The sequence below is a fragment of the Lepidochelys kempii genome, chromosome 2 (genome assembly GCF_965140285.1).
Source record: "Lepidochelys kempii isolate rLepKem1 chromosome 2, rLepKem1.hap1, whole genome shotgun sequence".
In the NCBI taxonomy this organism is placed as follows: domain Eukaryota; kingdom Metazoa; phylum Chordata; order Testudines; family Cheloniidae; genus Lepidochelys; species Lepidochelys kempii.
This window is the reverse complement of record NC_136381.1, coordinates 46874249-46946337: the sequence shown is the minus strand read 5'-3', so window position 1 is coordinate 46946337 and position 72089 is coordinate 46874249. Positions and strand designations below refer to the sequence as shown.

The 72089-nt window shown below is 42.2% G+C and overlaps 1 protein-coding gene across 2 annotated transcripts; it reads left to right on the top strand.

The window, feature by feature from the left end:
• Positions 1–30983: 30983 nt before the first annotated feature.
• Positions 30984–71768, top strand: RIPK2 (receptor interacting serine/threonine kinase 2). Of its 2 annotated transcripts, none has more exons than XM_073330636.2 (11): positions 30984–31299; positions 36665–36818; positions 46449–46604; positions 51113–51270; positions 58807–58856; positions 59060–59221; positions 64105–64190; positions 64349–64444; positions 65168–65273; positions 67505–67684; positions 68778–71768. In XM_073330636.2, exons 1-11 carry the CDS (start codon positions 31121–31123, stop codon positions 69128–69130), a joined length of 1680 nt encoding a protein of 559 aa, XP_073186737.1. In that variant the 5' UTR covers positions 30984–31120; the 3' UTR covers positions 69131–71768. The 2 variants fall into 2 exon arrangements, with proteins under 2 accessions (XP_073186737.1, XP_073186738.1); XM_073330637.2 differs by lacking the exon at positions 30984–31299 and adding an exon at positions 31613–31931.
• The last annotated feature ends 321 nt before the right edge of the window (positions 71769–72089 follow it).

Below are 72089 nucleotides of genomic sequence, written 5' to 3'. Positions count from 1 at the left end.
TCCTCTCACTTCATCACTACTGGATAGGAGCCTGGCAACTTTGGCCTGTTTATTCAGTGCTTTCTGTGGTGCCGTTGTGTTGCAATAGTTGAATACATATATATTCATTCATGTCTGCTAACAATGTTTCAAATGTAAAAGAACACTCACCAAAACATTATGAAGACTTCAGGTAATTCCTAAAAGATCTTAGGTCTTTAAAAACCATGTAGTGATTTGGGACAAGTATAGTCTTGCTCCTATGTACCTCATGCTAATTAAAAAAGAAGCTGTACCAAGGAGTACTTTAGGCACACAGGTTAATGAGGCAGCCTCTTAGGGTTCCAATTTTCACCAAATTCCACTGTTGTAGCTGCCATTGTCCAAACAAACCAGATTTGTGTGTGTGTTTCCTCACGATACAACTGCTGAAGTTTAAGCCAGAGTTTAAGCCAGGGGATGAATGCGGCAAACATGGAGAGGTTACTCACCTTGTATAGTAACTTGAGATCTTCAAGATGTGTCCCTCTATAGGTGCTCTACCTGAGCAGGATATGCACTCACCTGAGCAATCTTAATCAAAATTTTTTTGTCAGCAGTGTACGTGGGTCCGCACCTGCACCCTAGACACCCTCGTAACCTTCATATCAGGTATATAGACAGGGGACGGACCCACCAGCACTCCAGTTCCTTCTCAACCTCAAAGTCCCATGAAAGAGACTCTGAGGCAGAGGGGAGGAAGGTGAGTAATGGAGGACCCATAGGGATACACACCTTGAAGAACTCCAGTTACTGTCCTTCTTTGAGTAGCGTCCCTATGGGCACTCCAGGTCAGGAGATGCCCAAGCAGTACCTCTACCATGGAGGAGGGTGCCAAGGAGGCGGATTCTGTACAGATTGTAGGATAGTATCTCCGAAGGCCACATCAGTCCTGGAAGTGGGCATGCCGGTAAAACATGTGCAGCAAAACCAGGTGCCTACCCTGCAGATGTTTGAGATGGGTACATTTTTGAGAAGTGTTACTGAGATAGATTGAGCCCTGGTGGAATAAGCAATAACTCTTGAAGGGGAATGAACCCCTGCCCTGAGGCTTCAAAGCATGGCAGGACACAACCTGCAATCCATTTGGACAGTCTGTGGGTGGAGATTGGATGTCCCTTCATTTGTTCTGCAATAAAGATGAAGAGTCTAAGGGAAACCCAAAAGGGCCTACACTCCTGTTGAGGTAAAAATCAAGAGCTCTTTTAATATCCAGTGCATGGAGGCTTGCTGTCAGGCTCTGTGTTCTAGATGGTCAGGCCTGGTGGTTGGATCAGTGGTCAAAGCCTGAGGTAGGGTTGGAGCGGGCCGAGGTGGGGGACAATGCTGAAACCAGGCTACATTTCATAACCAGGGTTAGACTCCATGGACAAGCCAAATCAGGATTGAATTCAGAATCAGGTAGAAGACAGGTTGGCATAAGTCCAAGAGTGCGGGGGTCAAGAGTTGGGTGCAAAGTTGGAGAGGGTCAGGAACAGGGCTGGGGCAGGAGCAGGATAGGGCAAAGACAAGGCAGAAGTGGGCTGGAACCAATCTTGGCCAAGGCTGGGGCAGGCACAGGAAATGGATCAAGGGCAGGCTGGAACCCTAGGAAGTCTGACACTGTGAGGCAGAAGGAGTATTTCTGGCCAAGCAGTGCTGTTGCTCAGACTAACTTGCAACTCTTGAAGGGTCAGTGAAATACCTGTACCTCAGGGTAATCTGATGCAGGCCCTGCTCAGGGATAGGCTGCTGCAGCATGACTGAGGACTGAGTCACTCAGACTCTGCTGGAGAGATGAGTCATGGCAGCTGAGTGAGCAGCCCTGGTCTAGCTGTGGTCCAACCTCACACTTCTTCTCTAGAAAAGGGAGGTGTGGGGTAAAATACTGGCAGGCGACTCTCCTGATTAATGTGGAATTCAGAAGATACTTTAGGAAGGAGGAAAGGATGTGGATGTAGAGTCTCAGAATCTCAGACTTTAAGGCCAGAAGGAAACATCGTGATCATCTAGTCTGACTTCCTGCACATCACAGACCACAGAACCTTACCCATGCTCTCCTGTAATAGACCCATAACCTCTGGCTGAGTAACTGAAGACCTCAAATCATGATTTAAAGACTTCAGGTTACAGAGACTCCACCATTTACACTAGTTTAAACCTGCAAGTGACCCAGGGTGCACATTATAGAGGAAGGTGAAAAATCCCCCAAAACAGGTTATCTGCCAATCTGACCTGGAGGAAAACTCCTTTCTGAACCCAAATATGGTAGCCAGCTGAACCTTGAGTATGTTAGCAAGAACCACCAGCCACACACCTGGGAAATAATTCTCTGTGGTAACTCTCAGCCCTCCCTATCTAGTTCCCCATCTACAGCCGTTGGGGATTTTTGCTACTAGCAGTCACAGATGGGCCACATGCCATGGTAGGCAGTCTCCTCATACCATCCTCTCCATAAACTTATCAAGCTCAGTCTTGAAACAAGTAAGGTTTTTTGCCCCCACTGCACCTCTTGGAAGGTTGTTCCAGAACTTCACTCTTCTGATGATTAGAAATCTTCATCTAATTTCATGCCTAAACTTGTTGATGGCTAGTTTATATCCATTTGTTCCCATGTCAACATTGGTACTTAACTTAAATAACTCTCCCTCCCTGGTATTTATCCCTCTTATGTATTTACAGAGAGCAATCATATCTCCCCTGAGCCTTCTTTTGGTTAAGTTAAACAAGCCAAACTCTCTTAGTCTCCTCTCAAAAGGTACGTTTTCTATTCCTCAGATCATCCTAGTAGCCCTTCTCTGCACATGTTTCAGTTTGAATTCGTCTTTCTTAAACATGGGAGACCAGAACTGCATACAGTATTCCAGACGAGGTCTCACCAGTGCCTTGTATAATGGCAATAACAATTCCCTATTTTTACTGGAAATACCTCGCCTGATTCATCCGAGGATTGCATTAGCCTTTTTCATAGCCACATCACAGTGGCGGCTCATAGTCATCCTGAGATCAGTCGATACACCAATTCTTTCTCCTCCTCTGTTGCTTCCAACTGATACATCCCCAGCTTATATCAAATATTCTTTTTGATAATCCCTAAGTGAATGACCTTGCACTGTGCACTTGTCAGGGTTCCTTCCCCACTCTGAACTCTAGGGTACAGATGTGGGGACCCGCATGAAAGACCCCCTAAGCTTACTCTTACCAGCTTAGGTTAAAAACTTCTCCAAGGCACAAACTTTGCCCTGGCCTTGAACAGTATGCTGCCACCACCAACTGTTTTAAACGAAGAACAGGGAAAGAGACCACTTGGAGATGTCTTTCCCCAAAATATCCCCCCCCAAGCCCTACACACCCCCTTTCCTGGGGAGGCTTGAGAATAATCCTCACTACTTTGTACAGGTGAACACAGACCCAAACCCTTGGATCTTAAGAACAATGAAAAATCAATCAGGTTCTTAAAAGAAGAATTTTAATTACAGAAAAGGTAAAAGAATCGCCTTTGTAAAATCAGGATGAAAAATACTACAAGGTATTCAGATTCAAAACACAGAGAGTCCCCCTCTGGGCAAAACCTTAAAGTTACAAAAAAACAGGAATAAACCTCCCTCTTAACACAGGGAAAATTCACATAAAACAAAAGATAAACTAATCTGCCTGGCCTGGCTTACCTATACTGGTTGCAATATTGGAGACTTGGATTAGGATGGGTGGAAAAAGATGGATTTCAGTCTGGCCTCTCTCAGTCCCAAGAGAGAACAAAAATGTAAACAAAGAGCACAAACAAAAGCCTTTACCCCCCAAGATTTGAAAGTATCTTGTTCCCTTATTGGTCCTTTGGGTCAGGTGCCAGCCAGGTTAGCGGAGCTTCTTAACCTTTTACAGGTAACAGGATGTTGCCTCTGGCCAGGAGGGATTTTATAGCACTGTATACAGAAAGGTGGTTACCCTTCTCTTTATATTTATGATAGCACTATTAAATTTCATCCCATTTCTATTACTTCAGTTTTCAAGGTCTACCAGATCTTTTTCTATGATATTCCGGTCCTCCTCTGCATTGGTAATATATCCCAACTTTGTCGCATCTGCAGATTTTATAAACACACTCCCACTTTTTGTGCCAAGGTCACCTTATCTTGGTAGAACACAGTGTATGGTGGGTCCGCCCTCAATGGTGCAAGCTCCCTTACTCTTCTGACTGAAGTAATGGCTACAAGGAATGATGTTTTAAGTGACAAATGAAGGAGGGAACAACACCCTATAAGTTTAAATGGGGGATTCCTCAGAGCACTGTGAACTAATGTGAGGTCCCATGGTGGAGTTCATTCCTTGATAAGAGGGAAGAGCTTGAATAAGCCTTTGGTAAATCTTGCAATAGTGTGGTGGGAAATGACTGAACCCCTCTGTGGAAGGGTAAAAATCTGTGAGGCAGCTAGTTGAACTTTGATGGAGCTCAGCAATAAGCCGGTGGTCTTTGAATTCAGCAGATAATTGAGGATGTGACCCAAAGAGGATTTGAGAGGAAACATAGCTTGATGGTTGCCCCAAGCCGGGAAGCATTTCCGCTTCTGCAGGTAAGTTTTCCTACTTGTTGTCTTTCTGCTATTGAGTAGCCCCCTTTGAACTTCTGGAGAACAGACTTGTTCTATACCACAGAGCCTTTGAGTAGCCATGCCTTGAAATGAAATACAGCAAGAGTTGGGTGGATGACTAATCCTGATACCTGGGTAAGCAGAGTCAGGGATCAGAGGAAGGTGGAGAGGAGGCTGCAGGGACATGCAAATCAGCTCTGGGAATCACGCCTATTTTAGCCGCAATGGTGCTATGAGAATAGCTATTAGCTCATCTTGTCTCAAGTTGATTAGAAACTTGAGCAGTAGAAGCACTGGGGGATAAGCATATACCAGGACTTAAGGCCATGCAATGATTAGGGCATCTCCCAAGGAGCTGAGGCCATGTCAAGGTTCCTCCCCCACTCTGAACTCTAGGGTACAGATGTGGGGACCTGCATGAAAAACCTCCTAAGCTTATCTTTACCAGCTTCGGTCAAAACTTCCCCAAGGTACAAAATATTACACCCGTTATCCTTGGACTGGCCGCTACCACCACCAAACTAATACTGGTTACTGGGGAAGAGCTGTTTGGACGCGTCCTTCCCCCCAAAATACTTCCCAAAACCTTGCACCCCACTTCCTGGACAAGGTTTGGTAAAAAGCCTCACCAATTTGCCTAGGTGACTACAGACCCAGACCCTTGGATCTTAAGAACAATGAACAATCCTCCCAACACTTGCACCCCCCCTTTCCTGGGAAATGTTGGATAAAAAGCCTCACCAATTTGCATAGGTGACCACAGACCCAAACCCTTGGATCTGAGAACAATGAAAAAGCATTCAGTGTTTTACAAGAAGACTTTTAATAAAAAATAGAAGTAAATAGAAATAAAGAAATCCCCCCTGTAAAATCAGGATGGTAGATATCTTACAGGGTAATTAGATTCAAAAACATAGAGAACCCCTCTAGGCAAAACCTTAAGTTAAAAAAAAGATACACAGACAGAAATAGTTATTCTATTCAGCACAATTCTTTTCTCAGCCATTTAAAGAAATCATAATCTAACACATACCTAGCTAGATTACTTACTAAAAGTTCTAAGACTCCATTCCTGGTCTATCCCCAACAAAAGCAGCATATGGACAGCCACATAGACCCTTTGTTTCTCTCCCTCCTCCCAGCTTTTGAAAGTATCTTGTCTCCTCATTGGTCATTTTGGTCAGGTGCCAGCGAGGTTACCTTTAGCTTCTTAACCCTTTACAAGTGAGAGGAGCTTTCCCCTGGCCAGGAGGGATTTCAAAGGGGTTTACCCTTCCCTTTATATTTATGACACGCCCCCCAAATCTCAGCTAGGGTGAAACACTGGCTGGGATTTCTTCCTGGAGCTCTAGGAAAACAGAGTTAATAAGACACATGCATCTCCAAATATACTACCAAGTACATAAAGACTAACAATATTTTCCACATCTCAAGGACGATTTTAACCAGTTGATTCTGGGAAACTTTCACGGGAGAGTGCATCAGCCACTTTGTTAGAAGCTCCTGAGATGTGTTGGATGTCGAAATCAAAATCTTGGAGAGCTAAACTCCACCGAAGAAGTTTTTTGTTAGTTTCTTTGACGGTGTGAAGCCACTTTAGTGCAGCATGGTCGGTTTGCAGGTGGAAACGCCGTCCCCAAACATATGGGCGTAGCTTTTCCAGAGCGTAGACAATGGCATAACATTCTTTTTCAGTGACTGACCAGTTGCTTTCCCTCTCAGACAGTTTTTTGCTGAGAAACACTACAGGGTGGAATTCTTGATCAGGTCCTTTCTGCATTAAAACTGCTCCTCGGATGCATCTGTGGTTACTAGGAACGGTTTGTCAAAGTCTGGGGCCCTTAGTACAGGGTCAGACATGAGTGTCGCTTTAAGCTTGTTAAAGGCCTTCTGACACTTTCCGGTCCACTGAACAGCATTTGGCTGTTTCTTTTTGGTTAGGTCTGTCAGTGGGGCAGCGATTTGGCTGTAGTGCGGTACAAATCGTCTGTAATAACCAGCCAAGCCTAAGAAGGATTGAACCTGTTTCTTTGACTTTGGGACAGGCCACTTTTGGATAGCATCCACTTTGGCCTGTAGGGGGCTGATAGTTCCTTGACCCACCTGGTGTCCAAGGTAAGTCACTCTGTTTAGGCCTATTTGACACTTCTTAGCCTTAACAGTTAGTCCTGCCTCCCTTATGCGCTCAAGGACTTTTTGTAGATGTTCCAGGTGGTCTGCCCAGGAATCCGAAAATATGGCCACATCGTCAAGGTAGGCGACTGCATATTCTCCTAATCCCGCTAGGAGACCATCTACAAGTCTTTGGAAAGTGGCGGGTGCATTTCACAGCCCGAAAGGGAGTACATTAAATTCATACAGCCCGAGATGTGTGATGAAGGCTGACCTTTCCTTGGCAGATTCATCTAGCGGTACCTGCCAGTACCCCTTGGTTAAGTCCAAGGTAGAGATGAACTGGGCCCGTCCCAGTTTCTCTAATAGTTCATCTGTGCGTGGCATGGGATAGTTGTCTGGGCGAGTTACAGCATTTAGCTTACGGTAGTCCACGCAAAAACGTATTTCCCCATCTGGTTTGGGAACTAGAACCACTGGAGATGCCCATGCACTTTCAGAGGGGCGGATTACACCCATCTGTAACATATCCTGGATCTCCCGTTCTATAGCAGTTTTAGCTTGAGGAGACACCCGGTAAGGTTGGACCCTAATTGGGTGAGCATTACCTGTGTCAATGGAGTGGTATGCCCGTTCAGTCAGTCCTGGGGTGGCTGAGAACGTTGGCGCGTAGCTAGTGCACAGCTCCTGGATCTGCTGTCGCTGCATACGCCCAAGGGTCATGGAGAGGTTCACCTCTTCCACACCACCAGCACATTTCCCTTCGTAGTAAACACCTTCAGGCCACTCAGCGTCGTCTCCTCCCTGGGCTGTAAACTGACAAACCTTTAATTCTCTGGAATAAAAGGGCTTTAGAGAATTAATATGGTACACCTTAGGCTTTCGGTTGGAGGTGGGGAATGCTACGAGATAATTAACAGCTCCCAGGCGCTCCTGGACCGTGAATGGCCCTTCCCACGATGCTTCCATTTTATGGACCTGGAGCGCCTTTAAGACCATGACCTGGTCCCCTACTTTGAAGGAACGCTCTCTGGCATGTTTATCATACCAGGCTTTTTGCTCTTTTTGAGCATCCTGTAAGTTTTCTTTAGCAAGGGCTAAAGAGGTTCGGAGGGTGTTTTGTAGGTTGGTTACAAAGTCCAGAATATTAGTTCCTGGAGAAGGTGTAAATCCCTCCCATTGCTGCTTTACCAACTGCAATGGCCCCTTAACCTCACGGCCATATACAAGTTCAAATGGGGAAAACCCTAAACTGGGATGTGGTACAGCTCTGTAGGCAAAGAGCAACTGCTGCAACACTAGGTCCCAATCATTGGAGTGCTCATTTACGAATTTACGTATCATGGCCCCCAAAGTTCCATTAAACTTCTCCACCATGCCATTTGTTTGATGGTGGTAAGGAGTGGCAACCAAGTGATTTACCCCATGAGCTTCCCAAAGGTTTTTCATAGTTCCTGCCAGGAAATTAGTCCCTGCATCTGTGAGGATGTCAGAGGGCCAACCTACCCTGGCAAAAATGTCTGCTAGTGCCTGGCACACACTTTTAGCCCTGGTGTTGCTTAGAGCTACTGCTTCCGGCCATCGGGTGGCAAAATCCATGAAAGTCAGTATGTACTGCTTTCCTCTGGGTGTCTTTTTCGGAAAAGGACCCAGAATATCCACAGCTACTCGCTGAAATGGAACTTCAATGATGGGGAGTGGCTGGAGAGGGGTTTTGACCTGGTCTTGGGGTTTTCCCACTCTTTGGCACACCTCACAAGACTGGACATAGGTAGAAACATCCTTTCCCATTCCCTCCCAGTGGAATGACCCCCCCAAACGGTCTTTGGTCCTGTTCACCCCAGCATGGCCATTAGGGTGATCGTGGGCTAAGCTCAAGAGCTTGGCCCGGTATTTAGTTGGAACTACCAACTGTCTCTGAGGATGCCAGTCTTCCTGGTGTCCACCAGAAAGAGTTTCCTTGTATAAAAGTCCTCTTTCTACAACAATCCTGGATCGATTAGAAGAGCTGAGAGGCGGTGGGTTGCTCCGTGCCGCCGTCCAAGCTCTCTGGAGGCTTTCATCTGCTTCCTGTTCGGTCTGGAACTGTTCCCTTGATGTTGGAGACATCAGTTCCTCATTGGATTGTGGACCTAGGCTTGGTCCCTCTGGAAGTGATATAGAGGATGGAGCTGTTTCTGTTGACTGTGAACCGCTCTCCGCTGGTGCACTATGTTGGGATTCAGGCTCCGGCTGAGCCTCTTGGGTAGGGTTATCGGCTGCTGCCAGTTCAGGTTCAGTGGGGCCCTCTGGTGTTGAGGTTGCAAGTACAGGATTCAGTGCTGACACGGGGTCTGGTGTTGGTTGTTCGGCTGGTTCCGGTTCTGGGACTGGTTCCGTCTGGGTCTCTGGGACTGGATCCACTACTGCTGTTGCAGACATTGGCCTGGGGTCCGGGTCCATCACCTCTGACCGGGCCCTGATAGAAGTTTCCGGAACAGAGCTAGGCCTCACGGCTTGTTTAGCCTGGCTGCGGGTGACCGTTCCCGCCCTCTTGGCCTGCTTCACATGCTTGGCCAAGTCTTCCCCCAACAGCATGGGGATGGGATAATCATCATAGACTGCAAAAGTCCACATTCCTGACCAGCCCTTGTACTGGACAGGCAACTTGGCTGTAGGCAAATTGAAAGAGTTGGACTTGAAGGGTTGAATCATCACTTGGATCTCTGGGTTGATTAAATTGGGGTCCACTAAGGAAGCATGGATAGCTGACACTTGTGCTCCGGTGTCCCTCCACGCGGTGACCTTCTTCCCGCCCACACTCACAGTTTCCCTCCGCTCCAAGGGTATCTGGGAGGTATCTGGGCCTGTGGACCTCTGGTGTGATTCTGGTGCAATGAACTGTAATCTGTTGGGGTTCTTGGGGCAGTTGGCCTTTACATGCCCCAGCTCGTTACATTTAAAACATCGTCCAGCTGACGGGTCACCGGGGCGAGGTGGGTTGCTGGAGAACGGGGTGGTGGGACGATAAGGGGTCTGGAGGGTTCTTTGGGAGGTAGGTGGGGCTTTGGGCGGCCCCCGGTAATAGGGTGTGGTCTGGGGTGGTCCCTTCTGGTCTCCGCTCCAACTGCGACCAGTTTTCTTCTTCTCTGCCACCTCCACCCATCTGGCTCCAATCTCTCCTGCCTCGATTACAGTTTTGGGTTTCCCATCTAGGATGTATCTTTCTATTTCCTCAGGAACACCCTCTAAGAATTGTTCCATTTGCATTAGGAAGGGCAAATTTACTGGAGATTCAACACTTGCTCCTGATATCCAGGCATCCCAATGTTTCACAATGTGGTAGGCATATCGGGTAAATGACATGTCTGGTTTCCACCTTAGGGCTCGGAACCTCCGATGAGACTGCTCGGGTGTTATCCCCATTCTGACTCTCACCTTGGATTTAAACAGTTCATACTTGTTCATGTGTTCTTTAGGCATTTCAGCTGCCACCTCAGCAAAGGGTCCACTGAGCTGCGGCCTCAGCTCTACCATGTATTGCTCAGTAGAGATGTTGTACCCAAGGCAGGCCCTTTCGAAGTTTTCTAAGAAGGCCTCAGTATCATCACCTGCCTTGTAGGTGGGGAACTTTCTGGGATGGGAAGTGGTACCTGGAGAAGGATTGCTAGGGTTTGTTGGTATATTCTGCTGGGCCTTTATCCTCTCCACCTCCTCCACATGCTTCCTCTCTTTTTCCTTCTCCTCCTCCACATGCTTCCTCTCTTTTTCCTTCTCCTCCTCCACATGCTTCCTCTCTTTTTCCTTCTCCTCCCCCACATGCTTCCTTGCCTCCATTTCCCTCTTGTGGGCAGCCTCCTGTACCTCCTTCTCCAGCCGCATGAGTTCTATCTGTCTTTCATGTTCCCTTTGTTTTTCCTCAGCCTGAAATTTGGCTAATTCCAGCTGTAGTCGAGCTGAGGATTTGGTCATTCTAACCTCTCTGTTTTTAACTAACTTTACACCCGAGGTTTAGAAATAAACAAACAAAACTTGGCTGTAAAATTTTGCTGTGCTGGAATAGAATACCTATTCTCTGATAGTGATTGTCAGCCTACAGAAAAAGACAATTCCCTTGTCTCTGCTCTGGGCCCAAATTAAAGCAAAAAACCTCCAACTACTTGGAAACCTGCTTACCCAGCCCAAAGAAAAAGCAAATGGGTAGAACACACACCCCCTATTTACTTTTAGGAAGAAAAGAAAAAAAAAACCTCTGGGTTGGAAGACTGTGAATTTCCCTGCAGGAGTTAAGTACCCTGCCTCCAGGCAAAGAAAACCTGCAATTCACAAGATAATCCCCTTTTGTCTCTGCTTGGCCACAAAGCAAAGAGAAACCAAGCTGCTTTCAGTTTCAAAGCTGCTTTCTGGACTTCCTAAAAATTCCTTTTTAAAATCTGTATTTCTAGTTCAAAAAATCTCAACTGGATCTCAAAATGATTTCAGGTTAATCCCACCACTGTGCCACCATGTCAAGGTTCCTCCCCCACTCTGAACTCTAGGGTACAGATGTGGGGACCTGCATGAAAAACCTCCTAAGCTTATCTTTACCAGCTTCGGTCAAAACTTCCCCAAGGTACAAAATATTACACCCGTTATCCTTGGACTGGCCGCTACCACCACCAAACTAATACTGGTTACTGGGGAAGAGCTGTTTGGACGCGTCCTTCCCCCCAAAATACTTCCCAAAACCTTGCACCCCACTTCCTGGACAAGGTTTGGTAAAAAGCCTCACCAATTTGCCTAGGTGACTACAGACCCAGACCCTTGGATCTTAAGAACAATGAACAATCCTCCCAACACTTGCACCCCCCCCTTTCCTGGGAAATGTTGGATAAAAAGCCTCACCAATTTGCATAGGTGACCACAGACCCAAACCCTTGGATCTGAGAACAATGAAAAAGCATTCAGTGTTTTACAAGAAGACTTTTAATAAAAAATAGAAGTAAATAGAAATAAAGAAATCCCCCCTGTAAAATCAGGATGGTAGATATCTTACAGGGTAATTAGATTCAAAAACATAGAGAACCCCTCTAGGCAAAACCTTAAGTTACAAAAAAGATACACAGACAGAAATAGTTATTCTATTCAGCAAAATTCTTTTCTCAGCCATTTAAAGAAATCATAATCTAACACATACCTAGCTAGATTACTTACTAAAAGTTCTAAGACTCCATTCCTGTTCTGTCCCTGGCCAAGACGACTACAGACAGACACAGACCCTTTGTTTCTCTCCCTCCTCCCAGCTTTTGAAAGTATCTTGTCTCCTCATTGGTCATTTTGGTCAGGTGCCAGCGAGGTTACCTTTAGCTTCTTAACCCTTTACAGGTGAGAGGAGCTTTCCCCTGGCCAGGAGGGATTTCAAAGGGGTTTACCCTTCCCTTTGTATTTATGACAGGCCATATTTTCCCCTCAAACAGAATCATCTGCACTTTGCACTGGATGGAGTTGTAAAGAGATCTACCTGTGCATGGCCCCAGGTAAGATATCTCTTAGAACACTTTGTTGTTCAATTCTCACTCATGGTCAATGCTGAAATGTCTGCTGGGGGAATCCGCCATTGTGTTCTATAGTCCCAGTAGATAAAACCACTGAGATCTATATGTAGTATGATATGCACCTGTTCCATAGTTTCATGGCTTCAGCACATAAGGACCAGGATCTTGCTCCTCCTTGTGGATTGATATAATACATTGTTGCTCTGTTGTCCAGAATTATTTTGATTGAGTGGTTCTGTTACCCGCACAAAATTCTCTGTTACTCACACACTCAGGGGCACCCACCTTTACCCAGTTCTTAGGGGTCAAGGCGTAACCCTCTTAATTTAGGCACCCCCACCCTTTCCCAGTTCCTAGGGCTGCAGGCGAAAAGCACCTAACTTTACCCCTCCGTGGGCTACGGGCTCTACTCCTCCGTGGGATCCAGGAAAATACCCTTTCCCTGTGGACTCAGGGCTTAATCTTTTGCAGATTTACTGGGTCTTTTCCCAGTGAAAGAGCCTTACACAGTAATATACTACGTAACCACTACTTATTAACATCACCAACCACAGAATGCACATGCTACACAAACAGTGCTCACCACTCCCAATAAGACAGATAAACTTTTCTTGATGGCCAGTCAGGATCAGGTCCATCTGGGGGACTCCAGTTTCTGCACGGTGTCATTGGCAGAGTGTTGAGGCCTGGCAGCTCTGATCTTTGGGGCTGTGTCCTGGAGTTGTTTCCCAAAGAACTCCCTTTTGGACCCCAGTTTATATAGTGAAATTTGAGTCCTTTTTAACTATACCTTAACCAATCGTTATACTAAAATTTTACTAACCAATCCTACGCTAGTTTAACAAAATTCTTTAACCAATCCTACCCCACCACCTTAATTAATTTACACCTAGCAAAATTAATTATGTAACAGACAAAAACAATTAAAGAACCAGAGACCATACAGATAAACAATTGGGAAATAGGGACCATAATGACAAAATAATGAAGAAATGAGGATTTCACATTATGATAAGTGATTTCTTGACAGACAGAATGCTATCAAACTAAGTTTTCTTTAACCATCTTAAGATCTGTTTCTTTATCTGGTGATAGTGGGTGCCATTAGGATGGGGTCTCCTTCTTAACAGCCTGATATTACATTGTTTTAATGTAATTTAGATGGAATGTGAGGATGTGACTTCCTGCTTCTCATAATGGCTACTGGTTGGTTGCTCTTTTAATCTGGCTGCACATGAAGGCCTTATCCTTACAGTTCTTGATGTGTGATAGGAAGTGTGGACAAGTGTCGCTGGCTGTTCTGAGCTCCAATATGTTGATATAAAGATTGTCTCCTGAAGGGTCCATTTTCCCTGAGCTATGAAGTTTTGGAAGCATGCACCCCAACCTATTAGAAAGGCATCTGTAATCCTTGTGGGAAGAGGTTGTACAAATGGAACTCCCATGCACTTTGGGGGTCCTTCCACCAGTTCAGAAAGAATCGAGGCTCCTCAGAGGTACGGTTACCTGCTTGGATAGATAGCGTCTGTTAGGCGTGTAGAACTGTAGACTGTTCTCAACCATGTTTGAAGACTTCCAAGAGTGAAGTCTTGCTAGGGAAGTCACAAACGTACAGGCTGCCATATGGCCCATATGCCATATGGTTGTAGGCAAGCCCTTGCAGTGGCTTGTGGACTCTGTTGGTTGTTGAAACAGCGCTTGACACTGTGGTGAATCTATCCCTGTGCTGTGGCAGAAGAGGAATACCAGAGTGGCACCAATGAAGTCTATACACTGTGTGCATTTTAGGGTAAACTTCTCCACATTAATGTGGAGACCCAGAGAATGAAACAAAGACAAGACCTTATTGGTTGCTGGCTGTGCTTCAGAAGTGAGCAGCCTTGCAGGAGCAAGTCATCCAAGTAGGGAAAGATGATAATGCCAGTCTGGCAAAGATAAGCTGCTGCGGTTGACCAAACTTTGATAAAGACCCTTGGGGCAATGGAAATGGCTCTACTTGGCTTCTCAATGCACAACATGGTCTTCTTAGTTGGTACCATGGTTATGGTACCAAAAGGAATGGGAGCCTCAGCAGTACCCATATTAGGACATGAGGTCTCCTGAGACCCAGATCAAGGAGATGACTTTCCCTATTTCTTTTCTCATTCCAGCGAATGGGGTCTCTTCTTCTTGTAGGGGCTGGAGAGTACCCCAGAGCCTCCAGGTCGTTGCTTACCATGGAAGCAGAGGTGGTCAACAGAACCAAAGGGCCTCAGAGTGCACTCCACAAGTAGGAGTTCAACTCATATTTTTAGATCTTCTTTTAAATCCTAAGTAGATCTTACATCTAGAAGGAGTATGGGTTTCTTCTAAGCAGCAGAGGCAGTGTGAATGTCTGTTGCTGAGAGGAAAAGACCTGTGGCAGGTCTGGCAGGGTTTGAAGCCCAGGGTCTTGGGCATAACCTGCACTTGATGCTGCCACAAACCTGGGGTTAGCACAGCGGAATCCACAAGCCAAGAAGAAATAAAAGGGATAAACCTAATCACATCTTCCTAGACATTTCCTGATTTACTTACATATCTGGGGTTTTAAATGAGTAGTTTCTAGGTATGATACTGATGATATTTTTTTATACCTGGCCCAAGCTTCTTACAGAATCTTACAGGTGCTGCCCTGTCTGCCTCTCCCCAGGAGAAGAACAACAGACAGACAAAAGGGAGTCTTTTCTTAATTTTAAGAAGTTGTGGCCTTCCCACTGGCTTTTTTGGCAGGTGCCCACTCCCTTCCTTTTACCTATGCATAGCAATGAGACTTTTTAACCCTTTTCAGGTAGAACAATTAGAGAACAGCTACTAAGAGGGATTTTATAGCTACTGGCTGGCTGGGTTTCCATAAAAGGGAACTCCCCCCCCCCCCCCTTCATTTATCATAGTGTACATTTAGGGTGGGGCATAATGATTTCCCAAATATTCTTCCTTCAATTTAACAGAAAAAAACAACTTTCATACTTTTAACAGAAAAAGAAGTCTTACCTCTAGAAAATTCAATATATGAAGCTAAACAGTCTTACAAATCAAAATGCATCATTCAGATGTAGCTTGATAATATCCAGGTGAGTATGCCAATATGTACATTTCACCAAACCAGTCTGGCTACTTCATCTGATCTGAGGTTTGTACAAATCTGAAACACATGCGTAGGCTGTTCCCTGGGAATTCCCTACACCAGCAGAAGTGGTATAAAAACTAGACGAAATATATGCACATACAAACTCTTGTCTTTCACTTGCTGTATAATCCCAACTGCACCCCATACAGGTAAGTAACTGAATAGCAAACAAAAAGCCACATGGTCCTCTTTGTAATAAAAAAAAGTACAGCAAGGGCAAAGAGCCCCAAAATTATATTGCAGAGAATAGCTGCATCTGTATCATATGATACAGTCATGAGAACAAAATGTAGCAAACAATGGGTGTGACTAAAAACACCCACTGAAGAAATTTTAAAGAAAACCTTTTAGACTATGTGTTGGAGAAGATACAGAGAACTGCTCTGGAACTGAGCATATAGTTCATAATATGACAAATAACTGGTTCAATTTCATATCTTTTTCTGTTCCCTTAACAGGCAGATTGTGAAATTCTTCAATTTCATTAACATTTTTGCCTATTTGATAGTCTAGCAAAACAGTTCATTGCAAATATTTAAACCCTGAAGAAATTTATGCTGTGTTAATTAGCTATATAAAGTATGTTCTATGATTGGATTATTATCTAACAGACATGAATTTTGATTATAACTGAAAATACAAATTGAAATTTGCTTACCATGAATTTTTGAACACTTAAACTTAACATTCTCTTTCCATTGATATGTGTTAGTTAAGCTCAAAAGTTCATGGAGAGCAAACACAAAAGAATTGCAGTCATGGTCAAACTTAACATATTTTCAGATTTAATAGATAAGAGTCAGGTCAGTCTTCCATCTACCAGTAAAATTGGTGTTATAAGCATCAGCAGCTTAATACAGAAGAGGGCTGTGTTCTGAGTGCTTGACATACTTTGGTGATGCCTCATATGCTCTTGTAAATAGTCTTATCTAGATGAGCTAGATTAGCTGCATTTAAGAATAACATTTGTTTATTCTTATGTTAGTCATAAGTCGTAAATCGTGATAAAGATTACTTGAGTTTACATATTTAATATAAAGTTTATTTAGCAGTAAATTATTTTAACAAAATACAACCACCTTTACCACTTGATTTTAATCACTGAGTCATGAAGTTCCTGAGTGATATGCCAAAACTGTAGCAGTTTACTATACGGTCTGCCACAAAATTCTACACACAAGCTAAAAATTCTCAGTTATTGTACTGTCATACCAAAGTCCAGCACAAAAATGATTCCACTCAGAATACTTCCAAAACATCTGCAAACTCCACAAAAGAAGGTGTGGTTCAAAGAAACGTGGGAGGAGTCAGGACAAAGCCAAAGTACTGAGAGCCTGATTCTGCTCATTATTTTGATAATTATAGTTTAGTTTTAATTATTTATAATATCTTTGTAGATTCATAGATTTTAAGGTCAGAAGGGACCTTTATGATCATCTGCTTTGACCTCTTGCATAACGTAGGCCACAGAATTTCAGTAAGTGATTACTTCATCAAGCTCACACCTTCTGGTGAAACTAGAGCATATTTTATAGAAAAACATCCAATCTTGTGTGCTGTAAAATTAATAAAATCTTGTCTGTGACGTCCTTAAGTTTGCAGTTACTAAATTTTTGTGGAGAGGAGGAGCAAGGTTGTCAGTTCTGTGGGCTTATTAGTGAAGTATGGATCAGCAAAGTTTCTACCATGAATTATTAAAGGAAAGTGACAGCCTTGCTATCAGCAGAAAGATGTATGTCAGAGTGCCAAAATGTAAGTGTCAGTAGATGCCTAAGCATACAGATGACACCAGTGGACTGAAAGCATGTGTGTAATCAGTCTCCGACTTCAGGGTACTCAGAAAAGGACATTACACATTTCCATATTGTGTGCCCTCTTTCTACCATATGAGTAGTTACTTAATTAAATGGGAAACCTAACAGGTCTTTGAAGTTCACATTGCTTATAGGGAAGGATGTCAGGAGTGACACTGACCTGAATTCTTACTTATGTGACTGCAGTAATGGGAAACTTCTGAAAACCTTAGTTGTTATTATATTTATTAATGATCATGTAGAGAGAGATATAACGTGTGCACTCCATTTTGAATATTGATTTCATGACATACTGAGAATATAATAGCTGTCCTGCATGACCTCACAAGCTTAAGGCATGCCTAGGAACAGTGCTATATATTATTTATAATATGAACAACTGCCAGGTAAACAATCACAGAATAGGCGGGTAGTCAGCACAGGTGAAAGTGCTTCTCAGAATAGTTCATTTCTGTGATGGTTTGGGGAAACTGCCCAATTTATTAATTCTGGGTGGTGTTTATGAAGTTATGAAATACTGTATTTTTAGTGCTTCTGTGTGAATGCGGAATCCATGATTTGCTGACAAGACCTGTAGCATGTACCCATCAGACTAGGGACAACAGAGAGTGATTAAAATTGGCAACTGCGCTCTCCACCAAACAATGAGTATGCTAAGGAGGGTAACTGAGTTGGGAAACCAATGTGACCAAAAAGAAAAGGAGTACTTGTGGCACCTTAGAGACTAACCAATTTATTTGAGCATAAGCTTTTGTGCTCACGAAAGCTTATGCTCAAATAAATTGGTTAGTCTCTAAGGTGCCACAAGTACTCCTTTTCTTTTTGCGAATACAGACTAACACGGCTGTTACTCTGAAACCTGTGTGGTATGTGTTACACTTACATCATGCCCCTGAAGAGGAAACTGTAAACCCAAAGGCTGTGTTTAAGCTACAGGAGAGTTGAGGGGTCAGCACTAGTCTCAGAGGCTAGGCAGTTGGACCATATGGTTTAAGATCTCAGGGGGTGATGCTCGAGAGAGGATCTAAGCTCGCAGGAAGGGGTGCTAGACAGAGGATCTGCACATTTATTAGTATAAAGGGTTAATTTACTGGATGTGGTTTATCTTCTCTACCGCAAAGTTTAATAGTCTGTGTTTTGCCAGAAGTTTTAGTTGGACATTTATAAAGCTGGGCTGCTCTAACTTGTGCTTGAGGCCAGGCCCAGGATCAGAGAGTGGACATAAAGCCACTTTTGTCCTTGTTCAGTTTTTGCACTCAGCATAATTCAACATAATCCAAGGATTGGGGACCAAGTCTCATGCTGCTGGGCTAAAAGCATGTGCATGTTCCCTTACATCAGAAATAATCAGGCGACGGTCAGATCCTACTGAAATGAGGGGTAGGGAAAGCTAAGCTTTTATTTTAAGTATTGAAATATTTCCAGAGGAAGTTTGTATGAGATCAAACATCTAACAAGTTGCTTGCTTGCAGCTTTAAGACCTTCTGAAACTTTAACTCCTCACTTTGATGTCTGAAAGCAGTTTCCTAAAATTAGGAAATTCCAGTTCCTTGAAACACAAATAAGTTTTAACTAAGAAAGCAAAATTTCTTATTAGCAATATCACATAGGCACCAAGTTACCCCAGGGATGGGAATTTGACTAGCTATCACCTCAAGCACTCACTAGCTCTTGTAATCCAGGCTGGTTACTTTGCACTTCTGATTAGAGCCATTGACTTGGGAAGTCTAATGCCTACTATCCACTCATAAGGTATTTATATTCCCGTACAGTGTGACCCAAGTTTGAAAACAAAGGCTGCACTGCTGCTGTTGAACAAAACGACAGAAGTATGGATTCTTGCATGCAAAGTTTTGGACAGGAACACCCAATTTTGCAGGTGTTCTTCAGCCTTTAAAATTCCAAAGAGCAGAATCATTTCTAGTCAGCTTAGTAAGAAAATCAGTTGTTACTGATCACCACTGAATCTAGTATTTACTTTTTGCTGCAGGTGGTTTTGCACCTACTATAGCTCAATGATCCTTCTTACAGTAAAAACAATCAAAGAGAATTTAAGTAAATCTGGGGGCCTTAAAAGCTAAGTGTTTCTCACATGTGAAATGTTTGAGACAGATAATGAATGAGGAAAGAACAAATGAATATCAATGGAATTCTCAATTGATGATCAAAAGAAGGAGGATTTTAAAAAGCCCCAACATTAACAGATGTTGTGATGTGGCATACCAGTCTTTCAGATCTTGTTGCAATTACTATTAGGAAAGACAGACAACATAGTCATCATAAATGTTTGGATAGCAGGGATTTGTTTGATTGGAGGATTGTTACGAAAGGCTGTAATATCCTGTATTAGCTATATGCAATTAAGTTTACTGGTATATACAAAAATATACAGGTGTGTGTATAATTCAGGGTTTTTCCCCTTTTGTGCCTTAAATTATACAGATACATAATTGAAAAAAAATAACACAATGTATTATTTAATATGCCATAATCTTTCAATATAAGACCAGTATTTACCACTATTTATAAGTACAATATTTAAATACAAACTTAGCAACTTATCTTGTCCACTCCACTCAAATACATTTGTCAACACTTCCCCCCATCCACCCCTTATGCTCTGAGCCCTATCTTGTAATATGATATTTGAGGACACTCATCTCCTCATAAGATTAGGTCCTTGCTCAAAGTTTGTTTCTGCTCAACTTGCCCAAGACACTATTGCTTTCTCTGCACTTGCATTTTTCTTCTAATTTCCCATTGTTGCCCTGTCACCTGTGCAGCCAGTGATAGCAATGGTGGGAGCACCAGTGTAGACAGGCTGACAGTAGTTGCTGACATCATCAGACAGTCTAGACCTCTTTGAGCAGCATCATACAGGATGGTGGGTAACACATGGGACTGTCTATGCTGGTGCTCCCTCTATTTTTATCACAAGTAGTGCAGTGCTAGAAAATTTTGAGGAACAATACTCGGGTGGACACAGCCTATGGGCCCAATTCTGTCCTGATATACACTGTGCAATTCTGCTGAATTTGAATGGGTTCCATGAGCATAACTGCAGTCAAAATTTAGCAGTGTGCCACATTCCTGCATAATGTGAAATCCTGGCTCCATTGATGCTAATAGCAAAACTCATTGATTTTGATGAGTCCAGGATTTCACCTATTATTTTGAATGGTGACTCTCACAAAACTGACAATGTCCTTTAATATCACAGTCCACCCAGAACATATCCTCAATCTTTGCTGCTTAGACTTTGCAAAAATAGGTGTCAGCATTAATGGTGTCTTGAAACAAAATATTTTAAAAATTCAGTTTGCAGCATTCCGTAACTTCTTGGATGCAAAACTATCACTTTGTTTTCCAGCAGCAGTTAATGCCACACATCTTAAATTTACAGTGATGTGAAACCCAAAGCCTTTCAAATTACTTGGTATGATGCCAAATAAAATACCAAAGAAGGATAGGATTTTCCACAGATTCACAGTTGCAGATTCTTCTAAATTTTCCCTGTATAACCAGACATTACTCACTCCTGCCTGGGGAATTCCCACTACATTACAAAACTTTTTTTTTCTCTTTTTAAAATACATTTAAATATGAATTGAACTGTTGGTTTCAGTTCATCAAATAAAATACATAGCTACTGCCACAGAACTTGAATCAAATGGAAAAACTGCTTTCCTTCCGTCTTATATTTTAACAAGCGGAAGTGCTATTTGGTTCAAGCCCGAATTGTCATTTAAAAAAAAAAAAAAATTGTAGTCAGCAGCAACTGGCTACTGCTTCCTATCACCCATTTGTTTTCCTTTTATTTATTGTTACCAAAGTGGGGCAAATTCTGCTCACACCCAACAGGCAGGAGTTGGGAAGGCTATCATTGACTTCAGTGGATTTTGGATCAGGCTCTAAGTGTAATTTACTGTACTTCTGGAGTAAAATCCTGGCTCCTTTGAAGTCAATGGGAGTTTGACACCCAGGATAAAACTCTCATTGGCTTCAGCTTGGCCAAGATTTCATCTCTGGTTAACAAAACAGGTATGCAGCATGTTTTACACAGCCTTACAAACTGTGAAAATAATCTATAATATTAACAGACTTCAGACCATAGTGCTATTGTACAGTAAGTGCTGAGCCATTGTGAAGAATATTTTTCTGCTACTCTACTGTTTCTTTTTTGTTTGTTTGTTTTAAAATGTAATGCTCTTTTGCCACCTTTAATCTCTATCGTTTTGCAAGTTTACATTTTACATAACACAAAAATATCAATACAAAAAATACCAAGATATATAATATACTTTTTTGTATGGACTCCATAAATCTTCAAAAGTGATATTTATAATTTGTGGTGAACAGTTATAATGGGTGCCATTAAAACTGTACATTTACCACTTAGCGTGGTTAAATTTATCACAGTATTTGAAATAGTTCCCATTCTAAGTATAACAAGTATAACAAATACCAGCATAACAGTAAATACTGCAGTGTAGTAAAGGCACATTTTTAATAGTTCCCACTGTATATTTTCATTATTAAAATATTACTCTTTTACATATTATGAGCCAGGTGAAACCTTGTTATGGGTAGAGTTAACACTGATGCATAAACACGCCCTTCAATTAACATAACTGTAAGGATAATTGCCCACCTAGAAACAAAAGGAGTATGTGAATCTGCCCTGGCTGAGTATTGTTTGTTTGTGTGTGAGAGAGAAGGCAGAACACAGAGGACCAGACAGAAACGCGAACAGCCAGAGGGAGCAGCTGAAAGCATGGAGTCTGACCCTGAAAAAAATTTGAAGGAGAGGTTTTTGGGTCAGGGCGCAGGATGAAAACATGCAAATAAGAAGGATTGTATATGCAAAAACATGCACACCTCATGGCAAATTGCATCCTTCTGGGAAAACCAAAGTGTTCTTAAACAACAGATGAAAGTGAAAGCTGAAATTAGGGGAAGCTCAGAATTACTCTATTACTTCTACAGGTTACTATGTACAATATAGTATTGAAACACGGGAAGTGAACCCTCTGAAACTCAAGAACAGCAAGGTTGCAGGTGGCAAATGCACAGAGTGAACAGAGATAGATCTAATATGGCATCTAAACAGAGAGCTGCAAATAACTGTCATGCATCACAATGTTGCAACAGTGTATAGTATAATTTTATTGCAATTTATCATCAAGTATAGATGCAATGTCAGTATCTGAAAATTTAGCATCCTCATCTTCTCTTCCGACCTCCACTGGCTGCTGGAAGTAAAGGGATGGACAGAAGGTATAATCACACTCCTTATTCTCTCTTGGCCATAGGTTCCATTTATGAAAGAAGGCTAGGCATTTCCCTTATTCATATTGTCCATTTGCTTAGCACTCCACTTTTTGATTAACTTGCATGAAGTCTTGCAAACACCAGTTTACTTGCTTTGTTCAGGATGAAGTAGAGCTAGTGGGACACAGAATGTACTGAAAAATTACATGTACAGCTTTGAAGAGTTGCATTCATAAGAACCACAGGTCCAGCATAATTGATCTGGACATTTTAGTCTTACTCCAATGTCCCCATCTACTTCTAGATTCTCTCTCATGAAATATAGAGTAGTTAATTCTTTCTAGATCATTAAGTTAATATAGTATGACTGAAAAAAGCACCTAAGGGGGTTAGGAGCATGAGCATCAGTGAAAGTTGACTTGCTCAAACCAAATTCTGATTGGCAAGTTGAGCCTTTTTGAATCGGTTACATCTTTGTAAGTCCCAATGGTGCACTGCTGGGGCATTACTAAAGAACAAAGAAACCCGTTTATCTGTTAAGTAAAGTAAGTGTTAACGCGGAAGAAAGATAGTACAGTCTGAGAGGCCTTATCTACACTATAGAGTTTTGTCGACAAAACAGTGGATGCATATACACTACAATGTGACTTTGGGCATAAAAAATGCCCTGTTTTGGTGACAAAATAAAACCACCTCGATGAGAAACATAAGACTTTTTGCACAAAAGTTTTGTTGACAAAGTGCCAGTGTAGACTTTGTGCTTGATTTTATCACTTTAATTGGCCCCCAGAAGGCGTCCCACAATGCCCATCCTGACCTCTCTGGTCAGCAGTTTGAACTCTGCTGCCCTGCAGCCAGGTAAACAACCATCTGCCCCTCCTGCTTTAAAGCCCCAGGAATTTTTGAAATTCCATTTCCTGTTTGCTTGGCATGGAGAGGTCTCATCACATCTTCCCAGGTGACCATGGCAGCCTCACCCGCCAAACACTCTCACTTGGACCACTGTGGAGCTGTTGGCTCTGCTCAGTATTTGGGGACAGGAGGCTATGCAGTCCCAGCTGCACTTCAGCCATAGGAATTTCTATATCTACAGGCAGATTTCTCGAGATTTGTGCAAAAAGGGGTATGACTGGGACACAGTGCGGTACAGAGTGAAGATAAAGAAGCTGAGACTGGGGTACGAGAAAGTGAGGGAGGCAAACTGTGGCTCTGGTGCGGCACCGAAGACCTGCCAGTTTTATAAGGAGCTGGATGCTATCCTCAGCAGCGACCCCACCTCCACCACTAAAAATCCCATGGATATTTCGGCGGGCCTGGAGGTGGCTGCAGAAAGAAGACCTAACCCAGAGGACAAAGTTGTTGATGAAGAGTTGGAGTTAGACAATGATTTGGAGCCCATGGCGGGATCACCCAGTGGGGAAGACAGCCAGGAACTGTTCAGCACTCCAGAAGAGACTAGCCAATCTCAGCAGTTGCTCTCCAGCAAGCAAGAAGCAGGAGAGGAGACACCAGGAAAGTGGCTTTGCTTTGTGTATTGCAGAGGTGGGTTCAGGGTATAGAAATATACAAGGCTTGCTGTGTTTCTGTGTGTTGGACATTTCCCTGTGCAGCTAATCAGCACAGCGGAACAGAGTGTTGATGCATGCCAAGAGCTGTAGAAAACTTTCTTGGAGGTACTTGGCAATCCTCTGCTGAAGGTTGCTGGGCAGAGCTGCTTTATTCCTTCTTTCATCATAGGAAACTTTCCCATGCCACTCAGCAATCACTTGTGCAGGGACCAAAGCAGCAAAGAGGCAAGCAACATACGGACCAGGGCGGAAACCACAAGCATGTAGTAGATAACCCTTGCTTCCCACAGCAGTGAGATATCTGCTACAATGAACCCCACCTGTGGAAAAGTGTGGGAGATTTAGAATTTTGTCCATAGTTGGCTGCACCATGACCCTTCCAGAGTGCTATTCCCCAGGTAGAGCGCCCCCACCCCAGCCAACTCGCACCATGCTTGGGGTGTTCACCAAGATTTGTGCTTGCCAAAGGTCAGTGAGAAAGTGATTTGTTATGTTACCAGAGCTATATTTTACTGAAATGTTTCAGTGCTGTGAGTGAACTTAACAATCATGCTTCTGTGTATTATTCGTTGTGTTTATGCAGATGTGGCCTTCGGGGCACCCCCTACACACTGGCGGAGGGTCTCCGCCAGATAGAAAGCACCCAAGATGGAGCAAAGACAACCTGTTCAGGAGGTACTGCAGTGCTCCAATGCAGAGAAAAGGGAACACAGAGAGTGGAGGGAAGCTGAAAGGCAGGACAGAAAAGAAAATCAGGAGTTCATTAAGGATGCTACTGTGCAGATGATTAAAGTCATGGAGAAAACGCAAATGCTGAAGTCCTTAATAATGTTGCAGATACATGCCTGCCCACCCTCCCCTGCAGCACATTCAGAACTGTTTTCCGTGCCTGTCCCCAACCTCCACCCATACATTCCTTTCCACTTTTTGGAACTTCTCAGTTTCCCATTCACTCCACCCCTCGGACAACTTTCAAAACGATAGCTGGACCTACACACAGCTCTGAAGTCTGCCCTTCCCTGGTACCTCCTTTCCCACCAACCATGTTTGTGTGTTTTCTTTTTCTTTACTTATCATGCAAAAACTTTGCTTTTAATCTTTATCTGTTTCCTACAAATTGAGATAGCAGGCACTATCAAGACACACACAGGCAGTTTAATCATTTGTTTACTGGAATTTAAGGCCCCAAAACATACAATTGCTTTCTAGGATAACTAGAAGTAATATAACACTGCAGTACCAAGCGCAGGGATATACATTACTGGTTCTCATTTTCAAAGTGTTGCCTCAAAGCCTCTCTGATTCAAATTGCCCCCCTCTGTGCCCCTCTGATAACCCAGATATTTGGCTGCTCAAAATCAGCAGCCAGGCAGTCTGCCTCAGCATTCCACCCCTGAGCAAACCCTTAGCTTTACAAATATTATGCAATGTACAACACACGGCTATGACTATAGGAATATTATCCTTATTGAGGCCTAGCCTGCCATAAAAGCATCGCCAGCGCACCTTTAATCTGCCAAAGGCATATTCCATAGTCATCCAACATCTACTCAGCCTGTTGTTGAACCGCTCCTTACTGGTATCAAGGTTTCCCATGTAAGGTTTCATGAGCCATGGCTATAAAGGAGTAAGCTGGGTCTCCCAGGATCACTATGGGCATTTCAACAATCCCCACTGTAATCTTCTGGACTGGAAAGAAAATCCCCACTTGCAGCTTTCTGTACAGGCTGGAGTTACTGAAGATGCATGCATCATGACTCATCCAGGACCACCACACGTTGATGTCAGTGAAACATCCATGGTGATCCACAAGTGCCTGCAACACCATGAAGAAGTACCCCCTTCCTATTGATGTACTCTGTCACAAAGTGGTCTGATGCCAAAATTGGAATGTGTGTGCCATCTATCACCCTGCTGCAGTTATGGAAACCCATTTCTGCAAAGCTGTCCACTATTTCACGCACATTTCCCAGAGTCATGGTCTTTCATAGCAGGATGTGATTAATGGCCCTGCACACTTGCATTAACGCAGACCCAACAGTTGACTTCCCAACTCCAAAGTGATTCACAACCGACTGGTAGTAGTCTGGAGTTGCCAACTTCCACACTGCGATCACCATGAGCTTCTCTACTGATAGGGCAGTTCTCATTTTGGTGTCCTTGCACTGCACTGCTGGGGTGAGCTCTGCACACAGTTCCTGAAAGGTGGCTTTCCACATCCGGAAGTTCTGTAGCCACTACTCTTCATCCCAGACCTGCATGACAATACAATCCCACCACTCAGTGCTTGTTTCCTGAGTCCAAAAGTGATGGTCCACCTTATGCAGCTGTTCCTTGAATATCAAAGGAAATCTAAAGTTGCTTCTATCCATATCATAGGAGGTCAGGCAACTGGGAGTCTGGGAGTCCTGTTCAGTTAGAAACTTTATAATTAACTGAACTGCCATCCATGATGTGTTAATGACAATAATCAGAGCATGGGAGAGCAGTGAGGGATCCATCCCTTCACTCAGAGATGCCAGGGTGCCCAGCAAACAAGGGCAATTGAAAAATGCCACAAAAGAAAGCCGGAAGCCCGTGGAATCCTGGGATAGAAAATAATGCCTCATGGGACTTTGAACCCAGTCCCAAGATGTGTCGCAATCTGCTCCGCCTTCCTACAAGATCTAGCGGCAGTAGGTGTTGAGCTGGACTGTGGGATAGGTACCCACAGTACACTGCTCACACTGTCAATGTTAGTGCTCCAAATGTGAATGGGCTCTGCCAACAGAGGAAGCATAGTGTGAACATGAAATACCGATTTTTATTACAGCACTTCTTGAGTGTTGACATAACATTAGTCAACAAAACTCTGTAGTATAGACAAGACCGGAAGGAGAGAGGGAAGAGAGGTAGCTGAGGCTGTCGGACTAGAAAAGAAAGCAATAGTTTTTAAACTGATTCTCTTCCTCCAAAGTGACACACTGCCTTTTCAGTAGCAGTTTGTAGCTCTACAGCCCCTTTTAGCTCACTTTCTGTTTTAAAGACTATAGTGGGGATTATTAAATATTCCAAATTTACTTCCTTTAATAGAAAATGAAAGCATTTATTACAAACTGTAGCTGAAAGGGCAGCCAAACTTCTTGGGGCACAGAAACACAACAAGGAGATACAAATAATCCAATGGATCAACAGAGGACCAGGGCGGTGGGGGGAGTTGAAAAATATTGAGCAGATATTAAAAACAGCACTTTTTGTCATCTATTTATTCGAAACCACTTTTCATAGGAGGACACTTAGAATCTCTCTCCTCTTCCTTTACCTCAACTTCCCAGCTTCTTGAAGTTTTAGGGATAGGGTTGCCAACTTTCTAACTGCAGAAAACCAAACACCCTTGCCCCTCCCTCTACCCCACCCCTTCCCCGAGGCCCTGTCTATTCTCCAAGGCCCTGCCCTTGCTCACTCCATACCCCCGCCCCCCGTCCCATCGCTTGCTCTCCCCCACCTTCACTCATTTTCACTGGGCTGGGTCACGGGGTTCGGGCATGTGATGGAGTGAGAGCTCTGAGTTGGGGCCAGGGATGAAGGGTTTGGGGTGCAAGAGGGGCTGAAGGGTTCAGAGTGTGGGAGGGCACTGCAGGCTGGGGCAGGAGGTTGCGAGGGTGAGACCTCTGTCTGCGGGTGTCGGTGCTGGGTGGGGCCAAGAATGAGGGACTTGGGGTGCAGGAGGGGGCTCCAGGCTGAAGGAAGGGGGTTGGGGGTGCAGGCTCCTGGAGTTTAGGTGCAGAAGGGGTGCCAAGCTGGGACAGGGGGTTGGGGCACAGAAAGGGGTTCGGGGTGCAGGCTCCAGGGAGCACTGACCTCAGACGGCTCCCAGGAAGTGGCGAAATGTCCCTCCAGCTCCTAGGCAGAGAGGCAGCCAGGGGTCTTCGCATGCCGCCCCCACCCACAGGCACCATCCCCATAGCTACCATTGGCCGTGGTTCCCAGCTGGCATTCAGGGTGGGGGCAGCACACACAGCCCCTGGCTCTGCCTAGGACCCAGACAGACATGCCAGCCACTTCCTGGGAGCTGTGCAGAGCCAGTCAGGGAGCCTGCCAGCCCCACTGCACTGCCAACTGGACTTTTAACGGCCCGGTCAGCGCTGCTGACTGGAGCCTCCAGGGTCCCTTTTTGACTGGGTGTTCTGGTAAAAGCTGGATACCTGGCAACACTATGTAAGGATCTTTTTAAAATGAAATTGAAATATAATGGTCCTTTAATGGAAATAAAACCACAACAGGAGAAATGAAGTAAATAGTAGGCTAGTGCCATATTCTCCAGATGGTGTTGCATATGGCCTTCAGTTTCAACATGTGACAGATAGGCCTATGATCATGACTTAATTGAATGTCTGTCAATTTTGTTTGAAAAATTATATTTTAAACTTTAAACTTCTTCATCACAATAGAAGAACTATATCTGGTAAACATGCAAATACTGGTCCTGATCCTACAATGATGTACACAGGAGTCAAGTTAAGCATCTGTATAAAGAGAATCAGGTAAATAAATTTTTGCAGAGTTGGGGCCACTGGGAGTTAACTAATTGCTACTTTTAAAATAGCAGTACAGAGAAAAATCCCTAAGAAACAAAAATCTAAATAATACAAGAGATGCCATATTGGCAAATATCATTTTAATCTGGTCTATCTACCCTGGTACTTTATGTCAGAGAGAAAAATATAAGTGGAAGTGAGATTCAGAAAAAGCCAACAACCCACAGCTTTCAATTACTGGATTCATTTCTCACTATTTACATAGTAGAAATGAAGATTCTATTCTGTTGATGTTCTTATACCACACCCATTACCATACCTGAGCAACTGAAGGGGGCAAAGGGAAGAACTTTTAGTATTAGGAAACTCAGCACATGTTACTTAGGGCTTGGCTACACTTGCAAGTTAAAGTGCATTACCGCAGTCCCGGGCGCTCTAGCTCACTACCCATCCACACTGGCAAGACACATAGAGCACTCTGACTCCGTGGCTAGAGCACTCCTGGTACTCCACCTTGGTGAGAAGATTAACGCTTGGTGCGCCTTGGCTGAAACACCCAGGTGTCAGTGTGAACGGGGTGTTGCATTACTGCACTCTGATCAGCCTCTGGAAACGTCCCATAATCCCCTTAAATCAAGTGGCCACTCTTGTCATGGTTTTGGAATCGCTGTAAGAATGCAGATATGCCCTTTGAAACCTCCATTTCTGACAGCTGGCTTATCTGCTCTGAGACAAAGCAACCATTAGTGTGGAATGCTATGTGTGTGTGTGTGAGAGAGAGAGAGAGGCGGGGGGGGGAGAGGGAGTCTGCTGCTGTCTGAACTTACAAGATAGCATGCTGACATGCTCTCAGCCCCCCCAAAACCCACTCTCTCTCCCCCCACATACACACAACACACTCCCTGTCACACTCCACCCCATCCCCACCTCCCATTTGAAAAGCAGGTTGCAGCCACTTGCATGCAGGGATAGCTACCACAATGCATTGTTTTCTGTGGCCCTTGCAAGAGCTGCTAATGTGGCCAAGCCAGTGAACTTGTAGCAGGCAGTATGGACAGACTGCAGTGCCTTCCCTACTGCTCTCTATGAAGGCTGGTTTAACTCAAAGCACTTTACACCTGCAAGTGTAGCCATGCTCCTAATAAGGTTACTGAGCTTGATGTTTGCAGCAGCTCAACATGCAGGAAGTAGCTGAACGTTACAAGGAAGAGTTCACGCTCCTGGTTCCTGGATTCACTGACTCTTCCCAAACGCATCACCTCTAAAGTCACTTTGAAAGTAAGCACTTACCCGATTTTTCATGTTCTAAAGCCCACTTGCAAGGCAACAAGGGTAACAAAAAAAAAATCTGTCAAGGAAAAACGGCAAATTATGAACTGCGTTTATAGAGAAAGAAATGCGAAGTCTTTAAAAGCTTTATTTTAATGTTTCCTTCCAAACAGCGCACTCCTCCCTTGCTTGGCATTTACACGTGATCAAAACTCGTTACAAGACAGTAACACCCTTGCCACTGAGACTTGTGACAGTTACCAAAGCGTTGCTACTATAATGACGCACTCGAGCTGCAGTGCTCACCTCGCTTGTACTCCGAGAAAGGACGTGGGAAAGCAGAGACACCACCAGTGAACACTCTGCGGACACTGGGGGTTGGACTAGATGACCTTCTGGGGTCCCTTCCAACCCTGATATTCTATGACACTGCTCCCCTCCCGCAAGCCACCGCTCCCAGCCCCAGCCCGCCGGGGTTTCACGCACCGCTCTGCTTCGGACTTTCCTGATTGCAAGCCGCGATTTCCCGGAAGGGGTGGGTGAGGTCTGACGCCTCCACGTCCGCCAGGAGCAGCTGAGATTGGACGCTGCCTGTGCGTGCGGCTCCCTGGAGGAGGCGGCTAGGCTGGGCGCGGCGCTCTTGGCAGGAGCTGGGCTCTGCTTACTTTTGATCTTTGAGGCTCGGGTGTGCGCGCCTGCCCCCCTCCCTCACCCCAGGCTGGTAGGAGGCTCCCCGAGGGGAGCGGGGCGGGAGGCCCGTCCGCCGCCGCGTGCGACGATGCTTCCGGGGGGCTCTTTTGGCTGCAAGACCAAGCGCCCGGAGACGGGGAAGCGGGGGGACGAGTCCTAGCCTCTGGCGGCTAAGCCCGGAGCCGGGAAGGAGCTGAAACCGCAGCCGCGCTTTGTCGCTGGACGCGGGTTTAGCGGGCTGTGGGGAGATCCCGGCGGCTGGAGGGGGGGCTTAGGGGGGTGTGGGGGGTCCACGTGACTGGAGGGGGGCTGGAGGGAGGTCCACGTGGCTGGAAGGGGGGTTCAAGGGGCTGGGGGAGATCCCGGCGGCTGGAGGGGGGGTTAAGGAGCTGGGGGGGAGGTCCTGGCGGCTGGAGGGAGGCGGTCCCTAGACAGGGATTTTAGGGGGACCCCCTGACGAGGCTGGTGACGCGGGGCTAGGGGTGGGGGGGGAGAGGCGAGGCCGGCCGGGGGGCGCTCTGGACACGTCCCCCCGCCCTTCGCCGGTGCGTGGGGGCAGGGAGAGGCCGGAGCCAGCCAACGCGGAACCCGGCTTCCTGCGAGTCCCTCGGGCGGCCTCCCAGAGCGCCAGCATGAGCAGCGGCGGCTTGTCCGGCAGCATTAACTGCGCGCTGCCCACCATCCCCTCCAGCAAGCTGCCCGACCTGCGCTTCCTCAGCCGGGGCGCCTACGGCACCGTGTCCTCAGCGCGACACGCCGACTGGAGGGTCCCGGTGGCCGTCAAGTGCCTGCAGGGGCCGCTGCTAGACAGGTAACTGGGGGGCGCGGGCCGGGCCGGCTCCAGGGGAGTTTTGCGCCTGACTCTTCAGCCCCCGGAACGGGGCCTTCCCGCCCCCCACAGGGATCCCCTCCCCCCCAGTCTGGTCCAGGGAGCTTCGCTGGGGCTGCCAGTCCCCCTGCACCCATGGCCCTCCTGATCCTTCTCCCGGGCTCGGGGTGCCCATGGGGTACCAGCAGGTGCCGCTCGCAGACTCGCCCCTGGCAGCTGATCCTACCTTAATCTTTCCGTGGCTTTGGCCCACTTCAAAGGTCTGGCTTGTTGCCCAGGTTCCCTGTGAAGGGCAATGGGAGCTAGTGGCTACTCTTCGAGGGCCCAGGTCTGTTAGGTGATGAGCGCTTTTTCGGCCCCAGTGAGGTCCAGAGCAAGGATCAGGGTGAGATGGAGGGTGTATAGTGCGAGCAGATGATCCTGCCAGTGTGCCCAGTCTGACCTACAGAACCCCAGCTTCTTTCAGCCCTCCACTTTTTCTTAATAATTACCATGTACAGAGAAGTAGCACATGGAGGCCTACGTCTTCCCCATTGTTCCAAGCACTGTCAAACACACAGTGACAAGCAAAGAAAGCCCTGCCCCAAATCGATTACAGTCTGGTTTAATCAGAAGTGAGTATGCTGGCTGTATTGAATTTATTGGTGGAGTTTGTGATTTGAGGTTTCAGAGTGATAGCTGTGTTAGTCTACAGCAGCAAAAATAACAAGGAATCCTTGTGGCACCTTAGAGCCTAACACATTTATTTGGGCATAAGCTTCTGTGGGCTAACACCCACTTCATCAGATGCATGGAGTGAAAAATACAGAAAGAAGAACATATATGATAGCACATGAAAAGATGGGAGTTGCCTTACCAAGTGGGGGGTCAGTGCTAACAAGCCAATTCAATTAAGGTGGAAGTGGCCTATTCTCAATAGTTGACAAGAAGGGGTGAATACCAAGGGAGGTAAAATTACTTTTGTAGTGCTAACGAGGCCAATGCAATCAAGGTGGCCCATTTCCAGAAGTTGACAAGAAGGTGTGAGTATCAGCAGTGGGAAAATTACTTTTTGTAGTGACCCATCCACTCCCAGCCTTTATTCAGGCCAAATTTGATGGTGTCCAGTTTGCAAATTAACTCCAGTTCTGCAGTTTCTCATTGGAGTCTGTTTTTGAAGTTTTTTTGTTGAAGAATTGCCACTTTTAAGTCTGTTATTGCGTGTCCAGAGAGATTGAAGTGTTCTCCTACCGGTTTTTGAACATTACAATTCTTGATGTCTCATTTGTGTCCATTTATTCTTTTGCGTAGAGACCGTTTGGCCAATGTACATGGCACAGGGGCATTGCTGGCACATTGGTAGATGTGCAGGTGAACGTGCTCCTGATGGTGTGGCTGATGTGGTTAGGTCCTATTATGGTGTCCCTTGAATAGATATGTGGACAGAGTTGGCAATGGGGTTTGTTGCAGGGATTGGTTCCTGGGTTAGTGTTTTTTTTATGTGGTGTGTGGTTGCTGGTGAGTATTTGCTTCAGGTTGGGGGGCTGTCTGTAAGCAAGGACTGGCCTGTCTCCCAAGATCTCTGAGAGTGAGGGATCGTCCTTCAGGATAGATTGTAGATCCTTGATGATGCGCTGGAGAGGTTTTGGTTGGGGACTGTAGGTGACAGCTAATGGCATTCTGTTACTTTCTCTGTTGGGCCTGTCCTGTAGTAGATGACTTCTGGGTACCCTTCTGGCTCTGTCAATCTGTTTCTTCACTTCAGCAGGTGGGTATTGTAGTTTTAAGAACGCTTGATAGAGATCCTGTAGGTGTTTGTCTCTGTCTGAGGGATTGGAGCAAATGTGGTTGTATCTTAGAGCTTGGCTGTAGACAATGGATCATACGATGTGGTCTGGATGAAAGCTGGAGGCATGTAGGTAAGTATAGCAGTTAGTAGGTTTCCAGTGTCGGGTGGTGTTTATGTGACCATCGCTTATTTGCACTGTAGTGTCCAGGAAGTGGATCTCTTGTGTGGACTGGTCAAGGCTGAGGTTGATGGTGGGGTGGAAATTGTTGAAATCCTGGTGGAATTCCTCAAGGGCCCTCCTTCTCATGGGTCCAGATGATAAGATGTAATCTATGTAGTGCAAGTAGAGTAGGGGCACTAGGGGACGAGAGCTGAGGAAGTGTTGTTCAAAGTCAGCCATAAAAATGTTGGCATACTCTGGGGCCATGCAGGTACCCAGAGCAGTGCCGCTGACTTGAAGGTATAAATTGTTCCCAAATCTGAAATAGTTGTGGGTGAGGACAAAGTTCAGCCACCAGGTTTGCTGTGACATTATTGGGGATACTGTTCCTGACGGCTTGTAGTCCATCTTTGTGTGGAATGTTGGTGTAGAGAGCTTCTACATCCATAGTGGTTAGGATTGTGTTTTCTGGAAGATCACCAATGATGACACAGTTACTTGCTAATAGGAGGTCATCAAATCCATTTTCATTTGTATATCAACCTCCCCTGTGTTCCAGATGCATTCATAGGCTGACAGTATATCCTCATGAACTTTTAAGATAGTGTTTTCACATACGATGAAGTTGTGATTTTTAGCACTGGAAAACAAATTCCAAAGGGTGACAACCCCGAATATTTCAGGGTAGCTCTCTTAATCAGAAGTTGATTGGAGTAATGATCATTGTCTTTGACAACAGAACTTTGACCAAGATATGGCAAAAAAGCCAGTCGGTTTATTATTTTTTAAAATTGAATTGCCAAATTCAAAATATTGATCTTTGAGTTTTTCCTATTTCAGCTACTGAAGAGTAGTGGCTGCCAAGAGAAGGTGTTTACTGGTGTTAGTCTTAGCATCCGCAAGAGTAAATGTAAGGCTTTCAAAAAGATGAGAAATCCTTCTGCTGAAATTAGATAAAATTTAGCAAAGAAGGGAACTCCAAATGCTGCTAAGTAATATGGTAAATTTTAAAATATAAGGACAAGTTGTTTAGTGTCTTTTGCTTCTCATCCACCAGGTGTAAATATGTTTTATTGTTGCCTTGGAAAACTTACCGCCATGAAGCATCAGATTCTCAACCAATTTTGTGGCAGACTCTTATTCATGTCTTCATCCTTTCTACCTGACCACTACAATTCTCTTCTTTTTAATGTCTTCTTCAATTCCAGATCATCCAGAATGAGCTGTCTCATCCTGTCAACTTTCCTAGAAAAAAGTACACATCACTTCCTCCCTCTAGAAATTTACACTGATTTCCTGTTTACATCAGAGTGCAGTAAGGCATGAATATTCCTTATGGAGTTAGGCTGGGTAAACCCCTACTCATATCGCTCTCAGATTTAGTCATTTATGGATTTTCCAGATTTTTCCCCATACTTCAAACTGCTTTTTAATTTTCATTTTCTGTAGTGTCTAGTAGCAAGATCCTGCCTTCTTGCAACATCAGGAACAACTCCTCCTTCTCTATACCTATTTGACTTCAAGGTCTGATGGCTACACTTCTTTTCTAAAGACCCTATTTTGTCTCACAGGCCTATAGAGTCTAACCTTCTCTGTAATAAAATAAAATAAACTAATCTTAGTTTCCAAAACACTCCCTTCTCCCCACCTCCACCCCCAAACCTAATGGGCTCTTACCCTTTAGTTCTCTCAACCTTTCCAGACTACTGTACCCCTTTCAGGAGTCTGATTTGTCTTGCATACCCCCAAATTTCACCACACTTAAACTAGTTGCTTTCAAAATAAGACATAAAAATACAAAAGTGTCCCATCACACTATTACTGAAAAATTGCTTACTTTCTCATTTTTACCATATAATTATAAAATAAATGAATTAGAATGTAAATATTTTACTTACATTTCAGCATATAGTATATAGAGGAGTATAAACAAGTCATTATCTGTATGAAATTTTCATTTCTACTGACTTTGCTAGTACTTTTTATGTAGCCTGTTGTAAAACTAGGCAAATATCTAGATGAGTTGATGTATCCCCTGGAAGATCTCTGCATATGCCCAACAATACACTTACCCCTGGTTGAGAACCATTGCTTTAGGGTTCCAAATCCTGCAGTCAGATATCATGGGAAGATCCTTGCGCTTGTGCAGAGCCCCATTGACCTAGAGTCTGGGTTTAGTTTCTTTTCATTGCTCTAGCTATGTAAACACTACAGTTTACGTTGGTATAAGTTATGTCTCAGTCAGTGTTGCCACAGGTTTTTTAATATTTTAATACTTTTTTAAAGAGATCAGCCTCCAAAAATTGATTTGTTTTAAATATTATGATATTGAAAACAACCTCCTCCCATATTTTGGGTTTTTTACCCTCTACCTCTTTTTTTAAAAAAAATGTAGGTCCACTCAGATCACATTATCAAGCTTTTCCCTGCAATCTTGAAGGCAAGAAACTTAGTTTTCTTAATATTGTTCCCTGGAATTAAAAACCAATATTAAACTGTAATGCCTCTTCCAAACAGCACAGACAGTATATCTCCAGCCTAAAAACGTATCTTCACATACAGCTGAAAAGTGTCTCCTGTGCGGGGTGTTGCTTTTGATGTCTTTCAGGGCCATAACCAGTCTTGAGTGATATTTTTTTATTTGATAAGCAAGATTGGAAGACTTTTCTTGATAATCAAAAATAGTTAATTTGAGCCATTTCTCTTTCCCCTCTTTGGATAATTATATTTTCACTGGATGTATTTATCTTAACTTGTATTTTCCTAGGGTGCACTGGTGTCTGCTCAGTCAAAGACGCTAGAAACCTTTTGAATGCCATTAGCTCTGGCTCATGAGATGGATATGGAAATTCCCCACTTTACACTAAACAAGGAGTGGATATAATTGAAAATTCCCATTTGTAGTTATGGTGGTATCACAATATACCAAAAATACAAGGAGATACTAATTGTCACTAGAGTGATAAATTTGGAAATGTTAATGGCACCCATTATATTACCCATGTTTCAAGTATTCTAGTAATATGCCCAAGAGTATAAATACCAGAAAAACAACCTGCCACAGCAAGGCCCAATTATTCTTGCTGAAAAATTGAATTCCTGTTGTGGCATATCTATCAATGCTACTGTGTAGTAAAACGTAACCTGTGTGGTTTACATGTGTTTGCATCTATATATAGTAAGTAATCTGTTGTGAAGCATTTCGTGATAATTGTATAAAACAGTCCAGTAAAAAATAAATTGTAGTGTTGTCAATGTTTTCGTATAGTGAGATCTTAATTTTGTGAAGCTAATTCAGTGCACCTTTCATCTGTGTTTCTTTTCTTACCTTAAAAGTAAACATAATACATTTAAATGAACTAAATCATAATTGCAGGCTTCTTAGCACTGATTTAGTCATTTAATTTTTTTTCTTGCAGTGAAAGAACCAATCTCTTAAAAGAAGCAGAGATTTTACACAAAGCCAGGTTCAGTTACATTCTACCAATTTTGGGAATTTGCAATGAGCCTGAGTTTCTGGGAATAGTGACTGAATACATGACAAATGGATCATTAAACCAACTTTTACATGGGGTAAGTATATAGTGTTTTTCTAAAGCCTTTTGTTTGTCACTTCTAGTTGTTGCCGTTAAATGGTCTGTTTTGCGTGCATGAGGAAATCAAGTAGTAACCATTTTTTTAATGGAAAAAAGTATTGGGCCCTAGCCTGCAATTTACTCTGCTCAGGCAGACTGCTATATCTTTGAAGAGCCTCTTTGAAGTCAGTGGGGCCTTGTCTGGGAGCAGCAGCCTACCCCCATTAAGACCGTTGCAGTATTTGGGGCTTTAGAGAAATTACAGGGAAATGTTTTTAACTCACCATTCAATCAGCTGTGATTTGCAAATAATTAGAAACTCAATGAGAGCTCAAATAGTTGAACTCATTTCTGTACTGGTTTCAGAATCTTTGGTCTTTACTGTGCATGCATGCATTTATTCGTTACTCCTAGGGGAATCCTGCGCCACTGCGCATGTGCAGAATTCATGCCCTCGTCTCCCTCCCCTCCCTCCCCCCATCAGATTTTTTATCTCCGCAGAATATAGATTCTGCCGGAGAGGCTCTGCAGTTATGCCTTTTGCCCACCAGGCGCTGCTTCGGCACCAGAAGAGAGGGCAATCGGCTGGCAGGTGAGGGCAGTTCTTTACCGCGACGCCAGGAGGCACGGGCAGGACAGAGCACGGCACACAGGGTTGCTGGAGGTCACAGACTGGGGTTCAGAAGGGCTAATGGGGCGGGGTAGGAAACAGACTGGGACGCAGGCTTAGGAGGTAGTATAGTGACAGCTTTGAGCCGGGAATGAATGGGAGGGAGGCTGCAGGGCCACATGAGGATGAGGCATGGGGATTGCATGGCCACATGGGGACAGGACGTAGGGGACGTACAGGGACGGGCAGATGTGCCTGACTGATTGGGAGAGGCTAGGGGTCAGCCAGGGTCTGCATGGGGGAGGCTCCTAACAATCCCTCCCCCTCCCCCCCCCCCGCAAAAAAACAATACTTCTACCACCACACCCAACAACCTTCCAGGTTCACTCCCAGGCTCTTTCCCACTCTCTCAGCTCCTCCATTACCCCTGACTTCTTTGTCAACCCTTTGCACTGCTTCAGAGGGATGTGGGAAATACGTTTCTGTAGTCTAGTTTAAATGAATTACTCAAAGTTCTGTTTTTATATGCCTAGTAAGGAATCTACTGGTAAAAAAAAAAAATTTCCTAAATTTTGTTGTTGTTGTCTGTATTGTTACAGACATGCTTCCTGAGAGGTATTTTGACATAAATTACCAAAATAATTGAAACCGGTGTAGTTATATTGTGTTGTTTTGACAAAATAAAATATCCAGAATTTTAAAATATTGTGCGCAGAGTTTAATTTTTCGGTGTGGAATTTAATTAATTTTTTGACAGGAGTAATTCATTCATGTGAATAATTTGCATTCATTTTCTTTTTACTGTGAATAGTCTTTTAAAAGAAGATTATGACTCAAACTGATAAGTCAGAAATTGCAAAACTAAAACAGGCACGCAGTTGTGCTTTTTTAAAATGAAGGACTGAACTTTCATATTCAGTTTGTGAAACATACCCACAAAAGCTGAGAAATTCAATCATAACATTTTTAAAAGATAGTGTTTGTGTTTAGTTTTAGTGTAATCTAGCATCACTGGGAGGCAGTATTGTCTGGTGGACAGGGCATTCGATTGGGACTTAGAGGACCTTGATTCTCTTTTTGCAACTGCCAGTGGACTGCTGGGTGACCTTGGACATGTCATTTTGTCTGTGTGTTCCTCTGTTTTCCCATTTGTAAAATGGGGATATTATGCTTGCCTTTATGAGGAGGACATCTCTTCTTGGGATATTATGTATTATTTTCTGTAGCCACAAGTAGAAATTTTCTTTTTCCTCTTGGCTAGCTTGATTTGTTGGAACACAAAACATTGAATAATGGACACTTTCTGGAACTTTGGTGTAAATAGTACTGTTATCATCCTTTCCAGAACTTGTGCCCATTCTGTCATGCTTTTGGTTGCCTTCTTTTGATAATATAAAACCTTTGCCATCTCTGTGTATGTCACTGGCATTTGGTAGCTCAGAATGTAATAAGATGTGTTCAATTGACAAAAGATATTTGTCCTAATGTTGCCTAACTCATTTCCCTTAGACCTAGTATATCTAGTTTATATCTGTCAAGTTCTGTTATTTGGATCACTTTTCTAGGCTTATATAGTGTCCACATATAGGAGGGGTAGCACTCCCTAGACACATTTTCCCTCCTCCTCCAGGTCCCACTGTCCTTCGTTTACTCTCTCTACTTCCCCCAGTGGATGCACTTAGGGGAGTTTTCTGGGAGTAATTGCTCCCTGGCAGAGGGCTGGTTCTTCTTTCTCCCTGCCCCTTGTTAGAGGAGGGTCTGGCTGAAACAGTGGTCAGCCTCTCAGACCGTCCCTGGATAGGTCTTTACAGGCTCAGTTTCTGAAAGTTTATTGCGCCTACATAGGGTTTACATCCCCCTTCCTTCTTTCTGGAGTGAGTTACTTGGCTGTCAGCTGGGGCTGCTCTGGAAGCAGTGTGTTCTGTGGCTGTCTGTTCCTCACCCGGCCTGCCTCAGTTATTCATAGCCTCTTCCTGGTCACCGCCCCTTCCTATGGTATGCTTCCCCAAATAAGCTCCTTCTCCTCTAGGAGGAACAGGGGTACCTCATTAGTGCTGCACAGGCCCAGAGTAGCTTGTTAGCCTCCTTGCAGCTGGTGGAAGGGCATGTCCCTTCACACCGCATATTCTGCATACCAATTTAGGAGACAGCAAATTCATCAGCAGAGTAGCTTCCTTGTGTGTTTGGCCATTTCACATCATCATCTCTCATAAGTCTATTTGAATGGAGTTGAGTTGGATTGAGTTTTTGAACTGCGGGGTAGTGCAGATTTCCCTAACAACTTTGTTTCTTACAGTAGTGGCTTACTAGCAGGTGGGCCAGTGAACTGCCTTAAGTCTGGCTCCTACCCTTTGACCTAGACATGGATGCTAAAGTAGGGAGCAATAACACTGTCAGGGAAACTATTATAGGGAAACAAGGCATCAATGGAAAGAAAGTGGTAAAATGTTTGCTGATTTTTGTGGAACAAATGGCCTGATCATTGGAGGAAATATCTTCCTTCACCGTAGTATTCCTAAGATAACTTGGAGGTCACCAGGTCACAGAACAGGAAAACAAATGTATCACATCATAGTGTGGCTCAAATGAAGAAGAACATTTGAAGATGTACATAGAAGGAACGGGGCAGATATAGGGACAGACCGTGCATTAATGGTAGATATTTTGAGAATAAAAATAAAGATGACTGAACAACAGAGATGCCTACATTGTAACATCACCAATCTAACACAGATGACAATGCAATCAGAGTTTAGAATTGCATTTACAGGTGCTTGAAGATGATGGAACAGTAGAAGGCAAATGGAAATGGGAAAAGGAAGCTATCACTAAAACTTCTGAAGAAATGCTGGGATTCAGGAAGAAACACCACAGTGAATGGTTATCTGAGGATATATGACAGGAAATAAAAGATACCAAATTAAATAAACTAAATCAAGCAAGACCAAGAAAACAGACACATACACTCTCTCTCTCTCTCTCTGAGGAATATACCATAAAGAGTACAGGGGCCAAAATGAGTGCTATGAAAGACCAATCAGAACTTATAGATAAAGTGGCAATTGATGCACAGACCACTACAGCAGAAAATGATATGAAGACAGTATACCAACCGACCAATTCAAGACAGCAAGGGCAACATAATGATAAAGACATCAAAACAATTAAATATATAGAGGCAGTATTTTATTCAACTACTGAATGGAAAGCCAGTGGACATTCCCCCGGATATAAAGGAAGGAGAAGATCTGGACATCAAACTAGAACCTGTCACCAGTGTAGAAGTAGAGAGGGCAGTCAATCAGTTAAAAACGGAAAAGCACCAGGTCCAGGTAACATTCCAACAGAGGTTCTTAAGGCAGACTTGAGGAAAACAGTAGACATTTTGATAGGCCCTTTACAAAATATATGGAAAGAAGAAAAGTTACCAAATCAGTGGAAAAGGAGTCATGTAGTGAAGCTGCCAAAGAAAGAAGACTTCAGTCAGTGTAAAAACTGGAGGGGCATAGAACAGATGTCTCTTGCAGGTAAGGTGTTTACAAGTATTCTAGGCAAAATCAAGAAATCCGTGCATAAGAACAGCCATACTGGGTTAGACCAATGGTTCATCTAGCTTAGTATCCTGTTTTCCAACAGTGGCCAATGCCAGATGCTTAAGAGGGAATGAACAGAACAGGCAATAATTCATCCCCTGTCATCCACTCCCTCCTTCTGACAATCAGATGCTAATAATACCCAGAGCATGGGATTGCATCATTGGCCATCTTGGCTAATAGCCATTGATGGACCCATACTCCATGAATTTATCTAGTTCTTTTTGAACTTAATTATAGTTTGACTTCACAACGTCCCCTGGCAAGGAGTTCCACAGGTTGATTCTGTGTTGTGTGAAGTACTTCCTTGTTTGTTTGTTTTAAACCTCCTGCTTATCAATTTCATTGGGTGACCGCTGGTTTTTGTGTTATGTGAAGGGATAAATAACATTTCGTTATTCACTTTCTCCACAGTCACGATTTCATAGACCTTGATCATATCCCCCCTCAGTCGTCTCTTTTCCGAGCTAAAAAGTCCCAGTCTTTTTAATCTCTCTTCATATGGAAACTGTTCCATACCCCTCATCATTTTTGTTGCCTTTCTCTGTACCTTTTCCAATTCTAATATATCTTTTTGAGATGGGGTGACCAGAACTACAGGCAGTATTCAAGGACTGGATGTATCATGGATTTAAATAGTGGCATTATGATTTCGTGTTTTATTATCTGTCCCTTTCGCAATGGTCCCTAACATTCTGTTAGTTTTTTGTTTTGTTTTGTTTTTTTTGACTGAGGCTGCCATTAAGCAGATGTTTTCAGAGAACTATCCACGATGGCTCCAAGATCTTTATTGAGTGTAACAGCTAATTTAGACACCACCGTTTTGTATGTGTTCTTAGGGTTGTTTTCTAATGTTCATTATTTTGCATTTATCAATGCTGAATTTCATCTGCCATTTTGTTACCCAGTCACCCAGTTCTGTGAGGTCCCTTTATAACTCTTCACAGTCTGCTTTGGACTTGAGTAATTTTGTATCATCTGCAAAATTTGCCACCTCCCCGTTTTACCACCTTTTCCAGATCATTTATGAATATGTTGAGCAGCGCTGGATCCTTAGAGAACACTTCTATTTACCTCTCTCCATTCTGACATCTGTCCATTTATTCCTACCCTTTGTTTTCTATATTTTAACCAGTTACTGATCCGTAAGAGGACCTTCCCTCTTATCCCATGACTGCTTACTTTGCTTAAGAGCCTTTGGTGAGGGGCCTTGTCAAAGGCTTTCTGAAAATCTAAATGCACTATATCCACTAGATCCCTCTTGTCCACATGCTTGATGACCCCCTCAAAGAGTTCTAGTTGATTGGTGAGGCATGACTTCCCTTTACAAAAGCCATGTTGACTCTCCTCAACAAAGTGTATTTATGTATGTCTGATAATTCGGTTATTTACTATAGTTTCACTCAATTTGTGAGATACTGAATTTAGACTTACCGGCTTGAAATTGCCAGGATAGCCTCTGGAGCCTTTTTTTTTAAAATTAGTGTAACGTTACTATCCTCCTGTCATCTGGTACAGAAACTGATTTAAATGATAGGTTACATCCCACAGTTAGTAGTTCTGCAATTTCGTATTTCAGTTCCTTCAAAACTTTTGGGTGAATACTATCTCATTCTGGCAACTTACTATTTTATAGAGCTATCCATTAATCACAGTTAACTCAAGCAATTAATTCAAAACAAATTAACTCACTGAAAAATTTAATCGCACTATTAAACCATAATAGAATGCCAACTGGTTTTTTATAAATATTTTTCTACATTTTCAAATATATTGATTTCAGTTACAACACAGAATACAAAGTGTACAGTGATAATTTTATATTTTTAATCATAAATATTTGCACTGTAAAAGAAACAAATTATATTTTTGAATTCACCTCATACAAGTACTGTAGTGCAATCTCTATCGTGAATGTGCAATTTACAAATGTAGAATTGTTACATAACTGCACTCAAAAACTCCTAAAATTTTAGAGTTTACAAGTCCTCTCGATCCTGCTTCTTGTTCAGTCAATCACTAAGACAAACAAGATTGTTTATATTTATGGGAGATAATGCTGCCTGCTTCTTATTTACAATGTCACCTGAAAGTGAGAACAGGTATTCACATGGCACTTTTGTAGCCGGTATTGAAAGGTATTTACGTGTCAGATATGCTAAACGTTTGTATGCCCTTTCATGCTTTGACCACCATTCCAAAGGACATGCTTCCATGCTGATGACTCTCATTAAAAAAATAATGCATTAATTAAATTTGTGACTGAACTCTTTGGGGGAGAATTGTATGTCTCCTACTCCATGATTTTGCCTGCATTCTGCCATATATTTCATGTTATGCCAGTCTCGGGTGATGACCCAACGTATGTTGTTCGATTTAAGAACACTTTCATTGCAGATTTGACAAAACGCAAAGATGGTATCAATATGAGATTTCTAAAGATAGCTATAGCACTCAACCCAAAGTTTAAGAATCTGAAGTGCCTTCCAAAAATCTGAGAGAGACGAAGTGCAGAACATGCTGTCAGAAGTCTTAAAAGAGCAACACTTCGATTTGGAAACTACAAAACCAGAACTACCAAAAAAGAAAAATCAACCTTCAATTGGTGGCATTTGATTCAGATGATGAAAATGAACGTGCATTGGTCCGTACTGCTTTGGATTGTTATCAAGCAGAACCTGTCAACAGCATGGTAGTGTCCTCTGGAATGGTAGTTGAAGCAGGAAGGGGCATGGGACTGTTTAGCAAATCTGGCATGTAAATACCTTGCAATGCTGGCTACAATAATACACTTTGTATTCTGTGTTGTAATTTAAATCGATATATTTGAAAATGCAGAAAACATCCACAAATATTTAAATAAATGATATTCTATTATTTAACAGTGTGATTAAAACTGCGATTAATCACAATTTTGTTTTAATCTTGGTTAATTGAGATTTTTTTAAATCATTTGACAGCTCTACTATTTAATTTATCAATCTGTTCCAAAACCTCCTCTATTGACATCTGGGACAGTTCTGCAGATTTGTCACCTAAAAGCTGACATCCTCTGTAGATTCAAGATATAGGCACGGTTCAGACAGGATAAATCAGTTACATATCAAATAATAATCTTATGTATCAACATAGAACTGTTGATTGTATGACAGTCACCACTTTATATGAATTTTTTAGATTTCCAAAAATCTTTTGGTATAATGGATAGAACAGTTTTATGAACATGATTACACCACTATGGAATCCTTCCAAAATTTGTGGGGATCATTCAGAGCTTCTATGAAAATATGAGGTGCCAAGTAGTACGTAATAGTGAACTGACTAAACCATTCAAAGTCACTCTGGGCATCAGGCGAGGATTTCTTATGTCACCCAGGATCTTTTTACAGATAGTGGATTGGGTAGTGAGAGGGAGCACAGAACAATGAAAGGACGTACAGTGAATTTTCAAACAGAAATTAGACCAACTTGACTTTGTGCATGACATCAACATGCTATCACTTACCCATAGAGACATGAAAGCCAAAACAAATGATCTCCAGGCTTATGCACAATTAATAAGGTTGAAAATCAACACTAAGAAAACTTCAACCGTAAGAATCAACACACAACACCAATAACATTTTCTGGGCCTGACACAAAAGAGGTCCGATATTTCACATATCTTGACAGCATTGTAAATACAACATGCGACGGACTGACAGTATCCTGCACAATCCTTATGGAATTAGGATAAGGTTTAACTTAATTCTGTAAACTTTATTGAATTAGGTTTAATACTTTGGGGGTCCATTGTATTAAAAATGCAGTTGTGCATGTTTATTATGTAATTGTAGGTCACTCCTCTAGGAGGATGGGGATGCTATTGTAATTCCTCAGGTTATGAGCCCCTTTGAAGTCGCCCCTTAGTGAGATCTGTATATATTAGTTCAAAATGGATTCTCCATGGACTAACAGACAAAGAAAAGACTTTTGGATGACTATCCTGGTGCAGGTCCTTCTTGCTGGCCCAGCAGATGGACAGGATCTCTGGTCCATAGAGGCCCCGTCCTTTATGGAAGGATTAGATGGACTTCGCCTACTGAGGTCCCATAAGACTGTGGGCTTGTTCTGAGCTGAAGCTATGATGAACTTGAAACAAAAGGGAAACCGCTTTGGGGGGTTGGTGAATGCCAGAACCCATGTTAGGGTGATCTCTGGTAATTGTATTAGCATGCATGTAGTTGTATTATTAACATATTCTCTGTAATGTTTTTTTACCTTAAGAATAAAATATCCTTGCTTAAAAAGAACTGTGTGGTAAATTACAACCACGGGCAGTCACTCTGCTGGGAATAACACAGCTAAGGCAGGGAACTTCTCAGCGTGGAAATACCCAAGTGAGAAGAGAGTGAGATATAGGTCTCCACCCAAGAAAGGCAGTGGCTGGGGAGCTGCAAGCCTGACAGTGGGTACCCTGGCTGGACCACTGAGAGGGAACAGGGAAATGCCCTGATCTGTGACACAACAAAGTAGAGCAGATGAAAACATTAAAATCAGAGTACCAAAAGCCAGACATGCCTTTGAAACTCTAAAGCCAATCTGGAGAAACAGAAATCTTGCTTCCAAACTAAAAACTTTGAATATTTAACACTGTTCTAAAGTTGGTCTTACTATATTGTGCTGAAACTTGGAGACTCAAGACTTCACTATCTAAACTCCAAGTTTTAATAAACAGCTGACAGAATAATCCTCAGTATGTGATGGCTGGGGGAAAAAGAGTCACAAATAAAGAATTCTGGAGAAGGATAAAACAGAAGCCACTAGGACAAGAAATTCTGGAACGAAAGTGGAGATAGCTAGTAGTATATAGAGTTAGAAAACTAAATGACGTAAGACAGGAATTGGATTGGAACCCCTAGGGCAAGAGGCAGGCAATAAGGTAGACCAACGATAACACTGAACTACATAATATAAGCAGAATTGAAAACTAAGACTGCAGGAGAAGACCAGCAAAGATGAAAGGCAGTGGTGAAGACCCTGTGTTCTGCAATGGAATAGACAGGGTTAAGAAGATACTTGCCTGCTTTTGTAAAGCACTCTGAGTCTGTTGATGATAATATCTAAATCTTATCTAGAACTTTATCATCACAAGGTCATAAAGTATGTGTATTAGTAACAGCCTATATAATGATCATGAATTGATAGAGTATAATTGCTAAAGAACAGGAACATAGTAATGAGTGATTAAACAGTTCGTAATGTTAAAACAAATACATAAATTAACACCAATCACAATGATTTGTCACTTTTTAAATTTGTGAATACAAGATGTAAAAAAACCTCTTCTCAAACTATGTCTCCTCTAACTCATAGATTTTTGTTAGAATATTTAAATGGATGATGATATTGTGATTTTTTTCTGGTTTTCTTTTTTCTTTGGTAGAAAAATGTGTATCCTGACATTGCGTGGTCACTGCGATTCCGGGTTTTGTATGAAATTGCTTTGGGAGTGAATTATCTGCACAACATGAGTCCTCCATTGCTGCACCATGATTTGAAGACCCAAAATATTTTACTGGATAGCGAGTTTCATGTTAAGGTAAGGTCCTGGTTATTTTAGTCCCTATATTCCTCTTCAGCGAGCACATGTAAGCAGGGGAATGGTTTCACCATTGTGGGGAACTTTCCTAGCTTATACACTATCCTGGTGAACTGGGCTAGTGAAAGGATCTGAGTCCTCACTCCCACTTCCTTTACCTGGAGGTCTGCCTGACCTCAAGGGCTCCCCTCCACTCTCCTGTCTGGCAGAGTCCTCGTAACCCCAACAAGGCTGGGCCTAGGATTCCTGGGGGGCTCAACCCCCAACCTTGTTGTGGTCACTTAGGGCAGGAGCTGGGTGTCCCCACTCCGGGGTGCTCTCTCTGCACTGGATGCTTCCCTAACCCATAGATCATTACATACAGTTCAAAGCAAATACAATGTATTAAACAGCAATCAATTTAAAAAAATAAGGAAAAAATGGGAAAGGTTAAAGGAAAACACATCACCCCACTCTGTGGGATGGGGACACACAACCAGCATCTCTGGAATGTAAGGGAAGTTCAGTCTGTTCCTCACAAGTCCCAGGCCTCCTTGTGAGGCCTGGCTGTGCTACAGGAATGCTGCGGGTCGGACACTTGTTTTGGCGGTGGCCGCAGCTCAGGCTTTAGGTGGCAGGACCCTTCTTCCTAGCGTTGCCCCCGGCCCGTCAGGGTTACGATCCCCCTCCAAGTCTGTCCTGTAAGGCGTCTTGGCTGGGGGCATCTCCCTGCGCTGGGCCCGCTGCCCAGGGTCCCGCTCGCTCTCTGCAGCTACTCGCTGTATCTTGCTCCAGACTGTTCCAGCTCCACTCTGTCTGACCCAGGCAATTCCAGCTCACACGAAGGATGGGATCCCCTGGCTTCCTGACTCCCTGATTAGCCTGCCCGCCCTGTCGATCAGGCTGACCTGGAGCACTGGCCTCTCCCCATTGTTCCTGGGGACCGTCAGTCTCAGGGTCCTGATTTCCCATCGACCCTTCCCCTTACCTTTAGTACTGGGAGCTAGCCAACCAAAACACTCCCACTGAGTTCTAGTAAGGGGACAAGAGTCCCCTTACACATAGCAGAACTGAAGTGTGTTTAATATTTCAGACAAGGAGTGGGGATAGGAAGGGACAAACTTATACTTCTGTTCTGCAGTTGTGTCTTTGCAGGCAGAGCCCCATCTTCTTCAGTGAGGTTCCACACAGAAACAGGGATTGACTTGCATCAATCCAATTGCAGATTCCTGGCCTTTAGCAGCATACTGGCTTTTCATAATGTTGGCCTATGCAGTATGCCATACAGATGAAATAAATCAAAGTTAGTAGATAAGAAATTCAACTGAGATGAACCTGTGGATATCTGAAGGCATTATACCTAGGGAAGAAAACCAAATTCTCAGCAAAATTAACATAAAAGTAGTTGTGATTTCACAGGTTTAGTTACAGAGAAGGGGGGTTAGAGGTACTATGATAAGATAGTGTTAAGATAAGCATAATGTTAGTTCATGGTAACAAAATAGAGAGGAATTAGAGAAGTAATTAGGCAGTGCAAGAAATAAAAGCAGTGGCTAATATTCAGAAGTGGCAAAACTTTCTTATGAAAGTCCTTGAGGATAACCCTTAATGTGGTCCTTTCAGAGTAGAAACTCCTTCTAAAAACTACTCAAGCTCTGAAGTCAGAGGAACTCAAGTAGGCCCTGGTGGGTTTCCCATTCCCAACAACAGTGTAATATATGATGTACTGTCTTGCATCCAAATTGTCATTCTTCACTCAGCAATACTTAATGTAGCCTTAGAACATCTCTTCAAATATGCACGCTCTGGGTTTGGATAGTATGGGAAGGCAAGAAACCTACCTGGCAGATAATTCCTGAAGGAGAATTGATGAGGGAATTATCAAAGCCTTGGTTGCCTGTTAGGCTTTATATTCACCTTAAAATAGAACAAAACACACGTGAAATTGTTTCTCAGCCATCTTAACTTTAATGGTTTATTATGGACCTTTAATTCAGAGGCAAAGAAGAGGAAGTATTGGTGATGAAGAATCCATTTGTTAAGAAAACTGTTAGTCACTTTTAGAATTTGAATAGAAATAAAAACAGTTTGATAAAGTTTTGTTTCCTTTCATCAACAGTTTTAAAATTTGAAATGGAGGTTATGGAATATTTAGTATTACAGTAGTTGAGGGAGATGCTTTGCATTAAATTTGGATGGTTAATGCTTTAAGATTAATTTTTTACAGATGCTTTACATGGGGGTTAATTGCTCATTGCTTATTAACTAGCTCTCTAATTATTTGAGCTGCCTTTGGGTGGAGTGAAATGAAGATTTTGATAACTGGCAAAAAATGGAAGGAGCAATATTGGATACATCTGCTGTGTATTATAAAAAAGGAAGCAGTGAATATATGTAAAATATGCAGTCATACAGTGTGTCTGATTGCATCAGAAATCTGCTAAATGAGTAAGATTTCTAAAGGGTTGAATTACAATGAGACCAAACACACACAAGTGCAGTATGCAGATTGGTTTTAAAAGCAGTCCCTCCTCCCCCAATGACCTCAAAAGCTAGTCAGGAGAAAGCACTTGCAGACAGGCCATGTACTCCATGACACAATGAAATCAAGTGCATTACAAGCACCTTATTTTATTCTGTTCTCATGAAATATTCTTCCTTCACTTCCACCTGTCCTACGTAAATACACACAACTATGGCCCAGTCAGTGACATAACACGAGTCAATAATTATTTTTGACTTTTGTTTTCATGTATTCTCCAGGAGGCTCATATCCATAGATCTTAATTGTTGCAATGTTGTCCAGGCAGCCTTGCTCAGAACCCTTTTTTCCTCTCTTGTGTGTACCAGGAAAGTGGAGAGTTTATAGTTCGCTTCATCTCCTTGGATTCCCACCCATTGGCCACTGTGAGGAATTCTAGGCATCCCAACTGGCCAGCCTACACTTCTGGTTCCCTCTCCCCCATTCTGGAAGCTAGATTCCAGCTTTTGCTCCCTGATCCCCTGCTGCCTGGTTCCATGGAACAGTGTGGGATGCTGTGACAGGTTGCTATACTCACTGCTGGATGATGCCACCTCTTAGCGGTTCTGGGGATTACCTTGGTCACTGAAACGCCCATTCTAGTGGTTAAACCCCATCAGTTTCTCCTCTGCAGCTGTTCTTGCTCTCAAGAGCTGCAGCTGTCCTCTCTGTGATTCGGCCTCTGACCAGGTCGCTCAGCATTCCCCCCTTCTGGGGTATAGTCCTTCAAAGTCTCTGTTACTCCCATAGTGACCAAGGCAGTCTTCCATTTCAGTACCCTGCCAGTGCCACTTTCCCAGTGTCAGGTAGAAGAACATGGGCCTACTCTCTACTCCGGGTTCCAGCCTAGGGACCCTACAACATGCAGCCAAGGTCTGTTCAGTCCCCAACCTTGCTGCTTATTCCCTGAGCTGCTTCCAATCCTGGCATTCCCCCACTCTCTGGGGTTTGTCAGTCTCTCTACTCCCTCTCCCTCCTCCCAGGGAACAATAGTGGGCTACTTGTCCCACTTGTCGATAGCCCCCCAACACATCTCCCTTCTCCCACGGAGTGACTGTAGACTCCCTCCCTGCAGTCCTTCCTGCTATCAGCTCCCTGGCTTTAGAACCCCTGCCTGTTCCCACACAGGTTCACTTTCCTCTCAGACTAAAAGGTTATTTGGCCCATCTGGCTTCCATTAACCCCTTCAGGGAAAGTGTGGAGGGTAGAAACCCCATCACAGGTGCATGCATTGCAAACCAATTAACTCTTAGCTTGTAGGGAAGGACAGAGAGTAAGAAGCAATTTCAGACACATCCCAGCCAGACATGGAAACAGCAAACAAAATATTGGATGCCTGTCTGCAGCAAAATGGCAAATTTCACAGCCAAAATTATGAATTCTATGGCATCTTGGAAAAACACTAGATTCCATAGCTGGGGAATTGTAAGGTCCAAGGAGCTCTGATTGAGATGATATGAACTGCATCAGTCTCTGAGTTGTTGTTTTTGGATAGTGCTGCATCGTTTTACACTTAATTAATGTTTTCAAGATTTTTGTTCCCAACCATAAGGGCTAGAAACATAAGTGTTTGGTCTTTGGAAATGAAAGCTAATATTCTGAAATGCGGTTTTTTTAGCAAGGGTGAATCCACAGCCAAATCTCAGACTACATGGGGGTGTTTCCCACAGGGAGCAATGGGAGGGAACATCTTTTTATTCTATTTATTTTGTACACCACCTATCACAGTGAGGTCCTGGTCCATAACTAGGGCCATTAAGTGCTATGTTAATTCAAATAATAATAATAATGTGCGTGACAACATGAACCCTGATTTGGGAACATTTTCTGAATCAAGGTTGATGTTTTTTGTAGCTAGCAGAACACCATAGCTGCTTTCATTTCAAGTGGGATGGAGGGTTTTAAACAAACTCTTCATTCAGTTCTATTTTTGACAACTTGCACTAACATCAGTGCATAGATGGGACCTGTTGTTTTCTCAGAATGACAGATTTTTGTTCTTTACCAGATTGCGGATTTTGGTTTATCGAAATGGCGCATGGTGTCCACATCACAATCACGAGGTGACAAATCCCTGCCAGAGGGAGGGACTATTATCTACATGCCACCCGAAGACTATAATCCCAATCAGAAAACCCGTGCAAGTATAAAGCATGATATATACAGGTACTGCCTGTTATCCTACAGTGAGCATTGCAAACTGAAAAGTAAAAATTGTCAAAGAAACTCGATTATAATGAATCAGAACACATTATTTTGGGACACTAAATGGATAAAGTAAAATTTTTGAAAACCTCTTTCCCTAGCAAACATTAGGACAAATATAATGCCCTAGAAATTAGGGGAAAACCAGGATAACTAGACAAAGGGGATTGGTTGGAGTTAACCCAACGTTGTTTAATTTTGTGAACATCCCACAAATCAGGCTTGCAGGGAATAGAATTACCCTGCTGAAAACAGGATGGATGGGGGGAGAGAGAGAATAGGTAGCAAAACAAAGTGCAAGCATCCAGATGAACAAACTGTACACACCTACTTGAAAGATCTCTGTTGCTAATGTCCAGAGATTAATGTAATTTGCAAGACAAACATGGAGTGAGAGAAGAAGCATTAACTTAGAAAAGGTCAGGAGAAAAGACAGGCAAAAACAGAGTATACATCAAATAGAAATTAATATAGGAGTATACATCAAATAGGGACAGGCAAAAACAGAGTATACATCATATAGAAATCCAGGGAGAGCTACTCCAGTAAGCTCTTGAATGGCACATATAGAGGAATGGCACATATAGAGTAATAGTACCTATAAAAGAAACAACAGAAGTTGCTATCTACGTGTAAGAGATACAGTAACTCCTCGCTTAACATTGTAGTTATGTTCCTGAAAAGTGTGACTTTAAGCGAAATGATATTAAGCAAATCCAATTTCCCCATAAGAATTAATGTAAATGGGGGGGTTAGGTTCCAGGAAAAAATTTTCACCAGACAAAAGATTATATATGTATGTATATACGCAATATAAGTTTTAAATAAACAATTTAATATTGTACACAGCAATGATGATTGTGCAGCTTGGTTGAGGTGGTGAAGTAAGAGGGTGGGATGTTTCCCAGGGAATGCCTTTCTGTGAAATGATGAACTAGCACTCAGCTGAGCCCTCAAGGGTTAACACGTTGTTAATGTAGCCTCACACTCTACAAGGCAACACAAATGGAGGGAGGGGAGACAGCGTGGCAGACAGAGACACACACCCTGTGTGTGAGAGAGATGTGTATTGCTCCTTTAAGTACGCTGACCGACTCGAGTACATTGCCTCTTTAAGTAGATCAGCAAGTTGAGACAGAAGGTGCTGCCAGCAAGCTCTCTCCTTCCTGAGCCCTGTTGTGTCTTGGTTGTTCGTCCCTCCCCCCCCCGCCCCCCTTCCCCGCTCTATGGAGATGGGGTAAGTGGGGAGGCAGGAGCAGAGGGGAGGGGGACACCTTGACATTAGCCCCCCTCTTCCCCCACCCCTGCACAGCAAGCAGGAGCGTCCCAGGAGCAGCACATGGCTGTGCGGGGGAGGGACAGCTGAACTGCCAGCAACTGATAGCCTGCTGGGCAGCTGCTGCACAGGGAACTTACATGAGCGGGGAGCTGATAGGGGGGCTGCCGGTCCAAGCTCCCACCAGCTAGCTCCAATGGACTGTTTTTTCTGTGAGCAGTGGACAAAGCAGGCAGTTGCCAAACAATGTTATAAGGGAGCATTGTGCGACTTTAAACGAGCGTGTTCTTTAATTGATCAGCAATGTAACAATGTTAACCAGGACAACTTTAAGTGAGGAGTTACTGTACGGAACAAGCTAGCAGAGAAGGGTACCACCTTAAAACCTGCCTAAACAATCAAGGAGGGGATTGAGTGGAGGAAGTGGATGGATAACAGTTGACAGAAGGCCTATTACAGTCAAGCGTAGTTTTTAAGAATATCTATTAAGGTTGCATTTTTGCTACTTGAGTCATGGATTCCATGATTTTCATATATTTTAAAAATATCTAGGAGTTCTGACACTTTGGGACTCCTACATGTAGGTGTCAGAGTAGCAGCCATGTTAGTCTATATCCGCAAAAAGAACAGGAGTACTTGTGTCACCTTAAAGACTAACAAATTTATTTGAGCATAAGCTTTTGTGGGCTGCAGCCCACTTCATCGGATGCATAGAATGGAACATAAAAGAAAAAGATTGATATATATATATACACACACACATACAGAGAAGGTGGAAGTTGCCATACAAACTGTAAGAGACTAATTAAGATCAGCTATTATCAGCAGGAGAAAAAAACTTTTGTAGTGATAATCAAGATGGCCCATTTGGACAGTAGACAAAAAGACAGTAGACAAAATTGAGGATACTTAACTTAGGGAAATAGATTCAATATGTGTAATGACCCAGCCACTCTGTCTCTATTCAAACCCAAGTTAATGGTATCTAGTTTGCATATTAATTCAAGCTCTGCAGTTTCTCGCTGGAGTCTGTTTTGGGGGCTTTTCTGTTGCAAAATTGCCACTCTTAAATCTTTTACTGAGTGGCCAGAGAGGTTGAAGTGTTCTCCTACCAGTTTTTGAATGTTACAATTCTTGCTGTCAGATTTGTGTCTATTTATTCTTTTGCGTAGAGATGGTTTGGCCAATGTACACGGCAGAGGGGCATTGCTGGCACATGATGGCATATATCACATTGGTAGATGTGCAGGTGAATGAGCCCCTGATGGCGTGGCTAATGTGATGAGGCCCTATGATGGTGTCATTTGAATAAATATGTGGACAGAGTTGGCATTAGGCTTTGTTTCAAAGATAGGTTCCTGGGTTAGTGTTTTTGTTCTGTGGTATGTGGTTGCTGGAGACTATTTGCTTCAGGTTGTGGAGCTGTCTATAAGCAAGGACTGGTCTGTCTCGCAAGATCTCTGAGAGAGTGAGGGATCATTTTTCAGGATAGGTTGTAGATCTTTGATGATGCGCTGGAGAGGTTTTAGTTGGGGACTGAAGGTGACAGGTAGTGGCGTTCTGTTATTTTCTTTGTTGGGCCTGTCCTGTAGTAGGTGACTTCTGGCTCTGTCAATCTGTTTTTTCACTTTGACGGTGGTGTCAAGGTTCCTTCCCCACTCTGAACTCTAGGGTACAAATGCGGGGACCTGCATGAAAACCCCCTAAGCTTATTTTTACCAGCTTAGATTAAAATTTCCCCAAGGAACAAACTATTTTCCTTTTTTCCTTGGACTTTATTGCCGCTACCACCAAGCGTCTAACAGATCTATAACCGGGAAAGAACCCGCTTGGAAATGTCTTTCCCCAAACCCTACACCCCCTTTCCTGGAGAAGGCTAAATAAAAATCCTCACCAATTTGCATAGGTGAACACAGACCCAAACCCTTGGATCTTAAGAACAATGAAAAAGCAATCAGGTTCTTAAAGGAAGAATTTTAATTGAAGAAAAAAAGTAAAAGAATCACCTCTGTAAAATCAGGATGGTAAATACCTTACAGGGTAATCAGATTCAAAACATAGAGAATCCCTCTCGGCAAAACCTTAAGTTACAAAAAGTCACAAAAACAGGAATCTACATTCCATTCAGCACAGCTTATTTTTTTAGCCATTTAAACAAAACAGAATGTAACGCATATCTAGCTAGATTACTTTCTAAGCTTTAAGATTCCATTTCTGTTCTGTCCCCAGCAAAAGCATCACACAGACACAGAGAACCTTTGTTTCTTCACCCCCCCCACCCCCCACCAGCTTTGAAAGTATCTTGTCTCCTCATTGGTCATTTTGGTCAGGTGCCAGGGAGGTTATCCTAGCTTCTTAACCCTTTACAGGTGAAAAGGTTTTTCCTCTGGCCAGGAGGGATTTTAAAGGTGTTTACCCTTCCCTTTATATTTATGACAGGTGGGTATTGTAGTTTTAAGAATGCTTGATAGAGATCTTGTAGGTGTTTGTCTCTGTCTGAGGGATTGGAGCAAATGCAGTTGTATCTTAGAGCTTGGCTATAGACAATGGATCGTGCAGTGTGTCCTGGATGGAAGCTGGAGGCATGTAGGTAAGTATAGTGGTCAGTAGATTTCTGGTATAGGGTGGTGGTTATGTGACCATTGCTTATTAGCACAGTAGTGTCCAGGAAATGGACCGCTTGTGTGGATTGGTCCAGGCGGAGGTTGATGGTAGGATGGAAATGCTATGGGTACCCGCATGGCCTCACAGTATGCCAACATTTTTATGGCTGACTTAGAACAACGCTTCCTCAGCTCTCATCCCCTAATGCCCCTACTCTACTTGCGCTACATTTATGACATCTTCATCATCTGGACCCATGGAAAAGAAGCCCTTGAGGAATTCAACCATGATTTCAACAATTTCCATCCCACCATCAGCCTGTCCTTGCAACAAAGCCCGATGTCTCTACGCAAAAGAATAAATGGACACAAATCTGACATCAAGAATTGTAACATTCAAAAACCGGTAGGAGAACACTTCAACCTCTCTGGCCACTCAGTAAAAGACATAAGGGTGGCAATTTTGCAACAGAAAAGCTTCAAAAACAGACTCCAGCGAGAAACTGCAGAGCTTGAATTAATATGCAAACTAGATACCATTACCTTGGGTTTGAACAGAGACTGGGAATGGCTGGGTCATTACACATATTGAATCTATTTCCCCATGTTAAGTATCCTCACACCTTCTTGTCAACTGTCTGAATGGGCCATCTTGATTATCACTACAAAAGTTTTTTTCTCCTGCTGATAATAGCTCATCTTAATTAATTAGCCTCTTGCAGTTTGTATGGAAACTTCCAACTTCCACCTTCCCTCTGTGTGTGTGTGTGTGTATACACACACACACACACACACACACACACACATCTTCTTACTATATGTTCCATTCTATGCATCCGATGAAGTGGGCTGAAGCCCACAAAAGCTTATGCGCTAATAAATTTGTTAGTCTCTAAGGTGCCACAAGTACTCCTGTTCTTATTACATATAGGTGTATGGATGCAGTGGTAGGAAATGAACCAGTTTCAGAGACTTAGATGCCAAGCCGAAGCCTGGGCTTCCAGGAAGAGAGAAAGCACTAACTTCTATAATTAGCTCTTCCCCTTGAGGTGCAGAGGAAGCACCTGGCATTCCTAGCAAGAGGTCAGGGAGAGAGAATGTCCCTGTGACTCTCACCTTTTGAGAGGTGTGACTGGGTGGGGCAAGAAAGAAAAATCAGGAGCTCCTCCATTGGAGGAGCAGGAGAGGGAGTGAATATTGCAGCAGGCCCAATCTATGCCTATGGTTTTTAGAAGGATGTGGCAGTATTGGTTAGGAGTGGGGAAGAGCCGGAAGAAGTTGGTTAGGAGAGATAGGAGAGAGAGAGAAAGAAAGAGTAAGTTTAGAGGGAAACTGGACTGAAAAAGAGGTTTGGAATGAGGGAACAAGGAAAGAGGGAGAGATTGTCCAGAAAGAAAGGAAGAAGAAATTGAGAACATGGGTGGAAAGAAGGGAGAGAACCCAAAGCAAAGGAGGAGGAGAAGACAGATGAAGGGAGAAAGAAGACAGGAGAAGAGAACATCCATTGAAAAAGAGAGGCAAGGTGGAGGAAGTAATATTTTATTGGACCAACTTCTGCTGGTGAGAGAGACAAGTTTTCCAACTACAAAGAGCTCTTCTTTGGGTCTGAGAAAGGTCCTCTGAGCGTCACAGCTAAATAAATAAACAAACAACAGATTGTTTAGCATAGGTAGGTAGTAGTTAAACAATCTGTTCCACTTTGTATTTAGCTATGATGCTCAGAGTACCTTTTCCAGACATGAAGAAGAGCTCTGTGTAGCTCGAAAGCTTGTCTCTCTCACCAACAGAAGTTGGTCCAATAAAAGATATTCCCTCACACACCTTATCTTTCTAATATCCTGGGCCCAACACAGCTACAACGCTGCATACTAAAGAAGAAAACAGAAGCAAATCAAGCTATACAATGGAAGGAAAGAGAAAGGTGTGGTGAGGGAAAGAAGAACATGAGCCAAAGGAAAACAAATAAGAAGTTGCAGACTACAATGTCACAGAAGAGATGATAGTGTTTAATTATATCATATCTCAGATTGAATGGGAGAGTGATGTTGGGGGTTTCCCAGGCTCTGGCAGAGTTCATTCACCTCTGTGAATGCTCTTAGGCCTTCCTGTCAGGGATGAGTCTTTGTGACTTCTGTACCAGTTTGACTCAGTTACTCTTGTTGAAAAGCAGAATGTTTGCCTTTAAAATCCACTGCTTTGTACCAAATGTCCGGGACAGCGAACTCTCTCTTAAGTCACTACTCAGGGGACCAACAACAAAGGGTTGCTGCATATAAGTAGTGTTCTGCTCCACCTTTATTAAAACTGTAGTTATGAGCCTATTTCTGCTCCCATTGAGATTAGTGGGAAAAGACCCATTGATTTATATATTAACACGATTAGGTTTAGTAAATTTGGAGTTATTTCCACATGGTCTCCTGAAGATTCTTCTCTGCAGAGTGAATATGGCATGTATGACACCTAACCCAACCAATCTCTGTTTATGTTCAGAGTCCCAACAGCCATACTTTATGGACAAAAATATTTATTGAATTACTTTTCACTCCTGTTAGCGCTGCACCGGTAACACAGCTCTGGAGAGGGAGCTAGATTCTATTTTGACTTACCCATAATTAATAGAATTATTAACTGAGTTCCAATTGCAGGACCACATTTTTTCCCTTGTTTACCCTTCACAGTCTGTTTAAAGGCTTTGCACAGATGTAACTAAGGATAGATGGTGGCCTGCTGAACTAATATTACTTTAGGCATGTCTGTGCTACAAAATTAAGTCAACTTATGTTAGGTCAGCCTACAGCCACCGTGGTAATTAAATCTGCTCTTCCTGTCCACACTATACTCCTTCTGTTGGTGTGCATCCTCGCCAGCAGCGCATGCACCAACTTAAGTGGAGCACTGTGGGGCAATGAAAGCCAGATCCCCAGTCCCGCCGCCCCGAGGCCTGACCCCCCAAGCTGTGAGCCCCACCACCCTGGGGCAGCAGGACTCTGACAGTCAGCCCTGGGTCGGCGGGGATCCAGCTACCAAAGACAGCAACAAGCGATGTAAGCAACTCAGTGTCTACATGGACACTGCGTCGATCTAACTACATCAGCCTAATCACTATGCCTCTCCTGGAGGTGAAGTTATTAGGTTGGCCTAGTGCGTGAGTTAAATCAGCAGGAGGAACATTGTAGTGTAGACGCTTCTTTAGTTAGGTTGACGTAAGCTGGCTTATGTGGACCTACTCAGAGGTGTAGACCGGGCCTGTGAAAGAAAGCCCTCTTAACACTGAGAGCCCAGGATGAGAAGGGCTAGCCGTTAGAAAAAAAACTCTCGACTTATAAACGGATTTTTTTTATGTGAAATCAGTGAGGTCCTTAACATAGAACCCCAGTTCTTTGGTTTTTCAAAGGCACATATGGCCACCATAAATAAAGTTAGCTCTAGCACGTTGTTCTTTACTCAGTACTTTCCCTGTTGTTGGTTTTCATAACATGTATGAAGGGGCACATCACTATAGTCAGCCGTTTAAGTTGGTGTTGTGCAAGTTTATTTTAATGTTTTGTATGATGCTGAGTGCATTGTCAGCATAAATCATAAAGTGTTCTAAAGTAATGCACATTTTTACTTTAATAGCTATGCCATTATTATGTGGGAAGTGATGTCAAGAAAACAGCCCTTTGAAGGTGAGAATGTGTTCTTTAGTTTTCTTTTATAGCCTTATTTACATTTAGCTAAAGCCTATGTACAGTAATCTGAAAACAATTATTTTGGCATAATTACAACATCCCTAATTATTGTCTGCGATTTTAATGTATCCTCCTATAGTAAACAATAACTATTTATAGTACATATATTTATAATAAATGCTTGATATCTATTTTGACAGAAGTTATAAACCCCTTGCAGATTATGTATAGTGTGTCACAAGGACAGCGACCAGACACTAGTGAAGAAACTTTATCAATAGACATACCCCACCGAGTGCTGATAGTAACATTAATGGCAAGTGGATGGGCACAAAATCCAGATGAAAGACCTTCTTTTTCAAGTGAGTTTACTTGCTTTGTATAGATTAAGTGAAAAACCATACCCCCAAAAATACCTGTATGTTAATACAATATTGAGATTGCTTAGTTGCAAACACAAAAAGGAAATGTGAACAGCTGTATCCAAAACAGCTTTAACTCAGCCTTGTCAAATATCCTATAGAATTTACAGTTTACATTTAACAGCATATACAGTAACGTTAAGCTACTCATGCGAGAAGTCAAACTGTAATAAAAAATGGAACATGTACAATGCTGCCAGGTTTATATAGTAGTTGGAATCTTCAATTTTATATTTCCTGTCTTTTTGTGATTAATTGTACAACCTTAATATTTATTTGCACTTAATTTACTGTTTGTTTTTGAAGGGGTGGGAGTTTTAAAGAGGAAAATAATTAGAGAAAAACAGATAAAATAAGGCTAGTGGAACTTGTAAGCAATCAGAGGTGTTTTGTTTGCTGAACTAACAGTGAGCCCTGGATTATAAATTCCTCTTGAACAAAACTGAACCAGCCTTTTACAAATAAACTTTTAACCTTTCATAAACAAATGTGTGTGTGCCTGGAACACACCCATGTTCGGGGGAAGCCATGTGAAAACACTGCCCCACCTTCCAGAATGAGGGGCTGCTGTTGCAAAAACCTGTTCAGCCCACTTCACATCTAGCTCATCAGCTCCATTGCACAGTAGTTCTGCTGCCAGTGGGATTTCATGGCTGTGGAATTGGCAGCTGGTTCTGCCCCTAAGTGCACCCATAGAATTAAAAATGTCTATTATGCAGGCTCAGTACACAACTCCCAAAGTCTTAGTTTTTGCTAAATGTAAACCAGTTTGTTACAGTTCATGCAAGACACTAGTGCCAACTTTCAGACCACCAGCATATTGCTACGGCAGTGTTCAAAAAGTTGTGGCTAGATTTATTATATTTTTAAAACACTGGAAACAATGCTTTCTGGGTTTCCCCCCTCCTCCCTCACTCATTTTGCTTATACATTTCCCTCCAAATCACCATTAGGTAGAGAGCTGAGACTAAGTGCAAATGAGCCTAAAAGGTGAATATTATGTGGAGAAATATAGGAAACTGTAATGTAAAAACATGTTGTAGTCTTTACTAGATCAGTCCCTACCACCAATTGCAGTGATAATCGGAAACTAATTGTATATTTAAGACTTAAAGTGGCATTTGACAGATGTTAAATGTTTATCAAACTGACTAGATGACTCACTCTAGTTATAAATATCTTCTATGCTTCTCCCTATAATGCTGTCAGGTTTTACTATGAAATCCTATCTTAATGCTTTTAGCTCTTTTACAGTGAGTCCTATAACCTGGAACACTGCATTCAGAAGGCAAACATGACATTAAACATCTATCTATCTATATATATATATTAGAGAGGGACAAAGCGAGGAGGAGTTTGGTTTTGATTTTGCAAATCCTTGTTTATCAGGCTTCTATCTTACAAAAAAAAAAAGGTCAGGGGGATGGGGGGAGTTATACCTGGGTCCCATTTTATCCATTATCATCTCAGTTCAACATAGAGTTCTTCCCCCACACACATTTTTAGTTTTAGCCCATTCCTAACATTGATTACAGCCAGATTGTGTAATTACATGCGTACTTGTATCACCTGACTGTCCATCTTGTGAATGTGAAAGCTGAGGGCACACTTTTAACTCCCATCTTTGGAAAATCTGATCCTAAATGTCCAAGGGAGATGCCAGATTATCTTGTAAAAGCTTAAAAGTAGCAATCTTTAATTGTTCAAAATTTAAAAGCCTTGATGCTTTTCTTCTCCCCTCCCAATTGGTGTTGTAGAATGAAGACGGTAAGATTGTGCTGGGGTAGAAAATTGTGTTTTAGAGGCTCTGTGACAGTTTACATGCCTAGACTTGCAGTTTTCCTTTAAAAAAAAAAAAAAAGTGCTTTCTTTTTTAAAACTTCCCCAATATGAAACTCTAAACCTTTCTCTCTCAAACTGAGGGTTGCAGCAAATTTAACATTTCAATTTCTAGGGTGGTTGGGTTGCACAGTTGCTTCATTTCTCTAAAAGTGTTGCTGGTTCTGTTCTTTTGAGCTGGAAAGTGTTTAGAAAGTTCCTTTCCAAAGAGCTCAGAAAGCAGACTGTTTTGACAATTTCAGTTTCTTCATTGAAGCTGGCAGGAGAGAAAAATGAGGCATACTTATGTCCTTAATCTGAACACACACACGCAGCATACTAGTGGATGGTTCAATGGGTAACTCAGTCTAGTATTTGGGATTTACAACCCTTTGTTTGGATTATAGACAAGTCTTTGAATGGTCTTTTAATATTGGTGGATGTTTTGAAATTAAATGTCTGTTTTAGACAGAGTCCAGTTTGGGGCCTGTGAACTTTTACCTTGTCTCTTGTTTTAACCCAAAACAAGAAATACGTCATATCACAGCTTTTTATAAAAGCAGAGAAATGTTTCTGTGCTTTTATACTACTTGGGTATTCTTATTTTGTAATGAATTGCATCAGCTAAAATGTAGTTTGTAGTGTTAGCACAATGTTAGAACTGTAAGGGTTGTTTAATTAATGTTATAATTATATTTATCTAGGTTACATAATCAAAGTAGTATGTATCTTATGTGCCTTCATAACAATAAGTAACCTCACTTTGTTTTGTAATAAAAGGAAGAAAACAGGTGGTTTTATTTAAGGGGAAAGCTTTTTCTGCTGTCTTATGGTAAAAGCAGAATTTTCTGCCCAGTTTACTTTTACTTCCCTTCATTTTGGATTGATCCTTGTAAGTGTTGAAATGTCTACTTTTTTACTTCCTCTTTATATTTCTGTCATACTCATTGATAGTAAATTTGGAGAATTAGTGATGCCTAGATAATTGGTTACCTTTTCTCTGACTGCATCCTCACCATTTTTAAAGTATCTTGCTCGGTTTCTGGAAAGTGCTTTTCAGTTTGAAAGAGAAAATTGAGAAGCAATTTTGCTCATAATCTATCTGTAATATGTGGGGATGTATTTTTTGTTCACTCAATATGTTTTCCTCTTAGTGCATCCTTGTAATGCTCACTATTGTTCATAGGAATTGTGTGTGCATCAAATATCATATCTTTGTTTCTACAAATTCCTGCCTTAAAACACAGTGTGCATGATCAGAAATAGCTTCTTATCTTCCTTATTTTAACTTTTAAATGATTCTATGGATCATTTTGCAAGTTTTCTGTAAAATATTTTTCTCTATTGATTGTTCTATAATTGTTTTGAAATATTGATAATTATATGCTGTCAAATGGACTCTGAGTTTTGACATGTTATATCATGAATGCCCTGAAGGGATACAGTAGTTTAAACTCAAAATTTGACCCACCTTGAAGCTTTTGATAAGGAATATCTCCAAATTCTAAATATCTTTGTTGTTCTAGATTAGAGAGTTCACCACACTATTGCAAAGGAGGTGAAGGGTTGTTTTGTTTTAAACCAGCTACTGTTTACATTATGTTGGCCTTATACCAGAGAGGCACTTCATGATGTTTTACTCCCTCTGGCGACTGTTCAGAAGCAGTCAACTACAGAACGTTATTCTTGAGAGTGCCATTGCTCAAGGAAGGAAATATTTTTTTAAAAAATGTAAATTTGGTCTCCATTAGAAAAGCCGGGGGGAAAGTAAAAGACATAATAATTAGAGGGGAAAATTGGTTGTAAGCTTTCAACAAGTATCACCAAAAAAATAGAGACTAAATTAGAAAAGACAAAGAGCTAGATTATCAGTGTAAATCAGCACAGCAGTGTCAGTTAGGTTTTGCTTAGTCATGCCAGTTGAGGATCTGGTTCCAAGTATTTAATAGTTCCCTTTTAACAAAATTATGCAGAATATTGTAAGATGGTTGTAGAAGTTGTGGGGTTTCTCAGGCCCTTCTGTTTGCTTTTTGTAGCCGAGCTCAACTTAAATTAGACATTTCTACAAGTAACAGTCATCCAGAAATTTTAAAAATAAGTTACGTAAGCCTTACATCAACACACACATGCTGGGATGGAGTAGTTGAACTTCCTGCCATTTAATTATTAAAATGACACAAAATCACTAGATAAATAGGTGGCATTAATCTCCTAGGGATGTCAATCTACCACTTTTTAATGAGCATGAGAAAAATAGCAGATGGATATGTTGGATGTTGTGGGACGTTACATTCATTATGTTACATTCCTTTCTGGTCTGGCTTCAGAGCCACCAATCTCTGCATAGGGGAAAGAAAAGGTAACGGTGGGGAAAGAATCAGCATTTTGTTGTGGGTGATGTGCCAACCCTAAAACTTTCACCCTTTAGAATCTGATCATTGTTTCTTCCTTCTTGCACCTCACCCACTCTCTATATTATTGTAAATAGGGTCTCCCTTCATAGGATCTCCTAACTTATTTTGGATACTGCTGATTTCATTCTAGACTTCTCAGTGGTGGTCTAAGGATAGAGTTGTTTCTCCAGTGGAGTGGGGAGGCAGCATTCTTCTCCAAGGCCAGTGCTGCTTCATGGCCCAGCTAGTAAATTATGCCCTGGGATGAATGCTCCACGCTAGAACTATGTCTTGTTTTTAAGGGTGTGATCTCCACATTCCAGGGATCCCAAGACTCTGTCTCTCTCTGAGTCAGGTCTCCCTTGATAGAGCATTCAGTGTTGGTGCTGCCAATCCTCTAGGCCACACTGAAAATTGTTTTTAATAGATTAACTTTTTTTTTTTTTTAATGATTGCAAGAAGTGTTTCTTTAGCAGCCTAAATTCTCTAATTACTGTGTGTTGGTGGAAGCAATATTTTCATAATTGCAAGATAAGTAGCTCAAACAACTTAAAAATTGTAATTACTGTTATTAAAAGTTAATGTTTAATTGAGTATTCTTTTCTTATTTAGAATGCTTAATAGATCTTGAACCAGTGCTGAGAACATTTGATGAGATATCTATGCTTGAAGCCGTAATGCTCTTGAAGAGAGATAAGGTAAATAGCTTTTATTACAATATGAATGTAATATGAAAATACACTGAAATGGCAACTTGTGCTTGTCCCAGTGTAACTAACCTAAGAATTAAGTCCCTACTGTCCTGGCCTGGTAGATTTATAATGCACAACTAATAAGAATACCAATGTTTTTTCAGTCACGATATGAGTCACAGTGTATTCGCGTCAGTCACAAGACATCCGATGTGGAGCTGACATCTGTAAATATACCTCTGAATCTTAGTCCACAGGAGGTAAATCTTTTTCTTTTTAATTTTGAATTCAAGTTCTTTTCCAAATGTGTTGGGATAACTAAAACATTTTGAAACAGTTTTTAGTTCAGGATGGGGAAAACTTTTCTCCCGCTCCTCTTCTGCAGTTGCACAGCCATGAATGCAATGGAACTAGCAGTGGGGCACACAGCAGCAGGGAAGTCTGTTTCTATCTTCTGCACATCAGAGTGCAGTGCTTTTCAGCATTTGCATAAAAGTATGGATGGAGTTAGTTGTGGGTGGCCCACATGAGCTGGATGACATGACCATATTATCTACTGAATACAGGGAGCACACACATACCTGTACAGAGAGTGTAGCAGACCACAAATGCTGCAGCAGACTGTTGTTTGCCACACAATGGGTGCTTTCGGGGTTGGAAGAGAGGATTTCATCCCCCACTCCCACTGATGTTGCTTATGGAAAGTACTGTGGATTTTTTTTTTTTTTTAAATTACTGTGTCCCTTAGTGCTGCTGCTTTTCATTCTCTCTACTAATAATTAAAATAGCACATAAAATCTTGGTCAGATGGTGGAATAACATTTTCATTTGGTTTTTAACTTTTTAATGTCTGTCTTATTTTAATTGTGAAGTAACTTGAGCATCTTAGTAACAAGGAAAAGACAACAAAAGGAAAGAACTTTAGAAATTACTAACCCATTCCAAAAATGTACATCTTCACTATATAACTGAATTCATTTCAGGAAACGTGTGCTCCCTTCCTACAAAGTCATGTACTCCCACTCCGGAGCATGTCACCTGAATTATCAAGACTCAAGTCTATACCAAAGTATAATATCCTCTCAACAGGTATGTAACCTTGCTGCACAGTATTGATTCACGATACTTAGTTATTATTGAACTGCAGCTTTACTCTCTATTTGTGGTACTACATTTGTACAGGAGTACTCACCCTACACTGAGATTCCCTCTCTATTTAAGTAGTCCTCTGCAGCAGGAGTAAATCACTCTAACTCCATGACACCCCATAGGGACAACTAATTGCCCTCTACGTGGCCGGATCATGGGCAAGGGTGAGGAATAGCTGCTAGGTCACTGGCCATACTGAGCCACGACAGTCCATTTATGAATACTTTCAGAGTAGAAACAAAAGAGATGGAGAAGGATTGTTTAGAGTGATACAAAGTAGTTTAGCTAGAAGTATGTGGTGAAACTGACATGGGAAAATTAGGCTGAGTATGAAGGATGGGTATGAATGTGACTGGATAAGACACCGGTGAGTCTCAAAACCTCTTGACATTGACTATGTACTACCATGTATAGAATCTCCCACTGTGGGGAATGTTCATTGGTGATGGTATGTGGAGTCTTCTGTCAGACTTCAAGCTTCCATCTATAGGACGGAAGCTCTGCTGTTTACATTGGCCAATGATATTCATCTAGCCATGAAGATTAAATGCCAGTAATGATTCCTTTGGCTCTGTTCTCTGTCACACAGCTGACTGTGTTCTCTTTGGGGTGTGTATGAAGTCTTCCAAGTGGCTCTGATCCTTTCTTTGTGAAAAGTCACAGAAGATAGTTTTGAACAATTATTATTTATTCTGTTAGTACCCAGAGGCACTGGTCTGGATCAGAGTCGGATTGTGTTAGGTACCAGGCAAACATAGAAGTAGGAACAGTGTCAGGCGTGAAAATCTGACAATCTACGAAGACAAGAAACGTGGTGGGGAGACAATCAAATATACTTTATAAACACATCAAAAATAAAAATTGACTTCCACCAGCTGCCCTTAAATGTTAGCTGATCTATTTTAGGAAGCACAGCAGAAAGATGATGTTAGTCCTTGGCTGCCATGAGCAAGTAATTCTGCCAATGTGGTTTTTGTTTTTGTTTTTTTTAAGTGTTGCACATAAAACATGCAGCTATTTTACTGCTTTCCCCTGATTGAGTAGTCAATACAGACTGTGTTTTAACCTTTTGTATGTGATCAATTTCAACTCTCAGGTTTTCATGCACTGGCACAATGTTGCTAGTATTTGGGTTTTGTTCTATTTGTACAGTGCCTAGCAAAAGGGGACCCTGGTCCATAACTAGAGTTCCTAGGCACTGTGTATATTATTATACAAATAATAAAATACAAACACTGCAGGCAATGTTTGTGTTAAGACTGTTTCTTTTTGAAATTACACTTTCGTTAAAAAATGGAAACATATCTGTTGTTTTGGTTTTGTCAAAATGTGTCTGGGTACAAACTTGGCCAAAAGGGTCTTTTAGGTGACATACAGTTTTAGGCTTACACTGTTAATGTGTCCATATAAATTCTATGATTTTATTGTCTATCAGGCCCTGTATCAAGGTAAATCTATTACCATACTGCTGCATCTCTTTCACAATGTCATTTGTTCTTCTATTCAGTCAGTTCTGCAGTTGAATGAATTGTCTATCCATGAATTAAGTTAGACATAGTTAGTATTCAAACCTCTATTGCCACATAAGAAGATTTCATTTGAAATTTTTATTAAAGCTATAGGGAATCCTCACAAGAGATAGCTAATAGAACAGATAAGAAAGCAGCATTTTCCATTGGACTTCCAATAAAGATCACTATTAGTCTTCGAGATGCTTCCGTTCTACTTGAGTCTCTTTTAGGAAGATTTAGCCCCTTCACATTTGTTGTGCTAAAATAAATAAAAGGCACTAAAATAAATCTGATAAGAAATAATTGACAACATGAAAGTTGGAAGTCAGAGCTCTGGTTGGTCCTGCCACTTTGGAATTTTCTTTTGCTTAAGACTTTTTAAAGTTGGAACAGACCAAACCTGGTTTTCTCAACCATGTTTTGCCAAAAAATAAATAAATAAATAAATAAAAATCTTCCAAAGCTGACAGAAAATAAGAAAAAATGTAAAAGTGCTGTGAACCTCACCTTCATGAGAAATCTGCATGTTGTTTGTACAGAGCAGACATGAAAGGCATGCAACTAACAACTTTTTTGTAAAGGTGCTGTAAATAATTTCTAACATGTTTTTGTTTCTTTCCTGAACCCGAAAGTAATGTGATTCTTCATCTTTTATTTAAGGTAAAGACAACAGTTCTGAAGGACCATGCTCTCTTGTTAGCATGGATGAAAATATCTCTCCAACCCAGAGTGCTAAATTGTATGTGCCCTACCACAGCTACCCTTCCTCATTTGGTGCAGATCATTCAGATGCATCAAATCCTATGACACACATGCTGCAGTCATCAGCACTTACTTCAGGTACAACATAAACTGATGGAGTTTTCCATCACAGGGAAACAATGAATGGTCATTGAGATGCCTACTGTTAGGTTTATTCACAATCTTGATATATGTGCAACTACCAATTTGTGTGTGTGTCTGAAGGGAAGACTAGGCCTATATTTATTTACTAAGCACTAACAAAGCAATACAAAACACCAATATGTAGGCAATAGTGCTCTGAAGAATTTACAGTTTAGGGTAAGGAATATTGCACATACAGTGTGACTGTGGTGTGTATGATGGTTCTGCTTCGGTGTGGTATTCGTTAAAGAGGTATTACGATGCAGAATGGTACAATTACAAACACTTACCAGGGATGGTCAAGGTATAACTAATCCTGCCTTTCTCCTACAGACATAGGGTAGGAGAAAGGAAATGTTATATTTCTATTCTGCAAATGAGGAATTGAGGCACTGAGAAATTGTGTCTTGCCCAAGATTACACAGGAAGTCTGTGGCAGAGCTTGAGTTTGAACGCTGGTCTTGAATCCCAGTCCAGTGCCTTAACCAAATATTATTCTTCTGTCTGTAGTGTGGTAGTTTTGATCCTAATATAGCCGTGTTAATTGTAAGCAAAGCCAACTTTGAGTATAAGAAACATAAGAAGGGGATAAGAGGGCAAGCCAGAAAAGGTGAGAGGAATGACATTGTTTTAATAGGGAAAAAAAGCATCATCACAGCTTGTGATCCATGCCTGCAGCTGTTTCCGAAGGAGGTGGGTTTGTGTGGGACGGAAGCATTGATGGTGGGGATGGTTGAAAGGAATGAGTTTGTTTCAGAATAATGGCATTTTAGGGAGAGCAGCTGTATTTGTAATTTTTATTTCCCCTAAGAAATAAAGACCCAGCATTAGAATAACTAAAGAGAAATATTTTAAATAATAATTAGTACAGTTAACAGAGTTTTAATCTGGATTAATGTAGCAACATTTTGGCAGAGTGTTACGAGGCTGTCATTTTAACTACAGGTATGGTTTTGGACCATTCTTTCTCAACTCACTCTTCATTTTATAGCACTATAAATTCACTTTAACTATGATACTAGATTTTTTAATCTTTCTTCAATTCTAGATTTTGCTGTGGAATCCATACAACAGGATGTAGCTCACCAGTGGATCCAAATTAGGAGAGAGGACATTGTCAGCCAGATGACTGAAGCATGTCTGAACCAGTCTCTGGATGCCCTCCTATCAAGGGATTTAATCATGAAAGAAGACTATGAACTTATCAGCACCAAACCTACAAGGACATCAAAAGTCCGACAACTGCTTGATACTACTGACAGCCAAGGAGAGGAGTTTGCTAAAGTTATAATACAAAAGTTGAAAGACAATAAACAGATGGGCCTTCAGCCTTACCCAGATATGTCATCTGCTTCTAAGACTGCATCTTTAAATTTATCATATCAATATAAAGCCATGTAAATGTTTCCTTACTAGTAGGTTCCTGTTTCTGAAAGGTTACTTTATATCTTTATTGCTTTGGTCTTTATTGCACTTATATAAGGCTGGTAAGCCAAAGAATTAGATGTAACTAAGGTTACATTGTAAGGTTAAAACTAGTCATTTTGAAGAGCAACTGGAAAGTCAAATACTTCATTAGAGTGTATTTAAGTATTTTGTTTATACATAAAAAGAGAAAATGTTCCCTATTTTCTATTTTAAATAATCATAATTATTCCATTTATAAATATCCTTTAAGTTGTAACTGTCTTAAAATGATGGGGGTGCTGCTTACCCACTGTCATGGTAGGATTGATATAAAAGGAAAAACCCTACAACAAAACCTGTAGAGTTGTGCCAATGTTTATTTCTGTTGTAAGCTATTTTCACATTACCCTTCTGGGTAGATTTGTTCCTTCCTAAAGAACATGCCATGTGCCTGTATTTAGATTTTAATTTTGCCTCTCCACTCAAGTAGGTAGTAGTGGTAAATGTAATGATACAAGAACTGCACCTGCTCCCATTTCAGTCAAAGGGAGTGTGACGGGATCCACAGACCAGCATGTGATCTGGTACAACATTGCTGTCTAACTCATCTCTTACCTCCACAAGCTTGATACACAATCACATCTGAAATGTAAAATGTTGCATTTGATCCATCAAGCTTCTAATTCCAGTTCATTTTTAATGTCTACATAACCTGCAGTAAGCACTGATTTTATGTGGTGTATAAAGATCAAGTATATGCTGCCCAGGTGAGTTAGCAGTAACACAAAAAACACACATGACCTCCTTTGACACGCAAGCACTGAGAGAGCTAATGTCCTTACTTCCTGGAGGAAAAGTGTGGTGTGCTGATCTGTAGCAATCCCCTTTGGACAGAGTAAATATCAGCACTGAAAACAGTGGCGTTCAGCACTTCTGTAGCTGAGAGGGCAGCTCCAGTCAGGCCAATGAGGCCATGCGGGTGGCGGGGGGGATTCTGTGCCTGCTTGAGGCTTTCAGTTTGGCGGGCAATGCCCCTTCTTACCCCCATTTCCCCTCAAACAACACCCTTGATGTTCTGCCTTTCTTGTCTGAGGGAAGGCCATTGTTGAGGGAGTGTGGCCAGTCTGACAGGAGGAATCTGATTTTTGTTTTAATTCTCTTTAGCACATTTAATACAGTGAACAGTTATAAATCCAATTTATAGCTTTTTAATTTTCTTGGGTGCAGCATATACACACCATCTACATTTTACAGCAGTAAGAAGTTGAGTTCAGTTATGCTGTGCACTGAATGCCATTGGCACTAATAAGAATTTTGCAATTGAAAATCCCACCTCCCCATCCACGGGGGTTACAAGTATCATGAGTAGTTTCCTGCCCTTGTCATAAAAGCCAAATCAATTAAGAATCCAAATTATTGATATTTGAAAATCTTGGAGGATGAGCCAGGGACTGATCCATTTCAAACTAGTTCAAGGTTTAAATTGCACATCACTGCTTGCCTATGTGTTTAAACATTGCAGTGATATTTTAGTATCTGTCTTAACTTGTTTTGTGAACTCAGTCACTAGAATGTGATGCATAATTTACTGTAAGCTTTTGCAGACTTTACTAGGTAAATTCACATTTTTGCAGTAAATTGGAATTTTGCATTTCAACCCTGTTTCTGTGCAGATATTTAAACTTGTTACCAATGTAAAAGTTCTAACTGGCGCACAGACAGCACATCACAGGACAATGCCAAGCTCCCATGTGCATGCTTTTTATAGAATAGATTTGAAGATGACCTGGTGGAATATGGCCATAGTGAGCTCTGCCAGTCTTGCGTAGTGATGCCAGACGTACATAATGTCCATGCAATGTGCTTTTTTTTAAATGCAAGACAGTTGTACTAATAAATAATTGCAAATCCTCTTTTTTTAGGTTCATCCTATACCAGGGGTAGGCAACCTATGGCACGCATGCCAAAGGCGGCACGTGAGCGGATTTTCAGTGGCACTCTCACTGCCCGGGTCCTGGCCACCGGTCTGGGGGGCTCTGCATTTTAATTTAATTTTAAATGAAGCCTCTTAAACATTTTAAAAACCTTATTTACTTTACATACAATAATAGTTTAGTTATATATTACAGACTTATAGAAAGAGACCTTCTAAAAACTTTAAAATGTATTACTGGCATGCGAAACCTTAAATTAGAGTGAAAAAATGAAGACTTGGCACACCACTTCTGAAAGACTGCCAACCCCTGTCCTATACTATAAAATTGTGATAGGGACCCAGCAGCACTTCAGACACAGAGATGAGCAGTGCCAAATATCTAGAAAAATCAGTAATTGACTGTACCGGATATATTGCATTCAAATTCAAGAGCAAGGTTGAGGACAGTGCTAAATGATAATGAGTAAATTCAAAGTGGACTGGAACAGTAAAGTGAGAAAAGAAATATTGTAACCCTAGGTGTCACCTGCATGCCTGGATATTGCTTCCATTTTTCCATCCCCGGCTCCTTCCCATTCATTCGTTAATGGTTTTACCTCTGGGTCTCAGTCTTGTCCTCTGAAATGATGCAGGATGTCTTGATTTTTATAAAATAAATTCCATGAATGGGCATTGCTAAATAAATGGTAAAAACAGTATCTGCTTATGGGATTGTGTTCTCTTGTGGCACATTAATACAGAAGTACCTTAATGTACCTTTTACAATACTATATAAGTATTCACTGTGAAAATATGGATGACATGTTCATATTTGGGGGAGAGGAAAAGAATTTAATTTATAACTACCCATTTATGGCAGATTCTACTTGTGTGGGTCTGTGGATCTACATTCATCTTGTTCATGGGTTTTGCTGAAAGGGAATAAATGGGGAAGAGTCTTAAAAACCCTGCTGGGCACATTTCCTGACAAAGGAACTAGTCCTGGCCCCTGTGACAGACAAGAACTTCACCCTAGGG

Coding starts and splice junctions, on each gene's coding strand:
- RIPK2 (XM_073330636.2), top strand. CDS start 31,121: ATGAGCAGCGGCGGCTTGTCCGGCAGCATTAACTGCGCGCTGCCCACC. Junction 64,191..64,348: donor TGCTCTTGAAGAGAGATAAG/GTAAATAGCTTT, acceptor ATGTTTTTTCAG/TCACGATATGAGTCACAGTG. Junction 64,445..65,167: donor TGAATCTTAGTCCACAGGAG/GTAAATCTTTTT, acceptor AATTCATTTCAG/GAAACGTGTGCTCCCTTCCT.